Source organism: Amphibalanus amphitrite, unplaced genomic scaffold (assembly GCF_019059575.1).
Source record: "Amphibalanus amphitrite isolate SeventyFive unplaced genomic scaffold, NRLGWU_Aamphi_draft 001270F_arrow, whole genome shotgun sequence".
Taxonomy (NCBI): domain Eukaryota; kingdom Metazoa; phylum Arthropoda; class Thecostraca; order Balanomorpha; family Balanidae; genus Amphibalanus; species Amphibalanus amphitrite.
Genome location: NW_024882763.1, coordinates 144180 through 196618, shown reverse-complemented (window position 1 = coordinate 196618; position 52439 = coordinate 144180). Strand labels below are relative to the sequence as shown.

The window sequence follows — 52439 nt, the reverse complement described above, 5'->3', positions numbered from 1 at the left end:
AAGCATTTTGGTTTAGGAAAAAATATCCATCGCATCGAGGTACTGGTGTCTGATAGGCATGCGTTCTACTATATACGTGCTATATACCATGTCATGTGTAGTTTATAACAAACGTTGACGTAGGTTATTGAAAAATGAAAGCCATCGATGAGTTACTATATAGATGTTTGAAACATTTATATTTTTAAGAATACTGCTGCTCGTCATGCAAAAGCGATGGTTGGATTTTGGACAAAATTGAATGCTCTTTCCAACTATGCCATTTTCAACGCTCAAACGTACCAGTTTATGCAGTAAAACCTGTGTAAGTCATTAATAAATACCATTTTCTCCAGCGCCCAGCGGTTTGTTCCACCTTGTTTTTGATCAATTAGCTTTTCACAATTTTTCCATGCGAGCCTGTGCATTTATTTTGCCAACAGGCGTTGTTAGAACCCACTCCGTCAAACGGTCACCCGAAAATAGCATTAAGTCCCAAATCTGTCCGAAACGTCGATTTTCCAGCATAAGTGCCCTCACGGGTGCACGATGCGCGTGCCATCCCTGCACCGCACACCATTCGATAGCCCGTTCGATTCCCTACACGATACTGTGTTCCCCGTGCCGATCGGGCCCACGGTTACCGAGCCATACTGCACGGGACCGGACCAGTGTCGGGCAAATTCAGCCATTTTCGCACGATTTTGCAAGCCGATTTATGCATGTATTGTAAAGTCTATGACGCGAATTTCCACTTTTTAAGCACGCGCCATGTGCTCGCTATCGATCCGATCGAGCTGAGACCCTCAAAGGCACGTTGCCCATCCTTGATCTATAAATCGCGCAAATTTCAGCGCACTAGGTGCAACGGTCTGGCCTGTACCCCGCGCTAAGTAACACCACGCCGGGACCTCGATAGCAGACAGAATCTACGTCAACACATCACCACACCACAACAAACCCGGCCCAAGGCAATACAAGTCCCATATGAGCGCGTTAACCCTCGCCGGCACAGGCCATTCCTGAGTCATTTTGCGTCCTTCGACGGCACAAGGGGAGGGTGGTACGAGCCCCCCCCCGCGTTTGGCCCATGATCGAGCTAGAGCTTCGCGAAAAAAAAAAAACGAGCGTGTTGCCCGTGAGGAGAGTAAGCCGATGATACTCAATTTTAAGGTTCTTGGTCATTGGCTGACCTTCCAGGCCAGGTCAATGACCCAAAAATCGGGAAAATCGGGACCTGTTAGAACGTCGTAAAGTGTGGCTGCTATAGGGTTTTTTCAGGGTGCTGATCACGAATAATTATCATGTTAGTTTTGATCACAGATGATGTCTTTATGCATTTAGGTCAGGTCGGGTCAGGTCAGGTCAGGTCAACCAGTAGGCGTCGTGACGCGTATTCGTAATACGTGTCAACCACCTCTGACAGCTTCGTAACATGTTACGAAGTCATCAAAACTACTTCGTAAATGTTCAAATGGTTGCTAAATTCGGATTCAGCTCCAAAAACTAGCCTAGAAACATGCATAATTCGAAATATTACCGAGGTCATCATAGGTCAATGACCTGACCTGACCTTCAGGTGACCTTGACACCCACCCTAATGCATGGGAGCAGCATCGACTCACATGTTTGAACGCTTGAAATCACGAAAAGATTGCAAACGCGCGGCTAATGCGAGCCGGCATACGCCGAATCGCGATTCTGGCCAAACATGTCTCGGAAAGTAGGTCACAGGTCAAAGGTCATTTGAGTCAGGGTCATGCAATTTCTAGGGTAGGTGTAAAACTGATAAACGCGAGGGTACTCAATGTGTTGTCGCGATCGGCCGCTTTTTACGCGAGTTATTCGCGAAAAACTTCTTGTGAGCGAATTCACGCAATGAAGAAGGATAAAGGCACAATCTTCTACAGCAGCCAATAGATGACTTAGGTCTTAGGACAGGCACATGGAACTTCTTAAATCTTGTCCGATCGACAGAAGCAGGCAAGCTCCGTTTGCAATTATGCTATGCATATTGCGGAAGGGGCACATTTCGGCCTCGAAAGATACGAATTCATACCTCATAGCAACATATTTCTGTCATGGTCAATTCGCGTAGAAATTGAACACCGGGTGATTACCGAGCTATTGTTTTATCAAAACTTTCCGATTCAAACTCGCTCAGGGTTGTCGTGTAGGTAAAGGGGACCCGCTCAGCAGAATGCGTATGAAATATGGAAAGATGAGATTCTGAAAAAAATGGGTGGGGGCCCGCACACTAGGGGGCCCGATTTGGAGGCGATGACCCCCCCCCCGAAACGAAATCCTGGCTGCGCCACTGGCACGGACCAAACGTTTGACGGCGGCCGGTCCCTAGGGGCCGGGTGTAAGCGGCACGAGAACAAATCACTTGTCGGATCTACACATTGTTAGCACTGGAAATACTTTGGTCGTTTGGAGACGTAATCGACAATATCGTCTTTTCTAAGTCCATTAATAGATCATTAATGCTCTACACCTCTTTATAAACGTAGGTGTTCGTATAAGCTAATAGCCGTATATGTCCTTCGACCTGCCTGACCTATCTGCCTGGTCTAATGTCAGCACTACGGCCTAGACCCTACATACCATGACCTGTGACCCCATGTATGACCTGTGACCTCTGTGACCCCTCCGCCAGGTCGAGTGCCTGTACTACGACCTGGGCCTGCCGTACCGTGACGATGACCTCTGTGACCCCTCCGCCAGGTCGAGTGTCTGTATTACGACCTGGGCCTGCCGTACCGGGACCAGACCGACGACCAGGTCACCATCGACGCCGCCCTGGCCATCAAGAAGCACAACGTCGGCATCAAGTGCGCCACCATTACCCCCGACGAGGAGCGCGTCGAGGGTAAGTGACGCTTCATCCTCCATCGCCGCTTTTTTTTCCTCAGACTTCAGTGTTTTGTCAGAAATCAGAGAGCCATTTCTGCGGTCTTCGTCGGTTTCGGGTGAAGCCGGAGGCCGTTTTGCTAACATTACAGCGCTGGTATGATAACTCGAGATTGTTCTGTCGCTTCACCGTAGTTTATGGATATCACACAAAGTGTCGGCTTCATCGGGCCCTATCCACGAGGCCGGTATCTCGGCCGGTGTTGGCACAGAGTCTCGCATATGACCGACCGGTATCGACGGCCACATGTTGGCTTCCCGCTGTGATAGTGTGCCCAGCGGCCAGCGCCCAGCCGCGGGGAGGGGAGGGGAGCGTGCGCCCTGCAGAGAGGGCTGGTGTGTCTGACATTGCGGCCCCATACTGTATCGGGCGGGGGGGAGGGGGCGAGGAGTATTGCCGGTGCCGCTGACGGCTAGTATATGGGCGTGGAGCACGGGACTGGGAAGGGGGAGTAACGCAACTGTTTGTTTACATAGCGAAACATTTGCAACGGTTGGCCGTTTCAAAACGACCTGATGTTTGGGCAATCGCATTCATTTGAACGAACTTTGATTACATTGCGAGATCAGTGCTGAAATCAGTAACATCAAAATTGGATCTGGTCCGCTGCGTTTGCGAGTTGCCCCGCTGAACCTCGCTGGTACTGTCTGCGAGGCCGGCCGTGTTGCAGCTCCCAGCAGCAGTCAGCTGGCTCGCGATCGTGTCCAAAATGGCCTCCCCGTGCACCGCCTGCCCTGCGAGGGCCTGGGCAGCGACGGTTGGCCCTGTCAGCGGGCGCGGCGGTCGGCCGGCGGACCGGCGCGGCGGGCGATGTGGGGTACACGAACTAATGTAACGGGTCGGCCTGCAGTGCTGGGTCGGGTCGGACATATTCGGCTGAGCTCTGCACGATACAGTATGTTCTATGCAATGTACGGTGTGCTCAGCGTTTTAGGAGACACCCTTACGCAATACGCGGCACGGCTGCGGGTACTCAGTCAATGCTCATGTCTAAGCTGTGTATTGAGTGGGTTTGAGAGGGTTCGATAATCTTTTAGAGCTTAGGGCCGTCGTCTATCCAGTCTGATCTCAATCACGTTTCTTTTGCAGCTGTTTGCAAGTGCGGTTATTGTTGATTGAAACTGATGACACTGGCAACCGTGACTCCTAAAGGGCGATGAGAGCGCTAACTTATCGGACGTCCGTTTGACTTCTGGCTGCTGAGAGTTGAGAGCGTGGTTATTTTAGTTTCAGTTCATTAGACGAGCCTCACCGACGACTTTAGCTCGGTTACCAATGCCCACTGGGCCGGTGATCACTCCAAATCTGAGCCAGCAGTGCGCGACGAGCTCATGCATTGCATGCCGCTCAGCCCTCACGCCCAGACCGAGCCGATCCACCTGACCCGAGCTCTGTTCCTAAGCAGCAGTGAGCAGTGAGCACCGAGCGGGGCCGGTAGCGTTGCACGGGAGTCGCGTTGCTCGCGACACCGGCCTGTTGCCACCCGGTCGCCGCCGCCCGGTGCCCGGCGCGATCCTGTCCGCCGGCCATGGGCGCCGCGGTCACGTGCAGCAGACTGTCTGAGTGACGTCACGGGCGCTGCGCGCGCACCTGGGGGCTCGCGGGGGCCGGCGAGGGGCCCGGCCGGGCACGATGAATTTGGGACTGACGCACGAACCCGGCGCTAATGTTACCGCCGCGTGAACCGAACCCGTCGGGACATCATCAGGTGGGGAAAGAGCTGGTGGCTTAGATACCTGGCTGGCGTCCAGACGCCGAATCTGATGTAATTTTTTGCTGTCGGTTTGGGACCGAGCGGCGGGGATGAAGTGGCGTCGGCGACTGGTGGCGGTCGTCAGATGCAGATCAAGATCGGGTTAGCCCGAGCTGGCCCCCGTCCAGAGTTATCGGTCTGAGGACACAGACGGATGACCTGCGAATCTGAATCCAATTATAGGGGAAATCTGAGTTGGTTGAGATCCCAGCAGAGCTAGATGGTCGTTGAAGCCTAGGATCCTGCGGTTGACGAATAACTTTAGTAGGTACTTTCCGAAACACAGTCGCCCGTTTCCTATAATTTCCTATAATCGGTGCTCGTAAAATCAACAGCCTTTTCACTACTATCGGACCGGTATGTCCGTATTTGACCAGTTATCTCCGCGGTACAGGGTGTGTACTGTTTGTTCGCCGTGTGTAAGCCGTTACCCTGCATACCGTCGGGCTGTGGCAGAACTCCATTGTCGTCTGGTCGGGAAGGAGTGCTAACCCTTGGCCATGAACCTGGGTTTGGCCGAGATAGCGGGCACAATGCGGCTCGTAGTTAGACCGTGGAGGAGCGAACCACTTCACTCTGAGGTGGAGCAGTTGGCACGAAGGCGGGACTCTCGATATGGGAAGGGGAGCGGTGAAGAGGTGGGCGCCATAGTAGGGTGGTTATTTTTGGTTACCAAATGGTTACTGTAACAAACGTGGCTGTTATCGAGTTACAACGCTGTTTACGGAGTTGTAGTGCTGATCTGAGAGCTGACCCATTCATACCAGACCCAGCAAGCAGCTTAACTTGATATCCAACGTTCTGTTGCATTATGATCGTGTTTTCTTATCGTTTTTTTTTTCGATTCCCTTCATATTGCATTGCTAAAAAGCACAAACCGCACATGCACGCCTCCTCACGCTGGCTCCCACACCTCACCACCTTCCGCCCCCTCCCGTCTGTCCGCAGAGTTCAAGCTGAAGAAGATGTGGCTGTCTCCGAACGGCACCATCCGTAACATCCTGGGCGGCACCGTGTTCCGCGAGCCCATCCTCTGCAAGACGATCCCGCGCATCGTGCCCGGCTGGACAGACGCCATCGTCATCGGCCGCCACGCGCACGGCGACCAGTACAAGGCCACTGACATGGTGCTGCCCGGACCCGGAAAGGTCAGTCCGGGTCACAGGGGTCTTGGAAGGTCATGAAGGAGTGTGTGTGTGGGGGGGGGGAAGGGGCACCTAGTACGTGGAAAAGTGTTTGGGGGGACTGATGGGGTAGTCCGTTGACTGAAAATGAAGGAAAGTGGGTAAATTGGAGGAATATTGCCCAACCTTGAAATAGTTTTTGATGGCAGGAAGCTCCTCAATCCTTAATTCCAAGTATAACTTTCAATCCAACTTTACTCACCGGTCGAACTTTCTTTAAGAGATAGTGAACTTCCTTGGCAATTGAAATGCCTCAGCCAGCGCTCGACTCGGGAAATAGGCTCGTCTATCCCATAGGAACGCACGGGCCTTTTGCTCTACTGACATTACGAACCACCTTCCTGCTGAATAGGTAATTCACGAGTAAACTCTCACGCTTTTCAATTCAATTAACCTTTTGTTGCGCCTCCCCTAGCGGCTTGCTGGCGTGCCTTTCCACGCTTCTTTGGCCAACTCACGTCCGCCCGGTCTGTGGGGCCCGTGTGACCAAACAACTCCCATTCTGTGAAGGGTTCTGAGGGTTGTTTACATCCGTCTCCCTCGCTAACCCTGAACAGATGTGAGGTAGCTATTTTCACCCCAGTCTAGCTCCCACCGCCGTCCGTCCGTCCGTCAGCCGGCGTCGCTCGCTGGTCGCGCAGCACGCGGCTGGCAGGGGCGCGGCCCGGCGCGGAATCTGTCGCATCAGGTGCGCGCCGCGCCCCATCGGGTGGATCGCCGGACCGGCCGCGGGCAGGGACGCATGACCGCGATCCGAGGGCTGACACCCGGCGGGATGACGATGATGTGTGGCACCGGATAGTTGGCTCCCTGCCAGAAACCAGAGTGGTCGGCCAGCTTCTATTTTATTGCAGTATTATTTTAGATGGTCCCCAGTGTCGCAGCTCTCATGAAGACGACGCTAAAGAAGCTGAGAAGCTTTAGGGGCTCTGGCTCAATACTGAGCTGAATTCTCTCCATGATCTGCCGTCTATGTAGTTGCGGAATAGTTTATAGATTGCCATGAACTCTGTCTGATCGGTGACGGTTTATAAACCTTTGATGCTGGTGTTTGGATTGCGCGGCTTGCGTCACAGCGCCGGACGGTCCCGTGTGCCCGTATTTGGGGTAACATGTGACCGAGGCGTGATGGATGGTCGTGCGGGAACCTTCACCACGGCGGCCGAAAGGGTACCGGGAATCGGAGCGGACTCGAATCGACCGCAGGCGCGTTCAGGCTTAGTCGTGCTATCGGGATATTTACTCTTATAACGTGCCATGCTAGTTCAATGAGATAACATACCTGGTGGTTGAAATGACCTGTTCCTTGACCTGCTGTGACCCATGGCCCCTGTGTGACCTGGCCCTGGCCTACTGTGACCTCGATGACCTGTCCCTGACTCTGTGTGACCTGTCTCACGCACTGTGTGACCTGTCCCTGGCCTACTATTACCCCTGTGTGACCTGTACCTGACCTGACCTGACCTCTGTCCCGTCAGGTGGAGCTGGTGTGGACGCCGAACGGCGGCAGTCCGAAGGCCACCGAGGTGTTCACCTTTAAGGACGGCGGCGGCGTGGCCATGGCCATGTACAACACGGACGAGTCCATCCGCAGCTTCGCCCACTCCAGCTTCCAGGTAAGGATGGTTGACGGTGCGAGACACTGGTAGATTGACCGAGGCGCTGGTAGATTGACCGAGACACTGGGAGATTGACCGAGACGCTGGGAGATTGACCGAGACGCTGGGAGATTGACCGAGACGCTGGGAGATTGACCGAGACGCTGGGAGATTGACCGAGACGCTGGGAGATTGACCGAGACGCTGGGAGATTGACCGAGACGCTGGTAGATTGACCGAGACACTGGTAGATTGACCGAGACGCTGGTAGATTGACGGAGACACTGGTGTCTGATAGATTGACCGAGACGCTGGTAGATTGACCGAGACGCTGGTAGATTGACCGGGACGCTGGTAGATTGACCGAGACGCTGCTGGATTGACCGAGGCGCTGCTGGATTGACGGTCGGACAGCTCCATAGAGCGAGAAGTGGTAAGTTTGTGACCAGAGACTGACGCTGTGACCAGTCTTGCGCAGGATGATGACAGTTGAAGCAAATTTTACGAAAATCGTCCTACTTACGTACTTTTTCTTTGCTCTAGCTATTCCATTTCAAACTTTTTGTGTGATTAATATCATCCTGCTCTCCAAGCCCGAATCTCAGTCACGATCACATCAACCCTTCTGCTTATTGGCATTCATATCTTCAACTCCAGCGGTAACCCAAACACCCTAATATCACCAAATTTCCCTATTCCCTCTGGCGCGTCTCGGCGTCGCCATTTTTCCGCGGGACGATCAATGCCCGACCACCGCCCGCCTGCGTCCTGTGGTTCTGTGTATCGCCTCTGCTTAGCCAGGGGCTGGCTGTGGTAGGGAGATAGCTTTTACAGATTCCTCCCCGCTGGACTTAGTGGATGGCTGTCAGACATGCTACTGGATATCGTTGTGGTATGTGAACACAGATTGAGAGGGGGTAGGGGCAAGTCGATTGGACGTGCTTCGTATGAAAGTAAATCCCAGTTGGCTCCTGTGACTCGATATTGAAACGCGAGGAGCTAATATTGCTTGAAATTGGATCGTAAAATGACAGACGGTCAAGACCTCGGGGCTTAAATGTAAAGCCTCAGATGCAGAGCCCGTCTAATGCTGGCTGAATGCCTGTTTGCCTTATCATTTATCTATTGACACTAGGTGGAACAAGTCACCCTGCTGGTAAATCAGACAGCTGCCGTGCTAGTGTCAATTTACATGGGAGCCCCGAGCCGTTCGCGGCCGTTCGCTGTTCCGGTGTAATGGATCGGGGCGGACGTTACATCAGTCGCTGCTCAGTGCTCGAGTTAGCACCATTGGCAATTCTTGAACAGCCCATCATCCCAATGACGGTTACCGGCATATCTCGTCCTCACTTCACTTTACGACGACTACATACTGAAACACACTCGTCTCTCGAGTTAACGTTATCCTCATATCTTTCTCTTTTTTTTAATTAATGTCACGCCTCTTACGTACGTCTCATGAACAATAAACAGCTACATTCTCGTGGCGCCGACGGGCAGTTCCGTCCAAAACGACATAATAAGCCCGCGCCGCCCGACCGAGTCGACTGGCTGTTATTGCCCGCCCATGGTAAATGGCAGACATTCCCCGTTGACGTGTCGTTATGGCCGCGACTGTGGCGACGGCAGCCGAGCCGGTAGCAGCAGTGGGGTCCAGTTTGTCAGGGTCGTTTGGTAGAGTACTGAGCGGGAGTTGTGGTGTGTCTGTTACTTGGTGTGTTGATAGGAGCGTTTTACGGCATTGAAGATTGTGGTTGTTTTCCTGTAATGTTTGCGGCTGCCGTGACTGCTGAAAAGTACGGATCTAGTTTATTGCACTGAAAGCTTGAGGGGTAGCCGAGTCCATCCTGGTTTTATTGCGAGTGTTCTGTACGACGCTAAAAAGACGACGCCTCATATCCAGGAAGTATTAGTTACAAGCGCTCTGCTCACGGGATCATGTGAAGGGGAAGCTTTCGTACAGCTCCGCTCATGTCAACCAGCATTTACCGCCGTGTTCATAACACATTCGGACTGTTCGTAAACCATTCCCTCCTTGTGTTATTCAGGTTGCGCTGCAGAAGAAGTGGCCGCTGTACATGTCGACCAAGAACACTATCATGAAGCGCTACGACGGCAGGTTCAAGGACATCTTCGAGGAGGTCTTCCAGAAGTGAGTCAACATGTCCGACTCGGCCGTCCCTAGTCTCTTATCACTGAAACATTTCATCCATGGTTCGGATCTAAAGACGTTCGATTCGGATCTATGTATTTAAACCGTTTTTACAACATTATAACATTCCACAGCGGAACACCCCCTGGCTGTGTCCCCTACTCCATATCAGCTCTACCCCATCTCTGTACCCACAAATCTGACCCCATTTACCGTCTCCTCGTCCTGCAGGGACTACAAGGGCGACTTTGACAAGCTGGGCATCTGGTACGAGCACCGGCTCATCGACGACATGGTGGCGCAGATGCTCAAATCGGCCGGCGGCTTCGTCTGGGCCTGCAAAAACTACGACGGTGACGTCCAGTCCGACATCGTCGCGCAGGGATACGGTCAGTCTGCGTAGATTTGTGACTCGGCGAGGTTTGAGATAAGCGGAGAGTGTGGTGTGAAGTGTCTGACGAAGCGCAATGAATGAAAGAATGATGCCCTTGAATCAGATCTTCTTATGATCTTTAAAGAATTATCTTTATGATCGTTATTTCGTATTGCAAACTGGTCTAATCCGTAATCCAATTTTAACTATATTTTCTGCCTTCTGGCCATAGCTGTTGTGACTGTCCCAACTCCAAAGGCCTAGATCCGATGACTTAATTGACCTAACCTCTAACCTCTCCCTCCAGACTCTCTGGGTTTGATGACCTCCGTGACATGACCTGTGACTTCGCATCCTCTGGGTCTGGTAACCTCGATGACCTGACCTCTGGCCTCTCCCCGGAGGCTCCCTCGGTCTAATGACCTCAATGACCTGACCTCTGACCCCTCTCCCGCAGGCTCTCTGGGCCTGATGACCTCTGTACTGATGTGCCCGGACGGTAAGACGATCGAGTCTGAGGCGGCGCACGGCACCGTGACGCGACACTACCGCGAGCACCAGAAGGGCAAGCCCACCTCCACCAACCCGATCGCTTCCATCTTCGCGTGGACGCGCGGCCTAGAGCACCGCGCCAAGCTCGACAACACGCCCGAGCTGGCCAAGTGAGTGGCGGCTGAGGAGAGACTGGGACGGACAGGGAGGTAGACTTGTGTAGGAGTGGAAGAGGCTGCATTCGATTGATAGGGAACAGAAACGTTGCGGTCCCGAAATCTTACTTTGGGTTTTTACAGCTTGTTGTGATGTATTATCAGCTTTGAATGGCAAGCAGGATTGTGTTGCACTGATTTGTGACGTATCTTTGTGTACCTACTATGATGACGGATATGACGTCGCTCAGCCTCCTCTTCTTCTCTGACTCTCCAGTCAGTCTTCCGTACCGTCGGGCTAACTTACCGTCACTGCCCCCATCAGCAGGTTCTGCACCAGCTAACCACCTGACCTCCCCTGACCTCAGGTTCTGCACAACCCTGGAGCAGGCCTGTGTCGACACCGTCGACTCCGGCAAGATGACCAAGGACCTGGCCGGCTGCATCCACGGCATCAAGAACATCAAGCCCGACATGTACCTGAACACAATGGACTTCCTGCAGGCGATTCAGGAGAACCTAGACAACAAGCTGGGCAAGTGAGAAGGCGCCGTCCGCTAGTTCCATAAGTGCTCACTGGGCGGCGCTGTTGTCGCCATCATCACAAATGTCCAAACTGCTGCCGCCGCGGTGCGTCGGGTCGCGGCCCGTCTGAGGTGCTCAGAGGGCCGGCGGGCGCCGCGGCGGACCGGGGCCGCGCTCTGACCGCGCGCCGGCCCGGCCCGGCCTCCTCGTGTACTGTGATCGTGTGTATGCCGCTAACAGGGCGGTCAAATATAGACAAAACACCGTGTAACGGCTGTGTGGGTGCGTCGAAGGCGGGTTTGGAGAGAGGACACCAGGCTGGTAAATGAGAATGCAGTGATGTGAGCCCTCCAACATAATGAAGACATTTTTCATGTAATTGAAGCTGTCATATAGGAGGAACAAAATAACAGCTGAGCGGGGAGACAGACTCCTTTCTAGTTCACACACTGATTCAAACCATTCGGACTAAATTTCTACGAGATATAGCCGTGACGATAAACTCGTTCCGCTTTCGACGTAACTGATTAATAATTGGGCGTGACCGCATGCAGAGGATCGTTAAAATACTTAAGGGTCGATACCCGCAACGCACTTATGGATGATATCTGTATTCCGTAAAAACGTGGTACCGGAGTAAATATTCAATTGTAAAGAGTCGAGACACAGGAGTGAGCACTGACCACCATAGCACGTCATGATGAAAAGGCGTAATGCTATGAAGGAACTCTGTATTTACGGAACAACGTCGCATATCACAAGTTTATTCACATGGAACGAGACTGCCGCGCTCCGAGGTACTCGATGCGTCGTGAGGGGACGCCACCGCTTCCTGAGACAGAAACTAGCAACTGAACGCGGCACGAAAAGACTTAAAACGGGCGACTACTGAGCTCTCCTACCAAACAACAACCGGCCAAGACACAGCCCGTGCAGAGGGCTGTACTGAGACAGATATCGAGACCGATATGCTGCATCACAAAAACATATCAAAGTGAGACTTCGAAACGCACACAGTGCCTGATTATGCACTGACAGAGCCAGAGCTGTCCCAGCCAGAATAGGTCACGGAACGGCGCGGGTACGCCTCTATGGGTCGTTCTACGACTTTTTTTTCCAAAGGTAAGAAAGGGACAATGATAAATAGGACAGGAAGACGATAAAGGCGAACAGGTGCAACAACATAGACTTTCTTCGTGACAAGACAACAAGTGCGCCAAAAACTACACGTTGCAAGAGTATTTTGATATTCAACGCGCATTTCGAGCCTTGTACGATATAGGTTTTCAGAACGAAGTGCGGGCGACGCACACAGCCGCTGAAACGCGACAGAATAAGACACCTATAACCACCCCACCCTTCTGCCCGAAACATCACAAACGGGACACACTGTCTGCATCCCAGCCCTCCGTCCAGCTGCCCAATCGCCCACAGATCACCTCCCCGCTGAACGAACTGGCTCTCCACCCCGCCCGTCCGACGAAACCCTGAGGGGCTTCTGCGCTCCCGGCCCCAACCCTCCCAACACATAAGTTAGAGAAACGTCCCCCTCCAACCCCGTCGGCACACAGGTCATTTGCAGCACACGGTGTTGCAATGACCTGCCGTCTGCCGTTCGTCCCTCGGCCCCCCTGCCAACCCAGTGTCGCAACGCGGCCACGCGGCCCACACAGCACGTAAACAGCTCTCATCGCGACCGACCGCTGCTCTCCACCCAATATCGCGCACATCACAGAACCGGTACCCCTCACAACCCGAACCAAGCTGAGAATCTTCCACGTACAACACAGCACGAGCGACATCCCTTGCATACCTGAATTACCCATGAAACTCTCACAGACAGGTGTGGTTGCTTTCATATTTGGTCTGCATCCATATTTGGTGATGGCGAAGCCGACGAACTCGGAGTGGCCGTCGAGGTAACTCCGGAGTGACCACTGATCCAACTCCGGAGTGACGGCCGAGCTAACTCCGAGTGTCGACCTACCGGGCCTCGGCGCGGCCCGACAGCTGGCGGTAGCGGCGCCGTTTGACGCTCTCGGCGGCCGTGATGACAGCGTTCGGCGGCTCCTCGGTTGGACTGGACCAGCTGCGCTTCCTGACCAGCGGCGGCCACACGGACGGAATGTACGGCACGGGTTTCGGGCCGCCCACCGCCCCCGCAGCGGCAGCAGCCCCGGGACTGGGCCTCTTCCTCCCGCGGCGGCCGGCGGCAGGAGAGGAGGAACCCGAGGAACGATCAGACGACGAGGGAGACACGTTCGCCGGTATGAAAGCGCGTTTGGTGGGGACTACTCGAGTTGGGACAGTGACTGACCTCTGCGCCGGCCGCGGTGACCTCTCTGACTCGGCTGACCCCTTCAGACGGCGGTCGGGGGACCGAGGTGACGTCCCCGCCGCTGCGGCCGCCACGGTCGCCTCCGACTCCCCAATCGACACCAGATTCAGGTCCGATACAGAGTCGAGTTTCCTTGGCGTTTTGGGTTTGCGCGGCGGCCGGGAGCGGCGCTCCTGCTCCACACCAGTGGGCGACACGCCCCCCGAGGCGCTGGCGGCGCCGGATGGACTGCCTCGACGGGCCGCCGGCGAGTCCGCCTCCCCGCCCGCCGCGGCCGGGTCCAGCCGCGCGCCGGCCGGGTACACCGCGCCGCCGGCCGGACTGGCCGGCCGCGCCGGCGTCGGGCTGGAGTTCCAGGTCCGCAGAGCGATGTCCGTCAGCAGGACCCGCGGAAAGAAGTTGCACTCGTCCAGCGAGCGCGTGTGGCTCAGGTTCAGGAGGCAGGGTGCCGTGGGGGAGCGTTTCGGTGTCGTCGGCAGAGATTTGGACTCGCCGGCCGGTGTGCGGGCGCGGCTCGGCGGCCGAAGCTCGATGTTTTCGTTGCAGTCGTGCTGCTGGGAGGTCTCGGCGAGCCGCTCGAGTGCAGCCAGCTGTTGGGAGGCGCCCGGCAGTGGTGTCCCGGCGCCGCGCGGCCCCGCGCCGGGCCGGGAGCCACCCACCAGGGGGACCAGCGGCGGCAGCGTGCGCCACACAGCGCCCGGCTCCAGCTCGGCGCCCGCCGACAGCGACATGAACTCCTCCAGCTCGTCGTCGTCGTCTGCAGCAGCGTCTGCCGCATCATCAGCGTCACTGTCCTGATCCGCCTCCGCCTCTTCTGTCGCTACTGGCTCCCGGAAGACCTCCGCCATCCCTGACGGAACTTGTTGGAAGGTGTTCCCCTCGGCGGGTGACTGTGAAGAGCCACCGGGCTCGGAGTCGGGGGTTGACGGCTCGGCAGCGGAGCGGATGTAGCGGATGATGTCCGTGAGATTCTTCCTGCCCGGTCGGCGTCGGGTTAGGGTCGGGGGCGGCGCTACATGCGACTCCTCGAGAGGTGGAGAAGGACAGGGACGATCCGGCAGCGGGGGAGGACGGGGAGGCAGCACACCAGGCAGGACGGCCGGAGCGGGCACCTGGGAGGTCGCAGATGGGGAGGGAGGAGGACGAGGTATGGTCAGGTCCCGCATTTCATACGTCCTCTGTGGCAGCTCCGCCATCTGAGCCCTGGGTGCCGGCTCGACGGACGGTTCAGTCACCTTTACCTGCTCTCCCTCACCCGCCGTCTCCTCCTCCTCCGCCGAGGAAGATTTTCGTCTCCCAGACGACCGAGCCGCCGGCTTCCGCCGCTCCGTCCTGCTCATCAGCTCCTCGGCCAGCCTCGGCTTCAGCTTGTGGTGGCTCTTCAGGTGCCGAATGACGTCAAACCGGGAGTAACAGCGGTGCGCACAGCGCGGACAGCCGTGCCGCGTCCAGCCGATGTGGCCGGCCACGTGGCGCCGTAGGTTATGCACCGTCTTGTGAAAGCTGCCACACTGTTTGCACTGCAACCGCTTCATGTCAGAGAGCGCTGAGAGCCGCGCCAGCATGGCCTCCTCTGAGGCGGGGGAAGGCTCGGTGGCAGACGCTGCCGGCGCCGGGGGCTGGGAGCTGACGAGACGCGCCGCCGCCGCCGCCGCGGCCGACGCTGCCGACTCGGCGGCCGCCGCCATCGCTCCCAGAGACAGCGGCGCCGCGCGCGGGTTCAGGTAGTCGTTCCGCACCAGAATGGCAGACTGGGCCCGTCGCTCGGCTGTTGGCGCATGCGCGGTGAGCTGGTGGGCGGCCAGCAGCTGGGCGGACGGGTAGCAGAGGAGACACTCGGAGCAGCGTAGCAGGCCGGCCGGCGGAGGGCCCTGAAACACAGCGCGGCACCGAGCGACTCCAGTCATCGACCGAACGGAGGCCGGTACCACAGACGAGCCGAGAGCGGGGAGCGGTACGAATTACCTACGATACATATCGCCTGGTATTGTGTGAAAAGTGTTCCTTGTGAAATTTCATCATTGTGAACAAATAAAACACATGAAAGATTTCAACTTCATATTTAGCTGCTCGTGAGCCCTGTAGAAAAACGCACAGGACCTACCGTAGAGCACCGAGGCCTAAGCAAATACCCAAAGCAAGGTCGTAGTATGACTGATAACTAAAATCGCTTCCATTTTCATGTGGTATGAAGCTCAAGTTGCTCACCTACGTCCTATGAGATTGCCACAGCTATCGTCCACGAAGATCTATATATTACACAAGCTCTGAAACTAAAATGAGTAATCCTTACGTGTGAGCTATGTACATAATTCTAGTGTAACGCTATTTGAACCACCATAGCTTTGAACGCTTCCATTTTATCGTTGTCCTCCATATAGCGTTTGAAATTTGCATTTCACTCCTTTCACTTCGCTTCAAATCACGTAAACACTGTCAGGCCAAGTCCGCTTGTAAAAGTGTATTTAAGCGTGTTAAACAAGATGTCATAAATACGTGTACGGGCGTGACAATGCATTATGAGGATATCCAATTGGCGGGCACATAGTCATTGCATGTAACAATTGATGGAGACCAGTGGAGGCTATCTAGAGGGCATCAATCGGATATCCAAGACCCACAGAACAACATTCAAACGGCTAGTCCGGGCTATCTTTACACACAAGCACACACACACACATAAACACACATACAAACAGGTACAAACAAGCAAACAATACTCTCGCGACCGTTGTACGCACATATACCTAGATGTATTGATTCGACTAAGGGATCCCGTTTTATTACCGCCGCTCGCTGTTCTGAGACGGGTGGCGGCTGACGGGGACTCCCACACATCATCCTCAGTTAATTTATCATCTCTCGATGAATCGGAAGCATCTGAAGAGAGCCCGCCCGGTCCCGCCGCCGCTCCGCCCGGCCCAGTGGCGGCGGCGGCGCGGCCGGTATCACTTTCTATCGAGCGCCGAGGCACTGCTGCTCCGGCGCCGCGTCTGTCTCACACGCGCCGCCACCGCCGCCTCGGCTCGCGCGCGCGTCTGGGGCACCTCGCCGGCCGGCGGGACAACCGGCGAGCTCTTGGGTGCCGGCTCGGCGACCGGAGCGCGGGGGGAGGCCTTGCCGCCCGGCTCCGGGGTCCAGCTGCAGCGGGTGGACGACTTGCCGGCCGTCTCCGGAATGAAAGCCCGTTTGGTGAGCACCGTCGGTTTGGTGCCCGGGAGGACGGTGACCGTGGTGGGAGCAGGACGATCCGACGACTTCTCCGCGGCCGCCGCTCTCCGCTGACTGCCCCTGGCGACCTGTTCAGACTTATCGTCCGTCTTCGCATGGGCCGCCGCCGCGGGAGTTTTGGTGGCGCTACCTTTCGTCTCAGCAGGCCGCTTCGCTAAGTCTACGCCTTCTGAGACAGTCCCTTGTTCGTTTTTAATCTCAGCAGCCGATTCGGTGTTTGTCGTCACTTTAATCGGCGTCTTACCATACGCTTTCACTTTTGCTTTCTCACCACTCACACCTTTAGCCTCTGCATCAATTTTATTTTCTTGGCCACCGCTTTTGCCCTCAATTTTGATAGCCGGCTTCACTCCGCCGTCCGCGGCGCCGGCCGGTCGCGCCCCGGCCTGTATCACTGCAGTGACCACACCGGCCGGCACGGATGTGGTCGTCTTCAGTGACGGAACGTGAACCGTGACGCTGCCGCCGCCGGGGCGAGGCATGGCCTGCAGCAGCGGCGCGCGCAGCAGCGGCGGCGGCCGCGGCCGCGCCGGGCCGCCCGGGCTGGTGACGGCGCCCGGGGTGGGCGGCTGCAGCACCGCCCCCGCCCCCGTCCCCGCCTCGGTGCCTTTCGGCGCGATCGGCCGGAGTACTCGCGGCAGGTCAGCGGCAGTGATGGGCAGTTTCACTCCGGGCGCCAGCCGCATGATGGTGCGTCCGCCGGAGGTCTGGATCGTGCCGTCGGCCGACTGGAGCAGCGCCAGTTTCACGGCCTGCGGCAGCTTCACCAGCTGCGCGGCACGCACCGGCGCGGCGCCGCCGGCCGGCCGGGTCAGCCCGGCGGCAGAGACCACGGTCACCGCGCCCGAGCTCGCCACGGAGACCGTCACCGACGCGGCGCCCGCCAGCGCCGCCGCCACCGTCGACGACAGCACCACCGGCTTGATGGGAATGGCGACGGCTGAGACGGGAGGCGCTGACTTTGCTGGCGTCTTGGCTGGGGATTTCTCCGTGGGTTGCTCTGTGGCAGGTTGGTTCGGTGTGGATTTTGGTGGGCCGTTAGAAGATTTCTTACCATCCTGCGAAGTGGCGCTGGCAGTCTTTGCTGGCGGCTCGGCGGTGCCTTTACCGACAGGGCTGGATGCCAACTCAGTGCGCCGTGCCTGTTTAGTCGTCCCTTTCTGAGAATCGGCCACATACCGCCCCGTCCCCCGAGCGCCGTGGGTCACCGGGACAGCCTTCGTCTCCGACTCACCGTCACCAGAGGTGAGTGACGCGGTCCTAGATTTGACTGTTTGTGCCGTCGCCGGTTCGTCCTTACTGGATTCCTTCTCGGCGGCATTGCTGCTAGCCCGAGTCACTTTAACCGGAGCGGAGTCCTTCCTTCTAGTCGACCGCACAGCGGCGACTTCATTGGCTTTGGTTGCCTTGGTAGGAGAGCTGTCTCCTTTCGCTTTCTTAGCCCGCGGCTGTGCAGTTTCCTCTTTGGCGTCGGTCTCGTCCGCCGGTTCATCACCGGCCGGTGAGTCGGTCTCCATGACCGCCTCCTGGGACTCCGGTCCCCCGGCCGCTGAGTTTCCTCCCCTCTCCGTCTCACTGCCGCTGTAGGCGCGCGGCCGGCGGGACAGGGTCTGCAGCAGCGCTGAGGCTTTGAGCCGCAGTCGCGTGCGCCAGGCCTGCACCTCCGCGGCACCGTGGTGCGACAGGTGCCCGCAGGCCGATGAGTGCTTGGCAAACACGCGCGTACACAGCAGACACTTGGTGCCGTCCTTCTGCCGCTTCAGCAGCTGCGCCTTGTCAAACAGCTCGAACTCGGTCACCGCCTCATCGCGGTGGAACTGAGGCGCCTCGGACTTCTGAGCGGGCGACTTCGGAGCAGGCTTAGGAACCGACTCTGCGGATTTCTTTGCGTCCTGTGCGGGCGGCGTTGCCTCTGCCGCCGGTTTGGAAGACTCTACTGTAACATTGGCAGCGTCCGATGGCGGACTGGCCTTGTCGGCGGCCCCCAGTGACAGAGATCTCACCGGTGCGCCGGCCGCCGAAGTGGGGGTGACGGGCGCCGGGCCCGTCCCAGCCGCACCCTCCGAGACACGGCGCTCCTTCTGCCTCTGCCGCCGCTCGAACGCCGGCAGGAACTCGCGGCCGCGCGTCTTGATGAAGTTGCGTATATCAGCGTCCGAGTGCTGGCGCATGTGCTCGCAGGCCTCCGGGTGCGACTCGAACCGACGGTTACAGACCAGACAGAAGCGCGAGCCGTCCTGGCGCTTGGACAGCAGGTCGGAGCGCGAGATCTTAAGGACCCGGGTGTTGGGCCCGATCGGACCGACCGCGCCCTGCGCCAGGTTGCGCGACGTCTTGATCAGAGGCACGTTGAGTACCGTCTGCTCCCGCTTCACAGCCTTCGGCGCAGTGGCCGCCGCCGCCGGGCTCTCGGCAGCCCGCTTGGCGCCCTTCTGCTCGACCTCCTGCCGAGTGTTCGGTTTCGGCTCCACTTCCGGGTGCAGCTTAGGAGGTCCATCATCAGGCTCTTCATCGTCACTCTGCTCCTCCTCCTCGTCGGAGTCCAGATCCTCCGTGTCCGGGGGCACGCGGGCACCCTTCATGGGCCAGTTCTTGACGAACTCCCGAATCTCCTCGAACGTGTGCTCGGTGCGCAGGTGGATCTCGGCGTAGCTGTTGCGCACGAACGTCTTGTTGCAGACGCCGCAGCGGAGCCGCGAGCCCTTCCTCCTGATCACCTCCCACTTGTTCACCGTCTCGCCGTCCAGCTCCTGCTTCAGAGGCGCGTCGTCCTGCTCCGTGTTCTCGTCCTCTTCTTCCTCCTCCTCGTCCTCTGGTTCCTCGTCCGGCTCCTCCTTGGCAGCCTCAGCGCGGCGTCGCTTCCCCGGACTCCAGAGCTTACACGACACGAGCAGCCTGGCGCCGGACTCAATGTCCGTGTCTACACTGGCCGTCTCTCCGTCCGCACCCGTATCCATGTCCTCGTCCTCGTTATCGTCCTCTTCCTCCGGCTCCTCCTCTGGTTCTTCCTCCTCTGCCGGCTCAGCAGGCTCGGTGTCCTCTGCTTCCTCCCCGCTGACGGCATCGGCTTCCTCTGGCTCTCCGTCCGACCGCGGGCCGATGGCCGCCGGCACCCCCACCAGGCCGTCCACGGCGTGCAGCGCGGCCACACTGGTCGGCGGCTCGGTGGGGGTGTCCGCCGGAGACTCGGTGACCGACTCTGCGTCTGCGTCCGACTCCAGCTCCGGACCGTCCGGCGGTGAGGCGCCGGCCGGTCCCTCCAGTTCGTACTCCTCCGGCTCGAGCTGTTCGTCCGCCGGCCGGCGCTTGCGGATGAGCCGGACTTTCTGTCCGAGGTAGGCCTCGATCTCGCGCTGGTCGTGCAGCCGGAGGTGACCGCACGCCTGTAGGTGGCCGGTGAACACCTTCTTGCACAGCACACAGCGCTCGCTGCCGCCGGAGAGACGCTTCAGCAGGTTGGCCTTGTTGAAGAGCATGCGCTCGTCGCCGTCTCCGGCGGCGTCTCCGTCCGTCTCTCGGTCGTCGTCGCGCGCGGCGGCCGGCCTCTCCCGGTCGGCGGGGGTGACGGCGCCGCTGGAGGAGCGCGTGGAGACGGCCGCCGGGTCGGCCGACTGCCGGATGACGCGGCACACGCGCACCAGGCCGGCGCGCGCCGAGCTGAACTGCGGGTGCGCCGACTGCACGTGCTGCAGGCCGACCGGCAGTGACAGGTAGCGCCGGCTGCACTGGCGGCACTTCCACTCGAACGACGTCTGAAACGGGGGGCAGAGAGCGACGCGGGTGAGCAGCGGGCGCCGGCCGGCCGGCGGCGCGCGGCGCGGACCGCCAGTCGGCCGCGCCGGCCGGCCAGCGGCACCGCCGCCGCGCGCGCGCCGGTCTCCTACCCACACCGCGCGCACTAGCACACTACGCCAGCCGCCAGTCTGATGGATCGGCACGCGGCACTATCAGGCACTCACGGCAGACTGCTCACAGGCAGACTCGCGCGTACAGCGGAATACCACCGGTTCGATTGCCAATTCGTAATTGTCGTTTATTTGTTATTCGAACGTCGGGTGCTTTTGACACTCGACGAGCGTGATTGGTTTTGTAATGAAGAGTTTAAATATTGCTCCGATTTCTCCAAGTTTAGGCATGGTCCGTAAAAAAAGGACTAAAATACAACCAGCAATGACCCTGATAACCCGACCCGACCACAACCCATCAACCACACACCAACATGACCCGCACACAGCAGTAATGTTCTACTTACCACCTTCACGGGCATGTTGGTGCTGGTGGCGGCGCCGTCCGCCTGGGCGTCGGCCACGTTGCGGTGGAAGGACTTCTGCTTGATGCCCTCCTTCAGCACCTCCACCTCCTCCTGCTTCTTCTTGTGCACTGCGCGAACGGGGCAGAAACGGTTGTAGCATGAGTGAAGTGGTGAACGGTGTGCATGAGCCATGAAGCAAGACCATCCCACCTTAACATTAGTTTCGAGTTGAGATAGCCAAATTGGTGGCCATGGCCTGCAAATACCGGTTTGGGCACTCACAACATCGAAAAATGCTTTAATTCGGAGATATGGAATTTCAAACTTGCAGTTTTCGTATTCTAAGGGGCTAATGCATTGTAATGCCCCTTAGAATTTGTGACGTCAGCGGTGATCTAACGATTTTAAAACCTTATACTAACATCTTTGTGAAGCTGTGGTGGTATATGCTATTTGCGCGCAACATCTGCCGCAAACGCCGCACTTCCAAAATGAAGTCGCTAGGAACAGCGGAGATACCAAAAAGTAAACAGAAGTAAAAGTCCAATATCTTGAAAACCGGTGAATATTTTTCGGTGAAATTTGGTAGATATTCATTTTTGCTCTTTCTGAACCGAGCGACATCACTTTCATGCCAATTCATTAACTTTTTGGAGGTGGGAGGGTCCCTTTAACGTGTCAAATGAATAGGCAATCTTTATGTTACGGTGCTCCCATTTCGCACGGACCCATTGAAAGTGCATAAGATGCGTACGAAGGTCAAATAATTATTAAGAAAATGAAGAAATGCATCGCACTCCAGGCCAGTCACCAAACAAAAAACGAATCTGGGCGCCCGGAACAACCAGAGATAGAGAGCGTCTACGTCTTGCAATCTGGAACAACTTTAAGTACCTTAGTTCGCGGGATACAATATCCCAACGGGATTTCAGTAGCAAGAAACTTCACGTTGCCTAGTGGCAATTTGTTCAAACATTATTAGCCGATGGGAATCAGCATTTGGTTTTCACCAGCATTGAACAACAGGCCAATTTGGATGTCTGAGCAAACTAGCGATCGCCTATTTAATCTTGCCAAATACGTTAGATCTGTTCCCGACCTATGTTTCCCACGTCCACGACGACGAACATTGAACACGTCCTTTACCAAAATATTTATCGTCACCTTACAACCGTCTACCGGAAGCATCAGCTTCACCAGATAGATAACGCTTCTTGTAACTAGCTTCATTCCTGTCTATAGCCATGGGTGTGGATTTCCGCGGAGTTGGGGGTGCACAAGCTCTCCCAATTCCACGCCAGCTTGGCATTGGAGCCGCAACAGACGGCGTGGGTCAAGGTCACCGCTACAGGGCGGCGGCGACTTTGCTGCGCCCGGGAACCCCTAACTCAGCGGAATTCCACACCCATGTCTATAGCCCTAATGCACCACCCACCTCCCGCCATCCCCTCAATGAAATCCACCTTCCTGGAGGTGCCTCACTGCGAGACCCACCTTTCTGGAGGTGCCTCCCCCAGAGACCCGCTATTCTCGAGGTGCCTCCCTGCGAGGCCCACCTTTCTGGAGGTGCCTCCCCGCCCAGAGACCCACCTTTCTGGAGGTGCCGCTCCACGCTGAACATGTTGATGAACGCCGCTGAACACAGGCAGCACGGGTAGTAGATGCGGGTCGACGCGTGCAGCGACCGCATGTGGTGGGACAGTGTCTTGCGGGTGGCGAACGTCGTGTTACCTGGGAGAGGGACGGCTGGTGACGTCAGAGACGGGTCACGGGAGTGATGGGCTCAGGAGTAGTGAACATTCCAAATGTAACGAAAATCGCAAATTCATCGTGCAATGAAATGACGGAGAGAAACTGGCATATCACTGAAATGACGAACCGTGAAGGTGATCAAATTAACGGGAGGGCTGCAAAAACCTTACTGTTTCAGAAGTATCATTGCCATCTATGTACGCTCCATACCCCCCCCCCCGCTGTCCGGTACTCACAGTGCTGACAGACGTGTCTCCCGTCCTCCCCCTCGGCCTGCTCTGCCTCCTCCGTATCCTCTGCCTCCTCCTCTTCCTCTCCGTCCGACTCCACCACTCTGCCATCCCTGCCGAGTCGGACGGTCCTCTGCGCGGCCGCCTCCATCCGTCGCACCTCGTCCAGCCGCTCGCCCACACTGCGCTCCGGCTCGCCGACCGTCTGCACCACGGCGGCCGCGCTGCCCGGCAGCGGCTCCAGGCGCACCGGCGGCACCGGCTGGGCGGCGGCCGCGCGCGCCTCTGCCGCCGCCGCCTGGCGCACCTCCGGCAGCCGGTCGATGGCGGCGGGCAGCGGCAGCACGACCACCCCGTCCGAGGGCGCCGCCAGCGACTGGCCCGGACCGGAGCCGAACACCTGACGTGTGTCCACCGCCGGCCGCGTGCAATAGCGCCGCTTGTGCGCCAGCAGGTTGGCCACGCTGCGGAACAGCGCCCGGCACGCGCGGCACTCGTAGATCAGGTCACACTCGGCCGCCAGCAGGTCACGGATCTGCGGGGACGGTGGGGAGGGATGAGGTCACACTCACGGATCTGGGGGCGGGGAGGGTCAAGCTCGACCAAGATCCGTGGATCGAATGAACTGCATCTCCTCCTCCAACGATACGAGCAGCCACTTTAAATCTTCGAACACCTAGTCTTCAGGTACGAATCTCTAGAAAACAAGATGAATTATAACTTACCTCCTGTGTGCCGAGCTCGAAGATTTTCAGCAGTTTGACGATGCTGGACGAGTGGCTGTCGGCGTTCTGACAGACGATGGACTCGTCTGGCTGAGAGGGCAGCGTGATGCGGACCGACTGGCGCTGCGGGGGCCGCGTGCGGCCGGCACCGCTCGGTCCCGGCGCCGGCGGCTCCTGCAGACACGTCACACGGGGGTGAGAGGGGGCAGATCGCGAGGGAGAATGTAGGCATATAGCAAATCTGACGAATTAGGTACGAGCTAATGAGTCCTCGCTATTACGAATGTCAAAGATCAAAGATGTAAAATAAAGAAATAGATTGCGAGATGATCCACAATGCAAGATGGATTCCATTGAAGCTCCGTAATACAAATATCGAGTTATGCAAACAATTTTCATCCTGTGACAAAGCTGGGCAGCCCCAGTTACATGGGGCAGCTGCACCGCAGTCCGCAACAGAACAAATATTTCTGACACGATAACAGACCAGCTGTTGAACTATGGTTGAACTGACCTTGAAGCCATCGTTGGATCTGGCTGCCTTGCTGGACTTTGCGTTTTTGCGCGCCACTCGCACCAGCTCCGGGATCTTCAGGAACCGGTTGATGGTCTTCGAGTCGACGCCGAACTTTTTGGCGGTGGCCTGTTTGTTCCCGAACACATCCCCGCCGCTCCGGAAGTAGTGTTCGAGCACGCGCAGCTTCAGATCGCGCGTGTACTTTCCCCCGGTGAGGGAGGAGGACGACGACATTCTGCTGGGAGAGAGGTCAGAGGGGTACCGTCAGGACCGTCTACTGGATACTGTCGGAGCCTGAGATAATGCACAAACGGAGAATTCAATGTTCATCGGAATAAAAAAATGTCCATCATAATCGAAATATCAAGTTGTGTGTTCTTTCATGCCTAAGAAACCAAATAATAACATCGACTGTCGGTGTGCTGAAATTTTGGCCAGGTGAATTCTCAGGTCAGGTAATGAGGTCCGGAGAAATGCCCGCCCAGCCATGGTCGATTCTTGCGAACGCATTGTCCGCCCTTTCCTCTACTGCCCGTTCGAGAATTCCAAAACGGATATTTCGAGGTTAAATATTTCACGCCTTCTGCCTTTACATATTCTTTGACACATGTTATAAGCACGCTCGGCATAAGCTGTCGACGGTCTATGGTGCGGTATATGTACTATATGACCTCACCTGACCTGTAATATGACTATGGTCGCCCACACAGCCGAAACTATCACGGAAAACTAGCGATCGCCGCATCGGCTCGAGCCGGGCTCTTGGCCGCTGTTATCTCATTGTGAACTCAAGCCTGCTAAGCTGCTAGGGGAGGGTGGATATTTGGAGTTTTGGCTCCATCTTGAGCACTTATATGGATCATTGCTCTCTGGGGGGGGGGGGGGAGGCAGTAACTTCAGCAGAAGAGCAAGGAATGGTAACCCTTTTGACCCTTTCCACCACCTAACTGCAGCAAATATTATCAAGGTGCTCAGATCAGCTTTGAAACATGAATAAATGGGTGGCACATGATGATCTCCTAGGCATTTCAGTTTCAAGGAAAACTACTGACTAGTCCAGCCTGGTTATGAGGCAAAAGTATGCTAATTTTAGCCCAAATAAAGGCTCTGGATGGTGGTTAGTACACACAGCTAGTTCAGATGATCAATTTTTTCACTGGGTGACTGCAGGTATGTCAACCCACCCTGGTGGAGGATAGCAGAAGCTGAGGTCAATTTTGACTTCCAGAACCAGATTGGTTCAGTTGTCTTTCATGGCAATAGCAAAGGGTCACCTCAAATAATGACTGTGCTTAGGGCACCTTTCTGGTTTTATGTCCATACTATGGTTTGTAAAGAAAAGAAGAAAACAGGAAAATAAGTAGGAAGGAAGATATAAAATAGAGATAGAAACTTAAAATTCAAATAAGAAGTTCTCAAAAAAATTCATGCAATTCAGCCAGTTCTAAAACCTGTTGTGTGTCAATTTTGTTCACAAATAGCTCAAAAAACATTTAGCATGTTCTATTGCTTTGTGTTTCCTATCAAATGAACCTAAAAATATAGCTTTTGAATTGTAAGCCAGCAGCACAATTTATGATATAATAATCCTAGTCACAATTATTTGTGTAACAAGATGCAAAAATGGATTATGATACTCTTATATATAATAAAATAAGCTGATTACCATTATTTTTTATCAATAATAGCATTTCATTGGGGATTCGTAAAATGGATCTTATTTTCGATATGGGTATGGTTACAAGGTCATTTTACCAGGGGAATCATAGAGAACAACACAGCATTGAATGAAGAATCTCACACATTTTGAAAATATTGAAAAATCCTGCACAACTTCCCTTGAAACTTCCATAACCCATATATGAAAAATTATGCAGCCATGAGCCAGGATCAGACCATCATATGCAGACTAGCACTTTCGACCGTCTAAATTATTCAGCCACCCTCTCCACTCCCAAGCACTTTGAGCACAAACAGTAGCACAGATTGCGGACGGGAAGGGTGGAGGCGCCGCCACCGCCGCCCTGCCCCCTCGGCGAACGCGAGCCGCCAGGCCAGTGGGGGAAACTGTGGTCAAATCTTCTATTTTTGGAAGCCTTCCATTTTTGGAAGGACCTTCCATAAATGGGTATGCATTTTCCAAAAATGGAAGGCTTCCAAAATTGGAAGGTCTAATCTCAGTGTTCCCAACTGTGATTCACATTCTTTGATTTAAGTTACGGCCTTTTTAAATGTGTAACATTAATAGTTGATTTTGCCATTTATGATCATTGATATAAGGAGAAGCAGCAGTGCTAGTGTTGGTAATACAGGCATGCTATGTCAATGTACATAGTGATATAATAGCATGGTGTCCTGGCGCACTGCTCTCTTTTTCTACTTCTAGAGGACACATAGAAATTCAGAAGAGAAAACAGCTGGTCAATAACCAACCAGGAGGAACACAGCTATAGCCCTGACAAAAAATGGTTTAAATTAAACTTACTATTCCTCATATAAATTGAAGATTCATGCTCCTTCGATAGAAAGTAACACGAAAAACGGCGCAGCAACGCCTATTTAATTCGTCCCATATTCCGGAAAAAACATTGAAAAATGACGAGACCTTCACCCAAATGTTTGGCAAAAGCCTTAAAAAATTGAAATCAACCACACAATATGCTAATAAATGCAGAAAACGGCAACAAATACAAGTTTTACTCGCCACTACACTCCCGAAACCGCCGCACTCTGTCCAGACAATTCCGCACTGTAAATAAAGTCGGCGGTATCGAACAAGCATGGCCCGTCACTAAAGTACTTTTAAGGATATTTACTTTTCGTTTTTGATGCTTTTTGCTTACAAAATGTTTGATAAAGTCTTATAAAACCATCGTTTGTCGGTAAATTTTTGTCAATTTTCCACGACTCATTACTTTGAAAAATTACCTAAAATACATCCACGCTAGGATTTAGGCATCCACGCTAGATTATGGACACTTCACTATGGCGAATAGAAAGCGACCAGGGGCGATAGTCGCATTTGCCTCATGTTCGGCGGAAATCGGTAAGTTCCAACATATGCGCAACATTTTCTATATTTGGGTACGATGACGTCGTCAGCGTACCCATTTTTGGAAGGTGCGTACCCATATATAGAAAATCCTTCCAAAAATGGAAGGCTTTCTAAAAATGGAAGATTTGACCACAGTTTCCCTGACTGAGGCGCCAGCCCGAGCCTCGGCGTGGCGGGAACCACCCGATTATTCAGAACGAATTTCATCATCAAAACAGACAGCAAACATCACGAAAACAGTTTCAAAACATCAAAAATTAGCACACTCACCTTTTGGAATACCGTCACACCTGCAACAACTCCTATTCAGCCCAAATTTGATATTTCTAGAGCGACCATCGCGAGGCCAACCTGGCTCCACCAACGCGAACGGACAAGGGCCTTAGTTACGAACGCGGCCGATAGATGGCCATGAGGTTCGCTGCTTGCGGGCTTGAGATCGATATAAACTCGGCAGGTGGCGCTATTTTGCCATGCAATGTGTGTTTTACTAACTAATTTTAAAAGCTAAGAACATTTGGTAAGCTAGTTTTACAGAAAACAAGTGAAACTCATTGAAAATGAAATACAGGTGGCCGTAAGCAGGCCGTAAGCGTTAACTCGGCGACACCAAGCGCTTGGTCGGTGGCGCCATCTGCACCGGAAATCGAGGCCACAGCAGCTGTGCGCGGCCGAATATACGGTATCTGCGTTCCGGGCGGCCAGCTACGTCACGAGCGGCCGGGTGCCGGGCTGGCGGCGGCGGCAGCGGCGCCCGGCGGTGGAGGCGGTTTCTCCCGGACGGGAGAGTCGCCGGCCCGGTCGGGGCCGCGCGCCCGCTCAGATGTCGCTACGGACGGGAGCGGCGAGGATGAGCCGCCCGCCTGACTTGGGTCGGCCGTGCAGGGACGAACCGGTGCTGAATCACTCACGGTATACGTTCGGCGTGTAGCCATTGGGACAAGTCCGCTGGTGCTCAGATCCGTAATATTATCTTACACCAGGCAGAAATGGACGGCACCTGACCCGAAGCTGACTGCCGATGACATCTAGTCGCACCATCGCGGCATCACAATATTACAATGCGAACGACTAGGGCAAGGCCGTATAAGGGGCAAGGCCGTATTTAGGGCAAATTCACTCGTATAGGATGCTCGTCGAATGATCCACTGCAAATAGTGGTGGTGCGCGCACCTGCAAGTGGTGCGCGTGCGGAGAACCGTATCGCTCCCTCCCATAGTGATACGTTTCGATGAAAATTTGCATTAGCGATTGAAAGAAAATCGCGAACCTCAATTTCGCAAACGAATACGCGACTGAAAACTCCTCACGATTTTTTGACGATCTCAAATAACGGCTACCTCTATTGCCATCGAAATCAATTTTGCCATGACTATGAAGCTGCCCGGCACCAAAGGCTTGTTGCTCATACCTATCGGTCGTTTTTAGATGATTTGGTTATATCCGGCATTTCATTCACCCATTTAAAACTTCGCCTAAAAGTCTCATCTGTATGCCCGTCTAAACGAGAGACGGTCGACCCGTGGAAACAATCGGTAACGGCCGGCAGGCAGATGGCTGGGACGGCACCCCGGGATTCGGCGCTTCAAAAGTTCAAAACGTGACCGTAGTACAATATGTTATCGGGAATATTTAAGACGGCGCGGACAGCTTGCCCGTCTAAGGGGTGAAACAATGACTATCGAGTATCGACCGAGTGATACACGCTGAAGATTGCGAACAGACTATAAAATAACGAAGACGCTGTAAGAAGAAGTCGAAGACGCAAGCCGTAGACATGTGTGAACTTCTCGCGTAAACCCCAAAACGCTCTAAACTCCTCCAAAATTTGCTTCAACTCTAGCCGCAAGGGGCCGATTTCGGAATCCTGCGTTCTTCTCTTATTGTCCATGTCCTGAAGGTCGGTTACCCATTAAATTCGTCAAACAAGAAATGACACCTTAACCCGCGCCCGGCTGGGGGTCCTGGATTTCCACGCCCTGCTGGGGGGGGGGGGGGTGTTTGAACACCCCCCCTTGTAACTCGGCTCCTGGGCCACGTAGCGATACGCGGAAGGCGGCGTTCGAAAGAGCGTCAAAAATAATGACGAAATCACTTCGGTCAATTTTTTGGTCAGGTCAAAGGTCAGGTCACCAGAGGTCATTGAAGGCAAAATTTCGCCGATTTCCAGGTCGAATGTCGAAAATTTCCAAGAAGCCAACGCATAATTCTCGGGAACCAATAGAGCTACAACGCCGCGGAAAAGCGCATTCGACAGCCCTATTAACGCCCTTTCTGAGTAATTCTCTCAGATTTGACCTAACGCCAACGGTTTTGCCTGCAGGGGGCAAAAACTGCAAAAATAGCCGATTTTTTCGAAAACAGTTTTTCTGCAATAACTTTTGACCCAAGCCTTGTACGAGCTTACTTTTACCGGCATCGTGTTCCTCTCGTCAAGACGCATCGAATGAACTATAACTTGACCTTGAAAGGTCAACTTGAAAATTTGACCTCAGGTCAAGGTCATGACCTGACCGGAAAGGGTCATGTTGCATATCAGTCGATCCGTATCGTCGAGCTGAACACATCTAAGGCGTTTTCATCGCTCTAGCATGCCTCTATCAAAAGTTATTTGCGAAAAACTGTTAGATACCATTCGTGACCTAAGATGACCTCAGGGCATAAACAAGGGTCACGGACACCATTTTCATGTTCAGTGTGTCTAAACCACTTGTAATTCGGTGTTTGGGAGTGCTTATATTGTCTTTCATCCAAAAGAGGCGCATTTCAATTTTCTCCCATTGACTTATAATGGGGAGGTCGCAAAATTGACCTGACCTTAGGTCATCAATATCAAAATTCTGAGATATACATTTTGTACATGCTATTGCTCTTAGCAATCGCTGAAAGTTTCAAAGCGATCAGTCACTCGGTGTAGCTATGACAGACATTGAAAGTTTTTATGAGGTGAGGTCACTTCAAGTGACCTGGTGACCTGACCTTGAAAGACCTTGGTCTGAAATTTTCACAACATGTGTAGAATTGATGTATGATAAGGTGTACCAAAAACGGCGGCGCTCCGCGCCGCCGTTTTTGAGATATTCGCGAAAAACCACAAGGGGGGGGGGGGTGTTCAAACACCCCCCCCCCCCCAGCAGGGCGCGGGTTAACGTCGATCACGTTGATCACGCCCTGACCACATACCAAGTCACTAACCAGAGTAGACACAAAAAGTGGCGATTCTGCTTCGACTCAGGCAGCCTTGTGCGTCAATCCGAGCCAGAACTCTGACCGGGTCAGTCAAGCATACCCCGACGTACTATACCATTCATGCGCGAACAGTTTCTGACAAAGTTGCTATATAGTTTCGCCATTTAGCGAAACCAATGCACAGGCGGCAAAATTATTCAGTAATTCTTCTATCCAGCTTGCGCAGGGAAATCACTTAAATCGGCCGTGTTATCGAGTATACCTACGGACGCAAAGCACATACTACTCTACCTTCTACGATCACCGATACGGCACTAGCATGTGAATGGTTTCACTTTCGTAAGACGGTTATGTGAGAACAATGCATTTCATACGACGGCTTCTCAACTTTTGAAACAACTCTAGAAAATACAGCCGAATCAAAATACATCCGGATGTTTTATTTTTAGCGCAGGCGACGACAAAAATACGATGATAGGCTTGCTTATGATATACGCAAAAATACCCTACAACTATAATACGGCGCATTCCTTACAAAGTACCATGCCGGACCGGCGTGTAATTGTTTCACAAATAAAACCGGAACTCTCCGGTGTGGGTATTTCCTGTTCGCCCATTCGATGGAACAGTGACTATACAACAGGACTGAATCAAACAACTGAATCGAGTGTGGCATTTCGACTAGAACTCACCACAAACTAAACAACTAACCTATAGCTGGTTAAACTTGCGTGCGAAAGCGAAACAATAGATATATGAATGCTCATACGAGGACAACTTTCACACAAGCTATGCTAGTCGAAATGACGAAACGACGAAAGCCATCTTATTGCAGGCAGTGTGCATGTAAACGCGTGATACCACCTCCACATACGTCATAAGATCAGGGGGCTCACACAAAACCGGAAAGACTCGCAAATTCGCACTGTTCCCTGGAATAATTCCACAGTTATACCCACATATCTAACACTCGAAGCACACCAATCAGCATGTGTGCCAAATTGTTCATTACCTACTCACCACGCTATCAGCATTCAGCCCCGATCGAATCCGCCTGACCAGCCCAGTTGCCTAAAATTCCCACCTAGCTGGCAGTGACAAAATCCTGCCACACGGTTAAAGCACACAGCCAACGTACTTACAACTGGCAGACATTCGCGAAAGACCATTCGATCGTAAAATGTCCTCTGATGGTAGCGTATTCAACACTCTCTTCGTGCAACAGGCGAGCCGGCCTGGTCCTTGCTGCAGTTTCACTGAGCACTTTACCACACTATGCATGTTCCAGCCCCATTCCACAGTGCTCAAATATAGGGTGTTCTTCACTAAACACTTTATCTTCAACATACTCACCACACTTAGTACAGGATGGGGTATTTTTGCACTTTCCACTATTGTCTTCGCAGTGTAGGTACACGATATAAGCCTCACCCAACCCACATACGATCCGAATTCTTCTCTTTCTTGTCATCCCTCAGAAGTCATTTTTGCCACACACATCCAGATACACGTCGTAGGCCTCCCGGTTACAGCTGCCGTCCGCCGTGAACACGTACTTGTGGAAAGTGCCGTCCAGGCAGACGGCGTACACCGTGCCGGCGGCGCCGAACGCGCAGGCGCACGGCCGCTCGGCGGGCACTGTGCAGGTGGCCAGCGCCCACTGCGACTCCAGGTAGCGGCCGCGCAGGCCGACACGGCTGAGCGCCGAGCGCCGGTTCAGCGCCGGATCGCGCACGGCGAACACGTGGATGGTGCCCTTGTCGCTGCTGCAGCACAGGTAGATGCTGTCAGCGCTGAAGGCGATGCAGTGGAGGACGGCCGTGTCGGAGCCGCGCCGCAGCTCGGCCACCAGGCAGCGCTGCGACACGTCCCAGACGCGGATCAGCGTGCCCTTCCGGGACGCGGTGGCCACCTGGCGGCAGAGGGTGCGCCGTCAGAGGGGCGGTGTCAGAGGGGCGGTGTCAGAGGGGTGGCGAACGGGAGGAGCCATGAATGTGGGGCAGCTGAATGGGAAGGACAGGCTGGAAAGTGGTAGGTACGGTACGGGATTTTGAATGGAATGATATACACTTGGTTGCAAAACTAATTAATGCCGGTATACATGTCACGGCCTTTATCGGGCGTCATTTTTAAGTGGACTGAGAAGTTCAATAAACACGAAAGATAGGACTGCGCGCAAAGGTTTTGGAGACTGTCAGGATGAATGCAGTCAAAACCTCATGAAAATGTCGGCATTGTAAGCTTGTCTTGCTAAAGGAGTGGGGAGGGGGCTGCTCGCCCTCGATAAAAAAACAACACTAACACAAAAAAAGCTTCTTCGATGCAAGACATCCACTCAAGATTAAATTGATTAATAGGAAGCGAATATCTTCGCTGGATAATGAAAAACTGCCAAGAAAAATAGAGCGTACAAGCCAGATAAAAGCATTATGGAGACGTCGCAAATAGCAACGGACGGGACCGGTCAACTCGCTGGTGTCATCTATCCACAAATATCAAAACTCGTGACTGATATAGATGTCGCCACACCTCCAAGTCGACGTTGACGTCACGGGCTATCGACGCCCACAGCTGACGGCCCGCACCCAGCCCGGAGTGGAACGTGCGTGCTCAGCTGGCCACACCGCGCGGGGGGACGGGGAGGGGGGGGCAGACATGACCCCGGGGCGGTGATCCCGCCGGCACCAGCCTTGGCACACAGCCGCCCGCTCTGCTGTCGTACTGCCCCAGTGTGACAGGGCGGGCGCCACACAAAACCCAGCTGTCAGCTGTCACTGCGGAGGAAACCCGTACTGAAACTCTGTTCAGCCGGTGAATATGCCCCGTCAGCCGTCACCCACAGCGCGGCGCCCCGGGCGGCGGCGGTTAGTTCACCATTCAGACGATAGATGGCTCTGTGTCTCCTGCACCAGCTGGGGTAACGGACGGGCATACCGAGGCTGATGTGATGATGCAATGGACTGGTTGGCCGGCTCGAGCCCTGGGCCCTGTTTCACCGGTGATAGCAGCACGCTAATATCAAATTGCGCGAGCTGACGTAATGTGATGAGGTCACACTAATGACGTTTCGTGTAATCCGTGAGCTGCGTTTGGAACAGAGTCGCTGTCTCGTTGAATTGCGTTTGATACATTTGTTTGATCGCACGGCCGTGAAGATGTTAGCAGCAATATTTGATGACATCACACAATTTGACGACGCCATGGTTTGTTGATGTTTCCATGGAAACCCAATTTGACACGTGTGATAGCAGCGTGCTGCTATCACCGGTGAAACAGGGCCCCGAGCGGATCAGCAGGGCCGGCGGCCACGGCAGCCGTGCGTGGGGAACAACAAACCCGCTGACCTAGTAACAAACACAATATGAAGGAAAACAACTACAAAAGCAGTTACTCATGCTCCGAGTGCAAATAAGAAATACGTAGATGACGCGGAAGCCCTAGCATCTTTAATTATTAGCAGACCTGACATGTTTACGCTGCCAAATTTCCCTTTCGTTGTCCTTTACATCACGACGGCCGAGGTAGGATTCCGTTCTTGCCGTGTCTAGCGGAGCTCCTAGTGTATTGGTAGGAGAGGATTCTGGGACTGGCCGTCTCCCGGCAGCAATGTGGCGGCAGCGGTCAGGCCAAAGGTCAGCAGCCGCCTCAGTGGTTTGGGCGTCAAACCGACATGGCGCCAGCACTGACACATATACAGTATACACTCGGTTCTGTCCCCCGACGGTGGCCTGGGTGCGGCAAATATTTGTAACCGTGGATCTACACAGGCGTGGTAAGGCAGAACGAAACCGGTGATGCCGCGTGAGGGCAGAGCCAGACACAGGATTTGAAAATCACAAAATTACCTCCATTCCTTGTTTTCCATCCTCAGGACAGACAAACCCTTCTCCTCCACGCCTCTTTCCCCTGCTCCGGGGTGGACGGGCAACTTTATCCCATGTGGGATTGCCCGTGAGAGCACGCGGCCCCGTAGCCGGGTGTGGTGAGTGCTTGGGGAGCTAGTCGGCCTGTCCATTCGGACGGGCTCAGCCCCGGCGACTCTCTAGGGTGTCTGCCCAGACCAATGTCTCCCACTAATTCCTATCATCCTTCCGGCTCTGAAATGGTCTCGTCAGACCGAACGGGCCTAACCCAGCAAAAAAAAGTACATACACTTCACGAGCTTCCTAGGTTTTGACGAGCTCTCCGCCCCCCCCCCCCCATCCTCCCTTCTCCCGCTCCACTCACCAGACTGCCCTGCTGGTTGATGGCCAGCGCAGCCAGGTGGCCCTGGTGGGCGTTAATGGTGACCGGCGCACACGAGACCTGCGCCTCGGTGGCCGACAGGTCAATCAGCTGCAGGGCGCCCGTCTTGCGCGCCGGGAAACAGAGCAGGTGGTGGTCACTGGTGGAGAGCGGGCTGACCTCGCAGAGACCCAGCGGGTTGTCGGCCGTCTCCACCGTGAACAGACGCTCGCACGGAGACGGGAACGTGAACACGTGCACCTGACGCCTGTGGGGGAGGCAGGAGAAAGGTGAACAGAAAGGTGAACTTTGAAGCAGGCCTTCAAAGCGGCATGGTGGTCACGAGGTGAATAGGTGAATTTCCGTGGTTACGTGACTTGCGATACGTCTAGTATTTTGTGTCCCAATGCTAGCTTAGTCTAATCGGCACACAAACCACGCCTGGACTATTATTCCTTTAATTGTTGGCCAGCTAATCAGTCAGTAGTTTATGGGCGACCCTAGGCGGCCAGCCGCCTACATTCTGCAGTGTTACACAACGAAAAGAAACTTCTAGGTAATACAGAGCAGCGATTATTCAATGTTTTTCGTTAAAAGATAATACAGTGCGATTACACAGAAAAACAAGCAATCAATCAGCGGAGAGATGATAACGCATTATTAGAAGAGCAGTCTAATGCCAAAACTTAGACCACGATTGTAAGAATCGTGTTTCGAGACATTCACGACAAAACTGTGCTGTTTATTTACTCAAATAAAAAAGTGCAGCGGATTCATTGTCTGGCGCTGCCAATATAAATACGAGTGATTGTACTGTATAATGTAGAAGCTAAGAAGCGAGGAGTGAGAGAATCCATAAACAAACGACACACCAGATAATATAAAAGGCAGACGGGTCAGCCGATCCGAACAGATCAATTTATACAAATTACAGATATGGGGGTATGGTATCAAATAACGGTTCACTACTATCCTTACCCAGTTACCAATTAATCTACGAAAACATCCATCTAACCTGGCCTGATCTAAGGGCACAGCGTCTCACTACTGACTCAGCCGCTCACCTCAGAGCCACGATCAGTCTGTCCCGGCGCATACAGCCCTCTCACCTCAGAGCCACGATGAGCCTGTCGCGGCGCATACAGCCCTCTCACCTCAGAGCCACGATGAGCCGGTCGCGGCGCATCCTGACGGCCAGCACCGGGGCGCTAAAGGTCAGCTCCAGTACGAACTGGTCCAGGGCCGCGTCATGGATCAGCACCGTGTTGTCGGCGAACCGGGGCGTGGCGCCGCCGCCCACCACCGCCAGCAGGTTCGACCTGGGGGAAGGGTCGGGTCGGGTCGGGTCAGGTCAGGTCAGGTCAGGTCAGGCGCCGCCGCCCACCACCGCCAGCAGGTTCGACCTGGGGGGCAGGGGTCAGAGCAGGTCAGGTCAGGTCCGGCGCCGCCGCCCACCACCGCCAGCAGGTTCGACCTGGGGGCAGGGAGGGTCAGGCCAGGTCAGATCAGATCAGATCAGGGTAGGTACTGTTCGTTACACACCACCGCCAAAAAGTTCGACCTACGGGACAGAGGTCAGGTCAGGTCAGGTCATGTACTATTAACCCGCGCCCCGTTGGGCTCTGCCGAGCAACGCGCCCGGTTGGGGGGGGGGGGGCCATTTTGGCCCCCCCCCCTAAGATCTCGAGAACCACGCAACATAGCGACAAGCGGTAAACGGCGTTGGATAGCCCCAACGGGGAACTACCTTGTGACCCAATTTTATTGACCTAGGTCAAACCGATGACGTCACAGGTCAGGTCAAAGGTCCAATTTTCACCGTTTACAGGCACTTCAAGAAATGCGTTGTAAAATCGAGTAAAATGCATTTCATTGAAAATCATCGATGGGGAAATGTTCTTCAAACACATATTTTGCTATTTGAGGTCACTGATACCAGGTCAGGTCACAGAGGTCAGGTCACGGGGGGTCACAATATGAAAGTGTCGTGTGATACATGTTTTATGGTCCATTTTACATGACAAATGCGATTATATGGGTCAGGCAGCCTTTGGGGCCAGCTTAGATCACGTTTTGGTCAAGGTCAGGTCAAGGTCAGGTCAAGGTCAGGTCAAATTAGGTCAAATTTCAAAGTTAATATTTTTGCATAAAATGGGTATCGAATCGATGCAGCTCGTCACGGGGAGTTCAATGGTGGTCTTTGTTTTGCCGTACGAGGTCTAGAATTGCTAAAAATTGAGTTCAAAAATTTGACGTCATCATTTTTGAACAGTTTTTTCGCTATAACTTGGCCAAAAAACGAGATATCGATCTGAAATTTGGTATGTATATAGAAGAGCGCTGGGACTATCACATATATTCCGGTTTTTTCGAAATTCGGAAAAATTTTGGATTTTTTCAAAGTTTTTCTAAAAAAATCAATTTTTTGAATTTTTTTGGGGTCAAAAACCAAAAATTTTGAAAATCCGAGATAGCAGTTTTGTAGCGCCGCTTTTTGTCTACTTGACCATATAAAGAACTTTGAAATTGCTTGATAACTGTAGATTTGGTGAGCGTTTCAAAATTGCATGTTTTTTGCTCATTTTTGCTCGAACATGACCTCAGTTTGACCTCAATAACTCCTGACCTAAGGTGACCTAAGACTTGAAATTTGGTGTGAAGGTGTCAAATTGATGCCCGGGAAGGTACTGAAAATTTGGCGGCGCTGCGCGCCGCCGTTTTCTTGCTATTCAGGAAAAACCACAGGGGGGGGGCCAAAATGGCCCCCCCAACGGGGCGAGGGTTAACCATACCCTACACACTATCAGGGTTGGAGATTGGACCTAAGGGTAGGTAATTGTCGGGTCAGCTGGAGTTGTTCAGACCTGTGTCAAAATGCTTCACCTGAGGACCTGATCACTCTCAGTGCACACAAGCATGTGATATAAAATGCAAGTAAATAATTAATAATTAAAATATTACACGGAGGCGGTCAGTTATATATCCGACAAATGTCAAATGTGCCTGCATATACAAACACACCCTTCTCACTTCGCCGTGCAGATTCAGATGTTTACCGAGCTCAATTCTGCTGAAAAGGTCTCGAACGACGCAAAAACAGGTCAGATACAGCGACACATGGTTGCTGCTGATGGTACATGCTACGCTTAAAAAGAAAAGAAAAGTAAACAAAATTAGTTCATAATTGATGCACCAAGCAGGCATTATGCATATAACGTTACGACACAAAATGACCCAGAGCAGAGCACATTTCATACGATTTTTTTCACCTATCAAAATAAAAAGCACCGTCTGTTATTGTCACTAATGACTGTGCATCACACAAGACCTGTAAAGAATATCAACCTTTCCAAAAAAGCTGTGTCTCAATTTTCACACATAACCTTCCCACCAATCTACCCTCTCACCGTCTCTACACTCTCACCCTCTCACCGTCTCTCCATTCTCACCCTCTCACCATCCCCGTCTCTCACCGATCTAGCATCTCGCAGACGCCGATGCTGCCGAACCGGAGCGGTCCGTGCGCGGCCAGCTCGGCCAGCGGCTCCAGGTTGTACTGCCGCACTCCAGAGGCCAGGGCGCAGCAGAAGGCGCTGCTGTCCTGGCTGAATCGCACCGAGTACACCTCCTCAGAGGGCGACGGACGCATTGTGGCTGTTCTGGCGGGAAGGGAAAGAGAGCGAGAGGTTAGCGTATGGAACGGGTAAACTAAATGACTGGGGGGGGGGGGGGGCAATCAGAACGATTAATACGTTTATCTCACGTTGTAAAGAACCATACTCCCATCCTCACTCTATCCCGCAACCAATCCCACCGCTGAGTGCACAGTCTGTCAGCTCTCAGACCAGTCTACCAGCCCGGCTCGGCCCGTCAGCTCAGTCAGAGCAGCGCGGCTAACTGTCCTCAGGGGCCGCAGCCATGCACAGTCGCCGCGCCCGGAATCTGCACCGACAGGCATGTGTCAGCGTGGTGAGGATTTCCAGACGTCCGAGCATACCGCGGTCCGAACCCACTAACGAGCTCCCGTCCCGGTCCCGCCACGGCAGACGACTGGACCGGGATCGAAATTATCACACAGAGAGAGCAGCTAGAAATGCAGACTCGCCGGTCCGACTCCCCTAACGATATCCCCGTCTCGCTTCGGCAGACCACTGATCGGGATCAAAATTATCACATAGAGAGAGCAGCTAGGAATATAAGGAAAACAAACCTCGCATTCGTATTGGCTGCAGGTCAAGCACCCCGGAAGTTTCCATACGCTGTTTCCGGATCTACCCAAATTGACAGGGTCCCAGTCAAACATTGCAACGGACTGACGCCAGGGTATAAACGGACGGATAGTGTGTGCGTATGGACGGAGAGACGATTTAAAACGATTGCCCCATCTGGATAGTCACAGGGCTGTCAATCTGTCACACTGCCCGATTATCATGCAGTGATCTACTCCGATTAGCTACCAGCAGTAACTGTGACGCAGTGATCTGTGATGATTCGATATGTGATACAGATGTTTGGTTAGCCTCGATCAGCTGTGTGGGCGTACAAGTCGTCTCGGGTACCCAGAGAGGACCGCGGCGCACGGACTGTCCGCCTGTCAGCCAGCTAGGGAGGGGGGGGGGGGGGGGGGAGGGACACTCGTCTCTGTCGCGCCTCCGCTGGAAATGTCCGTGTAATCATTGGTCGCCGAGCGGAGAGGCCATACGATCTCGGTAAACAAACGAGCCGGCCGGGAGCTGCAGCGGCCGCCCCGAACCGCTAGGGACCTCGTCCCACGGTCGGGGCACCTCGGGCTCGGTGGAGGCCCGAGGGACTGCTCGAGCTCGGGTGGGACTCGGTCAGTCGTCAGCCTCGTTCAGGACAAAACATAGCAGTTATAAGTCCGGTCGAGACCAAGCTGCTTGGGTAGAGCCAGTTGGGACCAAATAACACCTCTCGGAAGGGAGCACTCGACCACTGGACCAGGCGAGACCGCACAGCACCCGACGAGCAATAACAAGCAGTGTAGCGGCGACCAGCGTCACAGAGAACCCGTCCGCGCCACGGGCCATGTTCCCAAACAACATTTACCCGTCGAACTAGCACAGCCGTCTCCGAGCTGACATCACCCATTGCCACATCTGCTGCCGACACACGACTCCGTCCCCCGCACGGCGACCCATTGCCGGCGCGTGATTCCAGGACACGCCAGACCGTGCCGCGGCATAGGGCGTGAGATCCACCCAGCGGAAATGTACGCCGGAGAGTACCGACCACAACATGAGCGGCGGCGGGGGCGGGGGACAGCAGACGGCCGAGACGGACAGCTGAGGGCGGCGGGAGGGTCGGCCGGGCGCCGGTCACGGTCGCCACCCCGGCCGCCTGGTCAGCCCCGCTTCTATAAACAGAGGGCGGCAGCGGGGCGGCGGCGGCGGCGCGGCGGCCGCACAGCCAGCCATGCGTCCGTCGGCAGTGCACGGCCCGTTCGCCGGCAGGACCTGGCTGGTCACCAGTGTGCCGCTGCCGCCCAGCCGCGTCAACGTGCTCGCCGGCCTGCGCTCGTTCGAGGCGCGCATGGCCACGCTGGTACCGGAGCAGCGCGAGCGGCGGGGCCGCCGGCGGCGCCCGGCGCCCCCGCCGCGCGTCTCCAGCCTGCGCCGGATGCGCGGCACGCAGAGCGAGGCCGACCTGCGGGAGGCGCGCTCTCGGCCCGACTCACCGGCGTCGGCGTACAGCGAGGACCAGGCGCGCTGCTCCACCATCGCCAGCATCGACCGCATCCTGAGCTCGATGCACAGCCTGCTGGACGCCGGCGGCGGCCCGGAGGCGGCGCTGCCGCCGCCGGCGCTGCCGGAGACCATCCCCGAGGAGCCGGACGTGCCGCCGCAGCCGCCGCTCCGGCAGCTGCCGCAGCTCGACTCGCAAATGTCGCTCGACGAAATGTTCACAGAGATCGAGACTCTGTATGACAGTCTGAGAAACCAGAACGCCAAGGGCGGTGGTGGTGCTGCTGGGAGTGGTGATAGTGATGGTGCCGGAGCGAGTGGTGCTCAGGTCAGTGATACTGGTGGTGAAATTGCTACCGGCAGATGTTACCCTAACGAGATACAATGTGAGAGATTTAGTGAGGGATGTGATGCTACCAGTGGACCACGCGCACTAGCAGCGAACCCCGCCACAGAGCCCCACACCAGCAACATCACGCAAGACCCGATCGGGACAGAGTCGCGCCTCGACCGCAGTCCCGCCTGCCACCGCGCGCGGAGCGTCCCCGCGGACGTCCAGCGCAGTCAGAGTCTGACGGCCGGGTCGCGGTCGGGGCGCGGGGCCACGCTCTCGCCCCAGGTCTGCCGACAGGGCGGCGCGCGCCGCTCGGCCTCCGCCAGGACGTGCCGTCCGCCGGCGCCGCTGCCGCCTCCCGCCGCGGAGGACGAGGTGCAGTACGACGTGCCGCGCTGGCCGCAGCCGGTGCCGGTGCACGTTCGAGGTCCGTCAGCCCCGGCTGCTCTGCCCTCGCGGCCTGTGGCCGGCCGCCGCTCCCCGCCCGAGGAGGTGGTCTATGATACGCCGCGGCCGGTGGGCGGCCGGCCGCCGCTGCCGCTGCCGCTGGAGCCGGCCCTGCCGCCGCGCGCCGCCACTCTGCCCTCGCCGCCGCTGCCGCCACCGCCCCCGCCGCTCCTCCTCGAGACGTTCAGCTCTCTGCCCGGGAAACAGGCGTCGGCTGTGAAACCGAAACCAGCCATACCCGTGCCGAGGCCACCCGACCTTCCTCCACATGTGAAGACCAGTGAGATCGCTTCAGGAAAGCTCGTGGTTCCTCTGCCACCGAAACCGCCCGCCCCTGCGCCTAAGAATTCAGGCGGTTCCTTGAAGCCGTGTCTTCCTGTGGCTCCCATGGTAAACAACCCGGACGTTTCTAAAGCTGATGTCACCGTGGCTCAGAAATCAGATGTCTCAGAAGCAGAGAAAACAGACGTTCCCGAAGCCCTGACAGAGGATAAGCCTGTGACTGAGAATCAAAACATTCCATCGTCTTCGGAACCCGCTAGCAGCCCGCTGCTTGCATCAGCTGCTCCTCCAAAACCAACGGTAGCCTTGGAACCTAACCCAGCGGCGTTGCTTCCAGCGTCCGTTCCAGTAACTGACCTCGATAACCTACCCGCCCCCATGGGCCCTCCTCTGCCGCTGCCGCCCAAGCCAGCCGCGCTAGTAACCAAGTCACAAATCACGACAGAGACTACAACCAAACCAACCGACCGCGGTTCTCAGGGGTCAGAGTCATCCCCACCAGCTGCCGAGGCCGGAGCGGCCGGCCCGGAACGGACGCCGTCGCCGCCGCCGGTCCCGCAGCACTCCGCGCCGCCTGATCAGGTACTGCCCTCCGCGTCCCTTCCGCCGAAACCTGAACTTCCTGCCTCTCTGCTACTGAAGCCAGAGCCGGCTCCAGCACCTCCGGATTCAGCACCAGCACCATCAGCCACCAGCTCCCGAAAGCGGCCGCCACTGCAGCGTCAGAGGCGCGTCAGGAGCCCCTCGGCGCGCTCTCGGCGCTCTCCCAGTCCGTCGCAGGGTACGCCGCCGGTGCCGGCGCACGGCGGCGCGCCCGAGTCGCCCCGGCCGGCCGTGCCGCGGCGGCTGGACTCGACGGCGCGTCTGCTGGAGGGTCTGACGGCGCCGCTGCCGCCGCCGCGGCCCGAGTCGCCCGCCGGCCACCTGTCCGCTGCGCGGCGGCGCGCCGTGGCACTGCTGCTCGACGACCAGCTGCTGCTGCCCGCGGCGCCGTCGCACGACCCGGCGCACGGGCCGCCGGCGCGGAGCACCCCGCGGCTCGGCCGCTCGGCCACCGCCGCCGCCGGCAGCGCGGCCCACGGCAGGAGGAGACGACTGGACACTCCGCCCAGCGAGGGAAAGAGGGAGCGGTCTCCGGCGGCGGCCAGCAGAGGGGTCACTCCCGAGCAGCACAGCGAGCTGTGCAACGGTACTCCGACAGCTCAGCAGAACTGTCACGACTCAGATCTGGACAACCCGCCCACCCCTCCGCCCCGAGACGCGCCTCCGGTCGCCACGAGCAGCCGCGGGGTGAGCCCCTCGCCCAACACGACTCTCAACACGACTCAGGACACCATCGGCAGCAGCTCCTCCCTCAGCCCGGCGCCGCCCATCTCCGCCGTCCTCGAAACGCTCACCAGAGAGGCGGATAACAACGTGCGTCACCTACCGACTGCTTCTGCCGTCCAGCCACCGGAGCGGCCCGGCCCGGCTCCGGCGGGTGTTGTTACCCCCATGGAGGGAAAGGAGGACGGACAATCACCTGTATCTGTCAGCGAGCGGGCGGAGAAGCTCCGGCAGCAGCTGGCGATTCGGCAGCCGGCGGCGGACGGCGCGGTGCACCGCTCCCCCGGCGGGTCTGCCCGGGAGGAGGGGCGCCGGCACGGAGACCACTGCGCGGTGATGTGACGGAACACCGTGTGACGGGGCTATCATGACGGGACCATGTGATGAGACTTGCGCGGTGGGACCAATGTGTGGCTATGTGAAAGACCAGAAAGTGACGGAAACACTGTGTCGCTGTGTGAATTGATAACAGTGACGGTCTCAGAAGACTAGATGCTGTGACGAGACAATTGTACCGGCATCCTCCCGGCGGTCTAATAACGGAGCACTCGGTAACGGGACCACCGTGTGACGGGTGTATGTGAAAGGACCACCATATGCTGTGTGAAAGGCTGCTCTGCGAAGGGACCAGTTAGCCGCGCCGTGGAGGACCAATTAGCTACGAGACCGCAGCGGGACCGTGTAAAATGATCGCTGTGTCACAAGAGCACAGCGGATCTGAGAAGAGGCGAATAAAACTGAGTCACTGTAAGTCGTGTTACTACGCCAGAACCAGAGGAGCAGTGACGTGACCGTGTGCCGGGACTCGTGCAAGGTGAATGGTGATGTGCTCTCCAAAAGAGCTTGGAACTGGAATATTGGCTCAGGCTGGCTATGGCACAGATGACCGAATAGTAAAAGTGAATTTGGGATGGTTAAGTGATAAACGCCAGTTATGCATAGTTCGGTGGCTGTCATGAAACAGAGGTTACGTCTGATGAAGAATATGAGCTCATGACAGTGTGTGCTACTGTATAATGTCTCACGAGCTGAATGTTCACCGACCAACAATGTTATGTTTTAATAAAACACCTGCGCTTACAACAGCCTCTCAGATATCTTCATCCTAAGAGCATAGTCAAACGCTGAACTATCAACGAGTATTGCTAGCCGAGGATTATGACCAGATATCGCCTGATGGTGATCAGAACATCGAGACGCTCGTTACTGTTACACAAGTGAAAGGGTCCCAGTTATAAACTAATCTTGAACATTCCAGGAAATCGTTATGGCTCCTTGAGCCCAGCGTGCTAGACCGACATTAACACGTGCTGTTTTAGAGTCATATTTTTCCCAGGTTTATGTTTGTAGATATAAAACTTTATCGGAATTCACTGGGATTGTATTGCGTATGCAAGTCCAAATATTTCGGCCAATATTGTTTGGCCTTGGTCCAGTGACCAAGGCCAAACAATATTGGCCGAAATATTTGGACTTGCATACGCAATACAATCCCAGTGAATTCCGATAAAGTTTTATATCTACAGACATTAACACCTTCATTCTAGCTTCACACATATGGTGAGGCTGGTAAAGCAGGGCGATCTGAAACAAACGTAAGTCCGAGCAACGCAAACTAGGCGGGCCGATATTTGGGTCGCGTCTTTGCGCTGCACTTGGAAGACTATTATGCAAAGCTGAGTGAGATACGCCGGCAGTAATTTGCAGAACGCTTACAAGCACTCCATTGAGAAGGGCATTTCAACTGCAGTTGGAGTGACTCCTGCCTTTGTTAGTTTACATCAGGTCACTGCTTAGTACTTTCACCATGAGCACAGCTGATCTCTTGTGATTGCCATACATACTGATGCTTTTGGATTTCAGCTATAGATGTCAGCACTGTACAGTGTACTGCAGCCATACGCTGCTGCCTGCCTGCCAGAAGGGTCCAGGTCGAGCTATAAAATAATATATCGACAAATACCGGGTGTTCCGAAAAAAGTGTCACGATTTTAGTCACGTGCGATTTCCGTAAAAATTGTCCGAAATAGTTTGGCTTAAGATATGTTGCTCACAACCCTTGTCGATTTTGGTGGACAAAACGGTTCACCAAAATCTACGATGGTTTTCTCGCCAGAACAAAAAATCAAAATCGTCCGATTATGGTTCGAGACGAAATCGTACGTCACCGTCCGCCGCCGACTTCGACGCGAGTGTGACATGGAAACTCGAGATCTGCCCTGCAACAAACTCATTGCAAGGTTTGTTAACCATTTTGAGACAACAGGTTCAGTCCTGAATACTCACAGGGGCAGCAGCGGCAGGCCAGCATCGGTTTCAAAGTCCCCAGAGACCATCGCGGCCGTGCGAAATTCCGTCATTGCCAGTCCCAAGAAGTCGCTCCGTCGACGCTCTCAACAGCTCGGACTTGCTAAAACCAGCGTAAGACGCATCCTATGCGACGAGCTAAAACTGTCATCGTACATAATATCCACCAGACATAAGATGACGGATCGGGACAGGCAAAAGCGGCAAGTCATGTGTCAATGGATCTCCAACAAGATGGAGAGGAACGCGCGGTGGGTGAACCGAGTCTGGTTCTCAGACGAGGCTCACTTCCACCTGAACGGTGCGGTGAACAACCACAACAACACTTTCTGGGGTAACTCACCACCGGAAGAAGTAACGGAGAAGCAGCTGAAGGGCCCGAAGGTCACTGCCTTCGTGGCCTACAACGCCACTCACGGCCTCCTCGGTCCCTACTGGTTCGAAGAAGATGGCCGGACCGTCACCATCAATGGCGAGCGCTACCGCGAGGTCATCCGGGAATTCTACGCGGATCTGACCGATATGCTCACCGATAACCAACTGCAACAGGCATGGTTCATGCAAGACGGAGCTCCGCCTCACACTGCGCGTGAGAGTATCGAATGCCTTAAGGAGCTGTTCAACGCTCGCCTCATGTCTCTCGGCACCGCCCATGAGTGGGCTCCCCACAGCCCTGATCTCAACCCGCTAGACTTTTGGCTGTGGGGGGCTGCCAAGGACACTGTGTACGCAGGCAAGCCCAAGACACTGGTCCAGCTTAAGCAGAACGTCGAAAGATACCTGCATCAAGTCGGTCCCGAGACTCTGACGAAAGTCGCTGAGAGTTTCCAGGCCAGAATCAAGGCGTGTCTCAACCGCGGTGGTGCCCATATCGAGAACGTGAACTACAAGAAGTTCGCGTAAACTTGTGATCGCAGGAACTCCTCTGCCCTCTGGCAAGGAGTTATAGCACTGATACGAGAGTAACCTTGTTGAAAAACGACAAACGTGAGCTTTCATATGGTGTATGTTTTAATGCGTTAATACTTGTCAAGCGTTTATAATACACGTTTGAAACTGTGACACTTTTTTCGGAACACCCTGTAAAGAGAAGCCAAAATAGTGCAAGGCTGGCAGTTAATTAGTACAAATAATTATTACAAAAAGATAATAATAAAAGGCAATAAAATAAACAGAGCTTATTACCACTACAACGCCAAAAATGACAAATTGTACTTATTTGACACAGATAGGCATTTTTACTGTAGGGGCAGAGTTGACTTTGAATTATTTGTCACATGTACTACTTAAATCTTAGATATCATCTAAGATCTAGAGTTGAATGAAAACTAGCAACTTATTCAACACGTCATAGTAAAATAGCTAATAAGTAGGTAATGAAGCTGAAGAGTGCATTGGGTCAAAGTTTTCCAAATCAGTTCAGCAATTCAAAATTACCTTAAATGGCAAAAAGCAACAAAAGTACGACATTTTATAAGGCATTCAGTCCCTTTAAAACAGTTTAAGAAGAAACTTGAACTTGAACTGGCAAAGATAAAGATAAGATGACAATGAATAGTGTTTTAACGGTCAATGACATCATAATTATGTAAGAATCTTACAATTCAAAATTATTGCAGTTTTTTCAAAAGTATTACCATTTAAATACAAAAAACTAATGAAACCAAAAGTATTTCAGCTCAGTTGAAAGTTTGGAAAGTGCACAAATTGCTGAACTGTAGCCTGCATTTGAATTTGATACATATTTAGTATTTACCTACATTGATTAAACTTGTCTTGATCTGAGGACAGTTTTACCAACAGAAAAATAGCTGCCTGCCCGATTTTTTTTTTTTTGCCTTAGGACCGCTTCACATATGGAGCGTTAATGCGATGGGCATGTAGATGTAAGAGGATAGGGCTTTGCCATTTACTCTCCATATGTGAAGCCGTCTTCTTATGACAAAAAAAAATCTGGAACGCAGCTATTTTTCGGTTGGCAAAACTGGCAGTGGCCCCTGCTCCCCAAAATTTTTAACTCAATTGTGCAATCGATATAATATAAACTGCCAACAGCAGCCACATGGGTACAATGACAGTGATAAGCTCAGCAACAGGCTGCATATCAATGCAGGCACCTCAAGTCGAACACATCCAAGACATAGGCGGCGGAACGGGGAGGGCACCTGGGCACCTTGCCCCCTAATCCCTTTGATTTTGGCATTTTAACATTAGCCCTATGGGCGTTGCATCGAAAGAATGGGACCAAAAGTTGGCAGTGCCCCCCCTGCCCCCCTAAATTGAAGGTGTTCCGCCGCTACTGATCCAAGATCACTCACCTTGTTTCCAACGTTTCTAAACTGATACAAAGCAAAAGCCTTGGATGTTGTTGTTGAAGAGTTAGGGCGCGCAGGCAAGGCAAAAGCCTTGGAGACAAAGGAACTTTTGGTTTTCCCTCGACCTTGAACCAAGATCGCTCACAAGCCGTGTGCCTGCTCTAAAATAGATACCCGTAGAACCTTATTTATGCCTCCAGGATCAATAATCAAAATCAAAGGTACAATACATATCTCAAAAATGTCAAACGATAATCCATTCACCAACTATTTTGATGCCAATGCAAATGGCACTGCTTGGGCACTGCGCGTTGCCTGCGCCTTTCCATTGTTTTGGTTCAAGTACGTCACAGACACGCCAGGTCCGTATACAAAAAGGCTGCCAGATACGCTACCATATAAAGTTATCCTTCACGGCTACTTTCAGATTCTAGGGCCAAAGGCATTACAGGCCGAGCCGCTCCCACTGAGATTTCTCCGTTATGTTATATTGAAAATTGACTCACCTCGCGCTCTGCACTCGCTCGTAATGTATACGTATGTGGTAACATGACGGTCACGTGACCGACCTTTTGGGTAGGTACCCACTCCAGAGTGAAAAAATCAGAACTATGGAAGTTGCGAGGGCTCGGAAGGTCGCTATAAGTCTTAGGCGGCATTCGATGTCTCCCGGACGGCAAAGATTCTTTGCCGTCCGGCCAATCACGTCCAAGGTCAGCGGGGGCTCGGCTGCGGTTATGAAATGTGATTGGCCGGACGACGTAGAATCTTCGCCGTCCGAGAGACATCGAACGCGGGGCTAGTCTCATTTCCCTGTGAAAGATTCCCTGGCACTGCCAGTGCTGTGAAGTTGCGCTATTTTAGGACCGTGCAGAGGTTCACTTATGTCATGTCAGTGGCCTAGCCTGACCCGAAAATGCAGAAGATACGGCATGAATTAAAAGAAGAAAATACAATTTTTCAGCTTTCTATCGCCAGTGTTACGAGCAGTTGCGAGAAAACCGTAAAAAAGACTTGACACCATCCTTCGGCTTTCCCCCTTCGACCGGAAAGAGTTGAGCGTTTTTTTTATTTGACACGAATTTTGATTTTGATTCCATTTCATGATCCTTTGAACCAGGGGTGTCGATTTCTCAAAATGGTTGGGGGTGCTCAACCCCTGCACCGGGTGAAAGATTGCATTGCAGCTTTGCCATGGGCACAACCGTACAAGGCATGGTTGGGTATCCCCATAAGGTACTGATAATCCCGGGATTTCCACTAATATTTCCCAAAGGTTGAACGTTCTTCAAAATCATTCTGCTCGTCCTAGTACTTGGCTACCTCATTACATAAACATCTTTCCGAAAAAAAGTCGTACATTTGCCGGCAGCTCGGCAGCAGCCCCAGCACCTCTGTAATAAGGTGACAGAAACCGATTACCGCGGTTAGCACCGGTGCAGCAGCCCCTGCGGTCCACAGGGGCGAACATTGCGCGGGAGGCAACGGTATAGCTACGAGGCTCTGGCGTTAATCAGACGATCACAATAATCGCTAAAAAAATGACAGGTGATCGCATTTCGATATTTATGGGTTTACGATTTTCCTCAGTGGCGTAGCCAGGTGGGCCCGTGAGGCACATGCCCCCCCCCCCCCATTAGGTTCAGGGGCCCATCGGGTTATTCGGGCCTGAGGGGCACTGCGGCGCCAATTGGCCGCTGAGGGTCCAGGTTGGCTATATTTGGACTCAGAAGGGCCCCACAAGGCTCGTAAGAACACCTCATGGGCCCACAAGTACCAACATTAAGATCTTCATAAGGGCCCAAGCCAGCCTCTGAGGGCCACTTGCCGGCCTCTGGGGGTCTTAACCGGCCTATAGGGGGCCAGCTCTAGGAGCTGCACACCCGCCTGTAATGGCCCCACACCCATTTCTCTGAGGGCCCCTATAACGGCGACTGTGAGGGCCCTCACCGGCACCCCTGAGCGCCACACCTCTGAGGGCTCCACACCTCTAACTCTAAAGCCCTACACCTATGCCTTTAAAAACCCTACATGGGCAGTTCTGAGGGCCCTTGTCAGTTACCAGCGACCCTGACGGCCCCACACAGGTGACTCGGAGGATCCCAGCGGCGTCTGAGCGCACCATGCCAGTCTCTGAGAACCACACAAGGCTCCTGAAGGCACCGGTGACCTCTTGATATCTTCTTGTCGGCCTATGAAGGGTCCGTTCCGTAACAGCAGTTCTGAGGGCCCCACGCGCGCCTGTGATGGCCCTAAACCAGTGTCTCTGAGAGCCCCCACAACGGCGCCTGTGAGGGCCGTCACCGGCGACTGTGAAGCCCCCACACCGGCGCCTCCAGTCCGAGGGCCCCACATTGCCATATCTGAGGGTCCCACACTAGTGCCTCTTAAGGCCCTATATCGGTGGCTCTGAGGGCCCAACATCGTAGCTTCTGAAGGCCCCACAAGTGCGCATGTGACGGCCACCCTGCCACCGGTGACATTTGAAGGCCCCACACCGGCGACTGAGGGCTCCATCGGCGTCTAAGTCCGTTCCGGTCTCTAAAGACGGCCCCACAGGGTTTCTGAAGGTACCACCGGCATCTGATGGCCCTTAGCCGGCCTCTGAGGGCCCGTCGCCGGTCTCTGGAGCCCCCTGCTGGCGCGTACCCCCCCCCCCTGCTGGCTTGTAAAGGGTACGCGCCAGCAGCTCTAAGGGTCCGACACCCGTGTACGACGGACCCACACCAGTGTCTTTACAACTTAACGTCTTTTTTCGCTCTTCTTCTTAAAACTAACTTTTCTGGCTTTACATCTTTATTTCATGCCTTGTAAATTGCGTAATTGTTTTATTTTTATTAGTGAAAGACTGCAGAACAATTATTTTCCTCAAGCAGAGTTAGTGGGAGTTATTGAGGGACAAAATCATTGGGGGTGCCCGGAAAACCATTGGGGGTGCTCATTTGAGCATTGGGGGTGCTGCAGCACCCCCAAAGGTATACAAATCGACACCCATGCTTTGAACTTACCTTTAGCACACAATTTAGCAAATCCCATAATTTAAGGGACATAATAAGACTCGCCGACTCGTTCAGCGTGTTAAATGTTATTTTTAAATCATTGTTGGCCCATTCAGCGTCATTCAACACGTCTATTTCTGATGCCGTATCTGCACCTTAACCTTCCGTACGGTCATTTCAGCGTGAATCTTTTGGGCCACACCAGAGTAGGGCAGAACCGGGCGGCGCATCCCGCGTTCCGGCACCTGCCCCCTCCCCCACCCCTCCGGATTCCGCCCACCGTACCACCGTGTCATTGTGTCACGCAGCGTCGACACCGCGTGATAGGGGCTCCGACAGAGCCGCTATCCGCGTGCGATCCGTGTGCTCGGCGTGATACCGTATCGGGAGCCGGATCAGCGCGCCAGCACGGCGGACGGCGATTCCCATGTGAGCCGGCCAGCGGGCGCGGTGGGGAGGGGGGGGGGGCACCTCGCAGGCGGGCGTCAAGGGCGTCTCGGCCGGTGGCGAGACTGCCGCCGGCGCTGTGTCGCCTCCGCGCCCCGGGCTATCGGGCAATCGTCGATCACTTCCTGTCGGGGAACTGCGACAAGGAGTTGTACTGCGTGGGGGCCGAGCGGGCCGCAGTCGGCCCCGAGACCTTGGTGGGGAGTTGATACAGGTGGAATCGAACCTTGGGCTACTGTATTTGTGTGCTGTGCAAACAACGCACATGTTCACTGAAAGGTTGAACAGAATCGTCCAGCCCATTGCCCGACATCAGCCGCGCATTGTGCCTTTAGCTGCAGTCGCCCGGGAGTAGTGTGGGTGATGCGGCACAGCATAGATGCAGGCGTCTACCGCTGCTGCCATCTAGCGGCAAGAACGGCATATTGCGGCAGTCTACGGTAGGCGAAGATATCGATGAAATCGACACAACCATCAGCGCTAAAAAAGTATATCAATTTTACTTCCGTGGTCTCAATTCTGATGAGTTTGAATCAGGACAAAGTAAACTAGTTAAATTTAATATAATTAAATTAGGTCAAGTTAAAAAGTTACTAAACTTAGATGCCTAGGTATTTCCAAATAATTTAATGGCAAATTTAATTAAGAGCAAAGGGTTATCATTTATTCAAATTTCTACAAGATGCAAGATGTAAGATACAAGATTCTAACTACAATTATAATCATAATTATGCTAAAACGTTTCAAGCCATTCAAATATTGTCACATTTAACTAATTTGTTTATTAGGGTTTACGGGCGCATTGACTGCAGTGGTCATTTTGTGCCCATGTCGCATTTAACTCGCGATTACTCATTTTACACCTGTCATGAATGATTCCATTCCTATATCGGAAGCCTGCGGATTAGCGTGTGCTATATATTTCACCGCGTCTTTCGACGAATCGCGGCGCTCCACGTCGTCGACTAGTCCGGCTCAGGCGAGATAATGCCGTGAGCTGATAGTGACGCGAGGAATGCGACCCCGCTGAACCAGTGGTCCGATACAATCTGGTCTGATGTCACTGCACGACTCAAGACGTCGCGGCGCAGCTCTATAATCCATCCGGTCAGCGGCCAGATAGTGTGAAGGGTTCCCTTGTCATTCGCAGAGGTTGAAATAGCCGGAAGGGATGCCACCTTTGAAGTTTGATCGCTGACTTTGGTTTCAAGAATGCAAACCAGTGACGATGGTCGGCGACTATCCGAGTGACTGTTAACGAATCCTACATCATGCCAAAATCCTTCATAAAAGAAAGAACACACAATACGACTTTTATATATTTATGCATACATTCATATCACAAACGCAAGAACGACCTTTGAACAGACCTTCTGTGCTGGTTATATCAAACTGCACTTGTCACTTTCCGACTTAAATTGTGCACAATTTCTGGTTGCGCCTCAGCGATTTCTTTTAAACACGTTTTTTTTTTATTTTTAACTCTGTACGTACAATATATGTAAGCTTCACTGCTCACTTATAGTCGTCTTATATTCGTTTGGCTATGATAAATAATAGCGTAGTTTAATCCCCTCGCATTGACTTGCACTCACCCGAATACGAGCGTTCTGACTTCAATCGGTTGGTTGCCACTTGCCCA

General features: G+C 54.3%; 4 protein-coding genes across 6 annotated transcripts; 2 read left to right on the top strand and 2 right to left on the bottom strand.

Moving 5' to 3' along the window:
- Nucleotides 1–2697: 2697 nt before the first annotated feature.
- Nucleotides 2698–11396, top strand: LOC122371693 (isocitrate dehydrogenase [NADP], mitochondrial-like; the record flags this gene model as incomplete). Its single annotated transcript, XM_043348208.1, has 7 exons — nucleotides 2698–2851; nucleotides 5595–5794; nucleotides 7309–7446; nucleotides 9477–9580; nucleotides 9812–9969; nucleotides 10411–10615; nucleotides 10969–11396. Coding segments are annotated over 7 exons (1134 nt in total), but the record flags the coding sequence as incomplete, so codon positions are not given.
- Nucleotides 11397–15909: 4513 nt separating this feature from the next.
- LOC122371708 lies at nucleotides 15910–27596 on the bottom strand. Of its 2 annotated transcripts, none has more exons than XM_043348273.1 (7): nucleotides 27496–27596; nucleotides 24168–24408; nucleotides 23654–23827; nucleotides 22935–23463; nucleotides 22537–22677; nucleotides 20947–21074; nucleotides 15910–20446 (listed from the first exon to the last, which is right to left on the bottom strand). In XM_043348273.1, the coding sequence occupies exons 2-7, from the start codon at nucleotides 24402–24404 to the stop codon at nucleotides 16412–16414; spliced, it is 5244 nt and encodes a 1747-aa protein (XP_043204208.1). In that variant the 5' UTR covers nucleotides 24405–24408; nucleotides 27496–27596; the 3' UTR covers nucleotides 15910–16411. The 2 variants fall into 2 exon arrangements, with proteins under 2 accessions (XP_043204208.1, XP_043204207.1); XM_043348272.1 differs by having other exon boundaries at nucleotides 24168–24405.
- A 3237-nt stretch (nucleotides 27597–30833) lies between these two features.
- On the bottom strand, nucleotides 30834–47697 carry LOC122371707 (WD repeat domain phosphoinositide-interacting protein 4-like). Of its 2 annotated transcripts, none has more exons than XM_043348270.1 (5): nucleotides 47355–47697; nucleotides 38112–38292; nucleotides 35793–35957; nucleotides 34642–34906; nucleotides 30834–32326 (listed from the first exon to the last, which is right to left on the bottom strand). In XM_043348270.1, exons 2-5 carry the CDS (start codon nucleotides 38285–38287, stop codon nucleotides 31889–31891), a joined length of 1044 nt encoding a protein of 347 aa, XP_043204205.1. In that variant the 5' UTR covers nucleotides 38288–38292; nucleotides 47355–47697; the 3' UTR covers nucleotides 30834–31888. The 2 variants fall into 2 exon arrangements, with proteins under 2 accessions (XP_043204205.1, XP_043204206.1); XM_043348271.1 differs by having other exon boundaries at nucleotides 38112–38297; nucleotides 47355–47682.
- Nucleotides 45247–45939, top strand: LOC122371692. The gene has a single exon (XM_043348207.1). The coding sequence runs from the start codon at nucleotides 45247–45249 to the stop codon at nucleotides 45937–45939; it is 693 nt and encodes a 230-aa protein (XP_043204142.1).
- Nucleotides 47698–52439: the final 4742 nt, after the last annotated feature.

What these genes read in the sequence shown, in the direction of transcription:
- LOC122371692 (XM_043348207.1), top strand. Translation starts at nt 45,247, where the DNA reads ATGTGTCAATGGATCTCCAACAAGATGGAGAGGAACGCGCGGTGGGTG.
- LOC122371707 (XM_043348270.1), bottom strand. Translation starts at nt 38,287, where the DNA reads ATGCGTCCGTCGCCCTCTGAGGAGGTGTACTCGGTGCGATTCAGCCAG. An exon ending in GTCTGCGAGATGCTAGATCG is followed by an intron (nt 35,958 to 38,111) that starts GTGAGAGACGGG and finishes CCCTTCCCCCAG; the next exon opens with GTCGAACCTGCTGGCGGTGG. An exon ending in TCAACCAGCAGGGCAGTCTG is followed by an intron (nt 32,327 to 34,641) that starts GTGAGTGGAGCG and finishes CTCTGCCGCCAG; the next exon opens with GTGGCCACCGCGTCCCGGAA.
- LOC122371708 (XM_043348273.1), bottom strand. Translation starts at nt 24,404, where the DNA reads ATGTCGTCGTCCTCCTCCCTCACCGGGGGAAAGTACACGCGCGATCTG. An exon ending in GAGACACGTCTGTCAGCACT is followed by an intron (nt 22,678 to 22,934) that starts GTGAGTACCGGA and finishes TCCCTCTCCCAG; the next exon opens with GTAACACGACGTTCGCCACC. An exon ending in GGAGCGGCACCTCCAGAAAG is followed by an intron (nt 21,075 to 22,536) that starts GTGGGTCTCTGG and finishes CCGTTCGCGCAG; the next exon opens with TGCACAAGAAGAAGCAGGAG.